Source organism: Hypanus sabinus, chromosome 16 (genome assembly GCF_030144855.1).
Source record: "Hypanus sabinus isolate sHypSab1 chromosome 16, sHypSab1.hap1, whole genome shotgun sequence".
NCBI classification, from domain to species: domain Eukaryota; kingdom Metazoa; phylum Chordata; class Chondrichthyes; order Myliobatiformes; family Dasyatidae; genus Hypanus; species Hypanus sabinus.
In genome coordinates, this window is record NC_082721.1 from 3,611,099 (window position 1) to 3,683,187 (window position 72,089).

Below are 72,089 nucleotides of genomic sequence, written 5' to 3' on the forward strand. Positions count from 1 at the left end.
GGAGAAAGGGAAGGAGGAGGTGAAGCAGCAGAGGGAGGTGATGGGAAGAAAAGGGGTGAAGGTAAGCAGATGGGGAATGGGAAAAGAAAGATGAGAGAGGGAGGAGAAATTGCTGGAAGTTGGGAAAAATTGATGTTCATACCATTAGGTTGAAGGCTAACTAGACAGAATATGAGGTATTGCTCCTCCAACCTGTGTTTAGCCTCATCATGGCGGTAGAGGAGGCCACGGACAGACATTTCAAAAGGGAATGAAAAGTTTCACTAAAATCAGTGGACCCTGGGAGATCTGCCCTTTGTGACAGGCTGAGCAAAAGCGCTTGACACAGTGGTCTGCCAATCTGTGTTGGGTCTCACTGATGTAGAGGAAGCTATGCTGGGAGCAGTTGATACAGGAAATGACCCCGAAAGACTCACAGATGAAGTGTTGCTTCACCTGGAAGTGCTGTTTGAGGTCCTGAATGGTGGTGAGGTAGGATGTGTAGAGTAGCTGTAGCCTATCACATGAATGTAATGTCAGGGACACCCCCCCCCCCCACTTCCCCAGAAAGGTGATGAAGTCAGTGTCAGTCTGCCTTTGGACTCCTTTCGGGTATTTTTTGGTCGGGCTTGCACCCACCTTTAGAATACATTTGTCCATGGCAGGAAGTCTGGTTCACAAGTCCCATGGAGCACCCAGTGTTTTTGTTCTCACCTGCTGAGGGGCCTGGGGGTGGGGGTGGGTATTGCCTCCTCAAAGCCCACCTGAAGTGTTAGCCTGAAGCTCTGAGTTGACATGCAGAAGAGTTGCTGATGGGGCGGCCACACACTAATACTAGACAATACCAGAGTTGAAGTGTTTAATACCAGAGGGTATGCATGTAAGGTGAGGGGGGTAATTACAAAGGAGCTGAAGGGCAAGTATTTCTTTATACAGAGAGTGGTGGGTGCCTGGAACATGCTGCCTGGGGAAACGGTACATGCTGATACATTCGGGACTTTTAAAAGATGCTTAGACAGGCACATGAATGTGAGGGAGAAGGACATTGCGTAGGTAGAAGGGAATGATTTAGTTGGCCATTTGTTTACTAATTCATTTGGTTTGGCAGACCATTGTGGACTGAAGGGCCTGTTCCTGTGCCGTACTGTTCTACGTTCTAATACTTCCTCAGATGGTCGTTCTAGTGCTGATGTCATCTAGCGATGTAGGCTGCAAGGTGCTGCACACCAACATGCAAGACTAGCGGCGCATGGCACATTAACCTTTACAACTCCAGACATCAGCCTGTTGTTCTCATTCTTTGCAAAGTTTGTCCTTTTGTTGCACCTAAATAATCCAGTATGCATGCACGGAGAAAGTACATCTGTATTCTTAATACGTAAAATGAAACCGTAACAAATGGGCTTCAGATTACAAGATGGCATTACTTGAGAATTCAAACCCACAATTTCAGAAACAACATAGTTCTTAGAATCAGAATCAGAATCAGATTTAATTTCACTGGCACATGTCATGAAATTTCTTGCTTTACAGCAGCAGTACAATGCAAAACATAATAATAAAAACTATAAGTTACAATACGGAGAAAATATATAAAAACATTAATTAAATAAGTAGTGCACAAAGAGAGCACAAAACAGTAGTGAGTTCGTGATTGTGGCTCGTTGTCAATTCAGAAATCTGATGGTGGAGGGAAGAAGCTGTTCCCAAAAAGCTGAGTGTGGGTCTTCAAGCTCTTGTATCTCCTCCCTGATAATAGGGTGCCATTTGAGAATCCTGTACCCATTTGAAAGTACAAAAAGGGCTAGTTTTAATAGAAATTCTGACTTTTTAATCCTACTGCCAAAACGTTCCAGTAAATTATTAAAATTTTACTCATGCAGCCTAATATACAGTATATAATAACAATTTAACAATTTTGCAGAATATTATTTCCTTCCCCTTTAAATTCGCACTGAAAGTTCCTGTTTCTCACCTGACATTAAACTCCTGCAGAAAATGTCTCTTCCCTTTTCTTTAAGTTGACTTGAATCTGCTGTCTGTTGCCAGTGAGTTGCTGTGTGCAAGAGTGTAAGTCATCGGAGACAGAGTGGCTGCATGCCACAGTGACCACAGCCCAACCACGCGAGGTACTGGCGTGAAGCTAAAACTTCCAAAAAATATTCTGGTGGTGAGAACTACAGTAAATAGTGCAGTTTCATTCCATTAAGTTGAAAACCACATATATTGGGTACCTTTCAGAGATTTCCTGATCATTAATAACATCATTAGTTTTCCACTTGTTACTTTCATGACCTACTCATGCAAAATCAGATTCTTTTTTGCCTTATCAGAATCAGGTTTAATATCACCAGCATATGTTGTGAAATTTTCTGTCTTTGTGGCAACAATACAATGCAATTCATAATAATAGAAAATGTGAATTGCAGTAAATATATACAATATATATTAAATAATTAAATAAGTTGTGCAAAAATAAAAATACAAAGTAGTGAGGTAGTGTTCATGGGTTCATAGTCCATTCAAAAATCTGAAAGCAGAGGGGAAGAAGTTGTTCCTGAATCATTGAGTATATGCTTTCAGGCTCCTGTTCCTCCTTCCTAATAGAAGCAATGAGAAGTGGGCATGACCTGCACACTCTCACCAGTGTAAAAGCTGCAAAATATAAGCATTAAAATATCACTAATGATTCAGACTTGCAATTGGAATAATTCAAAAACAAGTCACCAAAAACTCAGTTCACCAATTTCTATAGATGTACTGTGGAGAGCATTCTAACTGGTTGCATCACCATCAGGTATGGAGGGGTCATGGCACAGGATCGGAAAAAGCTGTAGAAAATTGCAAACTCAGTCAGCTCCACCACGGGCAGTATCCTCCCCAGAATTGCAGACATCTTCAAAAGGCAATGCCTCAAAAAGGCAGCATCTGTTATTAAACACCCCCATCACCCAGGACATGCCCTCTTCTCATTGCTACCATCAAGAAGTGCAGGACCCTGAAGACACACACTCAATGCTTTAAGAATGGTTTGTTCTCCTCCACCTATCTCACTCCTGTACACCCTCTCATCTCCATCTGAGATTCAACCAGCAATGGTTGTATCATCAGCAAATTTATAGATGGTATTTGGGCTATACCTAGCCACATAGTCACGGGTATAGAAGGAGTAGAGCAATGGGCTAAGCACACACCCCTGAGGTGTGCCACTGTTGATCATCAGAGAAAAGGAGGTGTTATCACCAATCCACACAGTGTGGTCTTCCAATTGGGAAGTCAAGGGTCCAGTTGCAGAGGTTTGGTAGCTTATTGATCAGGACTGTGGGAATGAAGGTGTTAAACAAGGAGCAAGAGTCAACAAACAGCATCCTGACATAGGTGCTTGAATTATTTTGGTAATCTAAGACTGTATGAAGAGCCATTGAGATTACATCTGCCATAGACCTATTGTGTGATTGGCAAATTGCAGTGGGTCCAGGTCCTTGCTGAAGCAGGAGTTCATTCTAGCCATGGCCAGTTTCTCAAGTGAGTGTTACTGGGAGATAGTCATTAAAACAGCTCACACTTCTCTTCTTAGGTACTATAGAATGTTTGCTTTTTTGAAGCAGGTGGGAACTTCCAACAGAGCCACTGAGATTGCATCTGCCGTAGACATTTTGTGGTAACAGAAAAATTGTAGAGGGTCCACATCTGGCATTTCATCATGGCTGATCGATTTTCCTCTCAACCCTAATCTCCTCCTTTCTCCCTGTGCTGCTTCATGCCCTGAGTAATCAAGAATCTATGAACATCTGCCATAAACGTATGTAAAGACTTGGCCTCCACAGCTGCCTGTAGCGACAAATTCCACAGATTCACAACTCTCTGGCTAAAGAAATTGTCCCTCATTTCTGTTCTAAGGAGTTTCCTAATTGAAACCTATTGAAGGTTGAAAGGCCTTGATAGAGAAGAAATGAAATGCATGTTTCATATGGTGGGAGAGTAAAGAGTGTCCTTTTAGAACAGAGATGAAGAGGAATTTCTTGATTAGCGCTTGAAATTCCAACAGATTTGTCAGGCAAGATTTTCTTCTTTGTGACCTGCTGTTTATCAGGTGAATTTGAGACACATGCCTAAATCCCACTTGAAGTACATAATTATATAAGACCAGAAGACATAGGAGCAGAATTGGGCTATTCAGCCCATCGAGTTTGCTCCGTCATTCCATCATGGCTGATTTATTATCCCTCTCAGCCCCATTCTCTTGATGTAACATTTGACACCTTGACTAATCAAGAACCTATCAATCTCTGCTTTAAATATACTCAATGACTTCACCTCCACAGCTGTCTGTGGCAATCATTTCCATGGATTCACCAGTCTCTGGCTAAAGGAATTACTCCTCATCTCTGTTCTAAATGGATGTTCCTCTATTCTAAGGGTGTGCTCTCTTGTACTCCAAATATGTGCCCCCTAGATCAAAGTTCAGAGGATTAAAGCAAGCCAGATATGTACTCTATCATGCAACATTAACCACTCATCAAAAGAAATCAACTATCAATTTCTCTGCAAAACTGGAAGGTAATTTGAGCAAAAAATCATGCTCCTTCGTCTTTCCCTGTGGTTTAATTGATCTTTGAAGTTGCAGTGACTATTGGTGTACTGCTCTCTGTGGGAAATAGATGTCAGGAGGGGTGCTGTCCAAAGCTGGGTCACACATTTTGAATGTGTGAACAACACACCGTAAAATAACCACAAAAGGGAAAGTATTTGGGTTTATTATAAATCTTAGTTATCCATTTAATTTTGGCTGTGTAGACCACAATCAACCTACTTTAGTCGTCCTATTTACAAGATGGCAGAAATTACTTGTAATATTTAAGCAGCTTTGGTGCAGTAACTCGCATTCTTGGGTTTTCCCCTTTTCACCCTGTGGTCACATTCAGCCTGAAGCTGCTCTGTCCTTGGTCAAACGGAATATGCATGTGTGAGGGGCAGTGGGCTGGCTCCAGGAAAATAACTCTTCCACTGTTAGCCTCATGTTATTCATCAAGCTGAATGATAAACCATGCATTTCAACTTTGATTTGGACTTCACTGTTGAGCTGTCGAGCTGGTATAAGCTAAAAAGATTTACAGGGATGTTGCTGGGACCTTAGGGCCTGAAGTATAGGGAAAGGTTGAGTAGGTTAGGACTTTATTCCCTGGAGCACAGGAGAATGATGAGAGAGTTGATAGAGGTATTCAAATTATGAGGGGTAGAGATAGGGTAAATGCAAGCAGGATTTTTTCACTGAAGCTGGGTGAGATTAGAACTAGAAGTCATAGAGTCATAGAGAAGCATAGGACAGAAAGAGGCCCTTCAGCCCATTTGAGTAAGTGAGGCCTCTGTAGGTCAGGGTCTACCAAGGATGTTGCATCCTGGCTGTCTAGAGACACAAGCCTAGGCAGTACAATATGGAGAGCAAACTGTTGCCCACGTAGCAAACTGCCCCTCTCCACGCATCCGATGAACCCAAGGAATGGCAGAGTCCAATAAAATTCATTACCAGCTACGTCACAGGAGTTGCCAGCCAGTGTCGAAGTCAACACAGGACTGCCTCCGGGACTCCAGCTTTGGATTTTTCCCTCAGGGTTTACTCTCAAAGCCTTCCCCATGAATGTGTATAGCCGCAAAGCAGTGGAAGTTTGAGATCAGAGATTTCCTTCTCCTAGATGAGCTGCCACCATGGTTGATGAACCCCATCAGCCCATTTAGTCCTGTCAAAATCACTTAAACGGCCTGTTCCCAATGACCTCAACCAGGACCATAGACCTCCATATCCCAACTATCCATGTATCTATCCAAACTTAAATATTGAAATCAAGCTTGCATGAGCCACATGTGCTGGCAGCTCATTCCATACTTTCACAAACCTCTGACTGAAGAAATTTCCTCTCATGTTCCCCTTTTCACCTTTCATTCTTAACCGTGACCTCTGGTTGTAGTCCCACCCAATCTCTGTGGAAAAAGCCTGCTTGCATTTACACTATCTATACCTCTTATAATTTTGTATACCTCCATCAAATCTCCTCTCAATCTTCTACGTTCTAAAGAACACAATCCTAACATTTTTAATCTTTCCTTATAACTCAGGTCCTCCAGACCTTGCAGCTTTCTAGTAAATTTTCTCTGCATTCTTTCAACCTTGTTTATATCTCTCCTGTAGGTAGGTGACGAAAATGGCACACAATACTCCAAATTAGGCTTCACCAACATTTTATACAACTTCAACATAACATCCCATCTTCCATACTCAATACATTGATTTATGAAGGTCAGTTTGCCAAAAGCTTTCTTTACAACCCTATCTACCTGTGATACCATTTTCAATGAATTATGTACCTATAGCTCCAGATCCCTTTGTTCTACCAAACTCCTCAGTGCCCTCCATTCACCGTGTAAGACCTACCCTGGTTGGTCCTACTGAAGCGCAAAACCTCAGACTTGTCTGCATTAAGTTCCACCTACCATTTTTCAGCCCATTTTTCTAGCTGATGCAGATTCCTCTGCAACCCATGATAGCCATCGTCATTGTCCACTACACCCCTAATCTTGGTGTTATCTGCAAATTTGCTGATCCAGTTAACTACATTATCATCCAGATCAGTGATATAGATGGCAAACAACAATGGGCCCAACACTGATCCCTGTAGCACCCTACAGGCCTCCAGTCAGAGAGGCAAACCTCTACTCCCACTCTCTGGCTTCTCCCACAAAGCCAATGTCTAATCCTGTATGCTGAATGACTGAACCTTCCTGACCAGTCTCCCATGTGGGACCTTGTTAAAGACCTTGCTGTAGTCCATGTAGACAACATCCACTGCCTTCCCTTCATCCACTTTCCTGGTAACTTCCTCAACAAACTCTTTAAGATTGATTAGAGATGAGTTACCATGCACAAAGCCATGCCGACTAACCTTAATCAGTCCAGTGCTATCAAAATACTTATATACCTTCCAATAACTTTCCTTTAACTGATGTCAGACCCACTGGCCTATAAGTCCTGGTTTCTGTTTAGAGCCTTTTTTAAACAGTGGAAAAACTCTGGCAATTCTCTGGTACCTCTCCTGTCAGTAAGGATGTTTAAATATCTCTGCTAGGGCCCCAGCACTTTCTGCACTTGTCTTCTATGAGGTCTATGCACTTGTCAGACCCTGGTGATTTATCCACCCTGATTGCCTCAGGGTAGCAAACACCACTTCCTCTGTAATCTGTACAGTGTCCATGAAGTTGATGCCACTTTGCCTCACTTTGATAGAATCAGTATCTGTTTCCTGAGTAAATACAGATGAAAAGGATGTATTTAAGATCTTCCACATAAGTTTTGGTTCCACATATGGATTACCATTCTGGTCTTCTGGAGGACCAGTTTTGTCCCTTGCAATACTTTTGCTCTTAACATAACTAGAATCTTTTAGGATTTTCCTTCACCTTGTCTGCTAGAGCAACTTCATACCTTTTTTTAGCCCTCCTGACTCCCAAGTGCAGAGGGACTTGGGAGTATTTGTTCATGAATTGCAAAAAGTTGGCTTGCAGGCACAACAGGTTATTAAGAAGGCAAATGGAATGTTGGCCTTCATTACTAGAGGGATTGAATTCAAGAGCAGGGAGGTCATACTGCAACTATACAGGGTACTGGTGAGGCCACACCTGGAGTACTGTGTGCAGTCCTGGTCTCCATACTTGAGGAAGGATATACTGGCTTTGGAGGCAGTGCAGAGGAGGTTCACTAGGTTGATTCCAGAGATGAAAGGTTTAACCTATGAGGAGAGATTGAGTCACCTGGGACTGTACTCTCTGGAATTCAGAAGAATGAGCTTATAGAAACATACAAAATTTTGAAAGGGATAGGTAAGATAGAAGTAAGAAAGTTGTTTCCATTGGTAGGTGGGACTAGAAGTAGGGGACATTGCCTCAAGATTCAGGGGAGAAGATTTAGGATGGAGATGAGAAGAAACCGTTTTTCCCAGAGAGTGGTGAATCTGTGGAATTCTCTGCCCAGGGGAGCAGTTGAGGCGTCTTCACTAAATATACTAAAGATACAGTTAGATAGATTTTTACATAGTAGGAGAATTAAGGTTTATGGGGAATAGGCAGGTAGATGGAGCTGAGTTTATGGACAGATCAGCCATGATCTTATTGAATGGTGGGGCAGACTTGATGGGCCAGATGGCCTACTCCTGCTCCTATTTATTATGTTCTTATGTTCTTATTTCATAACTGTTCTCTTGCATTTGTTCCTGCCTGCTTATGCCTGTTATGCACCTCCTTTTTTCTTTTAACCAGTGCCTCAATATCTCTTGAAAACCAAGGTTCCTTACACTTGTTATCTTTTCCTTTTATTCTAACAGGCACATAAAAGCATTGTACTCTCAAAATTTCTTTTTTGAAAGCCTCCTTCTTTCCATGTACACCTTTGCCAGAAAACAACCTGTTCAATGCACACTTTTCAGATCATTTCTGATATCATCAAAATTGGCCTCTCCGATTTAGAATCTCAACCCACAAACCAGCCCTATCTTTTTGCATATTGATTTTGAAATGAATGGTGTTGTGGTCACTGGATCCAAAGTGCCCCCTACACAAGATATCTGCCATGTCTCATTCACTAATAGCAGATCCAATATTGCATGCTCTTGCATTGGGACTTCTACATACTGATGAAAGAAACTTTCCTGAGCACGTTTGACAAACTGTAACCCATGTAGTCTTTTGATAATATTGGATTCCCAGTCAATATGGGGAAAGTTAAAATCACCACCTATAACAATGTTATGTTTCTTCCAACAGTCTGCGATCTCTTTACAAATTTGTTCCTCTAAGTCACTAGGACAGTTGGGTGGTCTGTAATATAGCCTGATTAACATGGTCATATGTTTCTTATGTCTCATCTCCACGTGTAATGCCTCATTAGTTGTGCTCTCCAGTTTGTCTTGACAGAGCACTGCCGTAACATTTTCTCTGACTAGTAATTCCACCTCTCATCCTTTAATCCCTCCCATTCTGTCACGTCTAAAACAATGGAACCCCATTCTGCCCCTCCTGCAACCAAGTCTCACTAATGACTACAATGTCATAATTCCAGATGTTGATCCATGCCTTGAGCTCATCTGCCTTTTCTACGATACTTCTTGCATTGAAATATAGGGAGCTCAGGACACTGGTTGCACCATGCTCAATCTTTTGATTCCTAACTTTGTCTGAGGTCTTACCAATTTCTGCCTCCACAACCTCTCCACTAACTGTTCGAGCACTTCGGTTCCTATCCGTCTGCAACTCTAGTTTAAACCCCAGCGTGCAGCATCAGCAAGCTTTCCCACTTGGATATTAGTCCCCCTCCAGTTCAGGTGCAAACCGTCCTTTCTTCCCTGAATGAGAGCCCAGTGATCCAAAAATCTTAATCCTTTCCTTCTATACCAACTACTTAGCCACATGTTAAGCTGTATAATCTTCCTAGATCTGGCCTCACTAGCATGTGGCATGGGTAGCAATCCTGAGATCACAATTCTGGTGTCCTGCTCTTTAACTTAGCATTTAACTCCCTGAACTCACTTTGTAGAACCACATCACTCTTCCTACCTATATTATTTGTACCTACATGGTCTATGACCCCTGGCTGTCTACCCTCCCAGTTGAGAATGCTGAGGACTTGATCTGAGATGTCCTGGGTCTTGGCACCCGGGAGACAACATACCATCTGGGAATCTCACTCTTGCCTACAGAACTTCCTGTCCTTTCCCCTAACAAACGAATACTTTATCACCACAGTGTGTATTTTCTCCTCCCTTCCCTTCTGAATCACAGAGCCAAACTCAGTGCCTGAGACCCGACCACTGTGATTTTGCTCTGTTCGGCCATCCCCCCACTCCCCCGACAGTATCCAAAGTGATATTCCTGTTGTTGAGAGGGATAGCCACAGTGGTACTCTGCCCTAGCTCCTTAGCCCCTTTCCCCTTTCTGACTGTCATACCAGTTTCCTGTGCCCAGCACCTACTTCTCTATATGTCCTATCTAACACTCCCTCAGCCTCCAGAATGATCTGGATTTCATCCAGCTTCAGCTCCAGCTCCTTAATGTGGATTGTTAGAAACTACAGCTAGATGTACTTCTCGCAGTTGTAGTTGTCAAGGATTCTGGAGGTCTCCCTGTCTTCCCACATCCCACAAGAGGAACATTCAACTATTCTGCCTGGCATCTCTGCTATCCTAACTGAGCAGATATAAAGAAGGGAAAGAAAATAAACTTAACCTTGAGCTTTTGTTTTCTTTGCTTTCTCTGACTGAAGCCTTGAAGAGCGAAAGCCTCAAGATCACCACTCTGACTCTGCCCACTGAGATGACAGACACTGCGCTTGCCCCTGCCTTCCTTTACTTTACTGTTGCTAATCAATGCCAAATGTGGATTGGTTGCTAGTCAAAGCTCAATTATGCTGCCACGATCTGCTGCTACCTTTTTCTACCTGGGCAGTGGACCAGAGTGAAATCCCTTCCTCTCAAACTTCCGTTGTCCGGATCGGTCGCTGGTCAAAGCTCAATTGGTCATGGGTTGAGGGTGAAAGGTGATATGTTTAAGGGGAACATAAGGGAGAGCTTCTTCACTCAGAGGGTGTTGAGAGTGGGAACAAGCAGCCAGCATGTGGTGGATGCAGGTTTGAGTTCACCCTTTATAAAAAATTTGGGTAGGTACATGGATGGGAGGGATATGGAGAGCTATTGGTCAGGTGCAGGTTAATGGGACTATGCAGGTTAATAGTTCAGCATAGACTAGATAGGCCCAAGAACTTGTTTCTGTGCTGTAGTGTTCTATGAATCTACAGCTGAAAATTAATTTGGAAAGATTTAAAAGGGACCTGAGGGTCAGGTTTTTCACAGAGAAGGTGTGGTGAGTATATGGAGCAGATTGCTAGAGGCAGTGCTAGAGGTGGCTACAATTATGACACTTGTAAGGCACTTGGACGGGTACATGGATAGGAAATGTATAAGAGGCAGGAGCCAAACACAGGTAAGTGAAGTTAACTCACTCAGGCAATTTTTTTCAGCATGGATGAATGTGGGCTGAATGGCCTGATGTTGTGCAGTATGAATCTATAACCTGGAGCATGTTATAACTGGGACCATTTTTAATGCTTGGATGGTCAGATTATGGGGGGCGGTGGCATAAATACCACTGGACTGGACTTACCTAGACATATTCCTAAAGAGGATGGCAGAGTTTGTCTTTGATTCATCGGTTATAGTTAACACTTGTACCTGGCTTGAAGCCTGAGAAGAGTTTATTTGTTGTGATCATTTCAGTTCAAACCATTAGTCGTTTAATATGATAATTCAGGGATTGTTAAATGGTAAAGGAGACTTCATAAGATGGTTCTAACGTTCACATGAAACTGCTTTTAAACTTCTCAATAAAACACACACAAAATGCTGGAGGAACTCAGGTCAGGCAGCAACTATGGAGAGATATAAACAGTCAATATTTTGGGCTGAGGCTCTTCATCAGGACTAACACACACAAAATGCTGGAGGAATTCAGTAGATCAATCAGTAAATATGGAAATCAATAGAGTCAGGTCTCGACCCTAAACGTTGACTGATTATTCCCCTCCAGAGTTGCTGCCTGACCTGTTGAGTTCCTCCAGTATTTAGTGTGTGTTGCTCAAAATTTCCAGCACCTACAGAATCTCTTGTCTTTAAACAAATAACAGCTGATTTTTCTCTAAATATTTCTTGAACAAATAATATAAGGAGTGACTCTGAGACATCCTGCTAGTGGTACTGTTTGAGTGAGGAATGAGGTGTCTGAGGTGACTATGGGAAGGTCAAGCTCAGGAGAGAGGTTCAAGAGACTAGATCTCCTTGTGGAGCAATGTGTCTGCAAGCCCAAGTTTCAAAGGGAACAATCCCCGAGAAAGGGGAGATTTCAAACCAGAAAAATGTGGCCAACCTGCAGCCACATCTTCCCCTCCCCCCCACTCTCGGCTTTCTGCAGGGATTGCTCCCTATGCAACTCCCTTGTCCATTCATCCCCTCCATCTCTCCCCACCGACCTCCCTCCGGACACTCATCCCTGCAAATGGAAGAAGTGCTACACCTGCCCCAAACACTTCTTCCCTCACCACCATCCCAGGCCCCAGACAGTCCTTTCAGGTGAGGCACCACTTCACCTGCAAGTCAACTGGGGTGATATACTGTATCCGGTGCTCCCGATGTGGCCATTTATACATTGGGGAGACCCGCCGCAGACTGGCAGACTGTTTCGCCGAACACCGGCGCTCAGTCCTCCAGCAGTGGTGGGATCTCCCTGTGACCACACACTTCAATTCCACAGACCACTCCCACTCCGACATGTCTGTCCATGGCCTCCTCTACCGTCAAGATGAGGTCCATGGAGCAATACCTTATCTCCCACCTAGGTAGCCTCCTACCTGCCGGCATGAACATCCAACTCACAGACCTCCGTCGATACACCTGCCCCCCTTTAACTCCATCCCTATCTATTATTTTAGTCTGGTTCTCTTTCTCTCTCTTTTTTCGCTCCTCACTACTATCTCCCCCCAGCCCTACCTTTCTTTCTCTTTTATTTCCCATAATTCTCCACCTTCCCCCTAGCCCATTTCCCTCCAACCTATCACTTCCCAGCTCTCTACTTTATCCCTCCCCCTACTTCTTATCCCCCCCTCGACCATCCCATGTTACTTCACTCCTGATGAAGGGTTTTGGCCCGAAACGTCGTCACTACCTCCTCTCAAAGATGCTGTCTGGTTTGCTGAGTTCTGCCAGCATTTTGTGTTTTTATTTATCTCCAGCATCTGCAGATTCACTCGTGTAACCATGGATGTTATCATTTCACTTTTCTGACCTCAGGTCAGACACCTGGGTGGTCGAAAATGAGGCAGAGTACAGCATTAAGGGCAGGATTTTAAGAATGGGGAAGAACAGAGAAATTTTATGGTCCAGGTCCATAGATCATTCAAAGTAACCACACAAGTTGATAGGGTGATTAAGAAGGTGTGTGGGGCAGAGTGCTGGCGGGAATTAGTCTATCATTATATAACACCAGGGTACAGTGCCAGAGGATGGGATCTGTCACTGTACAGTATCGCTCTGGATGGGTGTAAGGGTAGACTGGTTGGATATGTAGTATGGATAGAACGGTTGGGGTCGGGTGTATGGGTAGACTGGTTGGAGACGTGTCTATGGGTAGCCTGGTTGGAGATGTGTCTATGGGTAGACCAGTTGGAGATGTGTCTATGGGTAGACTGGTTGGAGACAGGTGTATGGATGGACCAGTTGGAGATGTGTCTATGGGTTGACCAGTTGGAATGGGTGTGTGGGTAGACTGGTTGGAGACAGGTGTATGGGTATGCCGGTTGGAGATGTGTCCATCGATAGACCAGTTGGTGACGTGTCTGTGAGTTGACTGGTTGGAGGTGGGTGTATGGGTAGACCATTTAGAGATGGGTGTATGGATAGACAGGTTGCAGGTGGGTGTATGTGTAGAACAGTTGAAGATGGGTGTATAGGCAGACCAGTTGGAAACGTGTCTATGGGTAGACTATTTGGAGATGTGTCTATGCATAGACCAGTTGGAGATGTGTCTCTGGATAGACTGGTTGGATATGTGTCTCTGGATAGACTGGTTGGAGATGTGTCTATGGATAGACAGTTTGGAGATGGGTGTATGGATAGATGGTTTCGAGATTTGTCTATGGGTAGACCGATTGGAGGCAGGTGTATAGGTAGACCGATTGAGATGTGTCTATGGATAGACGATTGGAGATGTGTCAATGGTTAAACTGGTTGGAGATAGGTGTATGGTTAGCCCATTTGGAGACTGGTGTATGGATAGACCGGTTGGAGATGTGTCTATGGGTTGACTGTTTTGAGATGGGTGTTTAGTAGACTGGTTGGAAATGTGTCTATGGGTAGACTGGTTGGAGATGTGTCTATGGCTAGACCAGTTGAGATGGGTGTATGGATAGACCTGTTCGAGATGTGTCTATGGATAGACTGGTTGGAGATGGGTGAATGGGTAGACTGGTTGGACACGGGTGTATGGATAGACCGGTTGGAGATGTGTCTCTGGACAGACGGTTGGAGATGTGTCTCTGGACAGACGGTTGGAGATGTGTCTATGGGTAGACCAGATGGAGATGTGTCTATGGATAGACCGTTTGGAGATGTGTCTATGGATAGACCATTTGGAGATGTGTCTATGGATAGACCATTCGGAGATGTGTCTATGGATAGACCATTTGGAGATGTGTCTATAGATAGACCAGCTGGAGATGTGTATATGGGTAGACCGGTTGGACATGTGTCATCAGTAGACCGGTTGGAGATGTGTCTATGGGTTGACCAGTTGGAGTTGGATCTATGATAGACCGGTTGGTGATGTGTCTATGGGTATTCAGTTAGAGATGTGCCTATGGATAGACTGGCTGGAGATGTGCCTATGGATAGACTGGCTGGAGATGTGCCTATGGATAGACTGGCTGGAGATGTGTCTATGTGTAGATGGTGGACAGTTGGTGATGTGTCTATGGGTAGACTGTTGGAGATGTGTCTGTGGATAGACAGGTTGGAGATGTGTCTATGGATAAACGTTTGTAGATGTGCCTATGGATAGACCTGTTGGAGCTGGGTCTAGGGATAGACCGGTGGAGATGTGTCTATGGGTAGATGGTTGGAGATAAGTCTATGATTAGATTGGTTGGAAACAGGTGTATGGGTAGTCGGTTGGAGATGTGTCTATGGGTGGATCATTTGAGATGGGTGTATGGGTAGACTGGCTGAAGACGGGTGTATGGGTAGCCTGGTTGGAGACAGGCATATGGGTATGCCGGTTGGAGATGTGTCTATGCGTATACTGGTTGGAGATGTGTCTGTGGGTAGACTGGTTGGAGTTGTGTCTATGATAGACCGGTTGGAGATGTGCCAATGGGTATTCGGTGGGAGATGTGCCAATGGGTAGATTGGTTGGATATGTGTCTATGGATAGACGTGTTGGCGATGTGTCTATGGGTATTTGGCTGGTGGTGTGTCTATGGTTAGACAGTTGGAGATGTGTCTATGTATAGAACTGTTGGAGGTAGAAGCATAGAAGTATACAAATCATACAGCACAATACAGGCCCTTCAGCCCACAAAACTTTGCCAAACATGTCCCTACGTTAGAATTACCTAGGCTTTACCTATTGCCCTCTATCTTTCTAATCTTCATGTTGCCATCAAGGAATCTCATAAAGGACCCTATCATTTCTGCCTCCACCACCACCAGCAGCAGCCCATTCCATGCACTCTGTGTAAAAAACTTACCCCTGACATCTCCTCTGTACCTACTTCCAAGCACCTTAAATCCATGCCCTTTTGTGCTAGCTATTTCAGTACTGGGATAAAACCTCTGATAATCTGCACGATCAATGCCTCTCATTATCTTGTATGCCTCTATCAGGTCACCTCTCATCCTCCATTGCTCCAAGGAGAAAAGGCAAAGTTCACAAATTATTCTCATAAGGCATGCTCCCCAATCAAGGCAACATCCTTGTAAATCTCCTCTGCACCCTTTCTGTGGTTTCCACGTCCTTCCTGTAGTGAGCAACCTGAATTTTGCACATGACTCCAAGTGGGGTCTGAACAGGGTCCTATATATCTGCAATATTACCTCTCAGCTCTTAAACTTAATCCCACGATTGATGAAGGCCAATGCACCATATGCCTTCTTAACCACAGAGTCAACCTGTGCAGCAGCTTTGAGTGTCCTATGAACTTGGACCCCAAGATCCCTCTGATCCTCCACACTGCCAAGAGTCTTACCATTAATACTATATTCTGCCATCATATCTGACCTACCAAAAGGAACCACCTCACATTTATTTAGGTTGAACTCCATCTGCCACTTTTCAGCCCAGTTTTGCATCCTATCAATGTCCCGTTGTAACCTCTGACAGCCCTCCACACTATCCACAACACCTCCAACCTTTGTGTCATCAGCAAACTTACTAACCCATCCCTCCACTTCCTTATCCAGGTCATTTATAAAAATCAGAAAGAGTAGGAGTCCCAGAACATATCCCTAGACACACCACTGGTCACCGGACTCCATGCAGAATATGACCCACCTACAACCACTCCTTGCATTCTGTGGGCAAGCCAGTTCTGGATCCACAAGACAATGTCCCCTTGGACCCCATGCCTTCTTACTTCCTCAATAAGCCTTGCATGGGGTACCTTATCAAATGCCTTGCTGAAATCCATATACACTACATCTACTGCTCTTCCTTCATCAATGTACTTAGTCACATCCTCAAAAATTTCAATCAGGCTCGTAAGGCATGACGTGTCTTTGACAAAGCCATGCTGTCTATTCCTAATCATATTATGCCTCTCCAAATGTTTGGGATCTCAGGATCTTCTTCATCAACTTACCAAACATTGAAGTAAGACTCACTGGCCTATAATTTCTTGGGCTATCCCTACTCCCTTTCTTGAATAAGGGAACAAGATCCGCAACCCTCCAATCCTCCGGAACCTCTGCCGTCCTCATTAATGATGCAAAGATCATTGCCAGAGGCTCAGCAATCTCCTTCCTAGCTACCCACAGTAGCCTGGGGTACATCCCGTATGGTCCCAGTGACTTATCCAACTTGATGCTTTCCAAAAGCTCCAGCACATCCTCTTCCTTAATATCTACATTCTCAAGCTTTTCAGTCTGCTGCATGTCATCCCTACAATCGCCAAGATCTTTTTCCATAGTGAATACTGAAGCAAAGTATTCATCAAGTACCTCCGCTATTTCCTCTAGTTCCATATACACTTCTCCACTGTCACACTTGACTGGTCTTATTCTCTTACGTCTTATCCTTTTGCCCTTCACATACTTGTAGAATACCTTGGGGTTTTCCTTAATCCTGTCCACCAATGCCTTCTCATGGCTCCTACTGGCTCTCCTCATTTCATTCTTAAGTTCCTTCCTGCTAGCTTTATGATTTTCTAGATTCCTGTTATTAACTAGTTTTTTGAACCTTTTGTAAGCTCTTATTTTCTTCTTGACTAGATTTTCAACAGCCTTTGTACACACACCATGGATCTTGTACCCTACCATTCTTTCCATGTCTCATTAGAATGTACCTACTCAGAACCCAATGCAAATATCCCCTGAACAGTTGCCACATTTCTTCTGTATGTTTCCCAGAAAACATCTGTTTCCAATGCTATGGTAAAAAAGATAGAATAGTGATCAAAATGCTCTTCCACTGAGAGACCTGACACCTGATCAGGTTTATTTCCTAATACCAGATCAAGTAGAGCCTCTCCTCTTGTTGGCTTATTTACATTTTGTGTCAAGAAGCCTTCCTGAACACACCTAACAAACTCTACCCCATCTAAACCCCTCACTCTAGGGAGATGCCAATCAATATTTGGGAAATTAAAATCTCCCACCACAACAACCCTGTTATTATCACTCCTTTCCAGAATCTGTCTCCCTATCTGCTCCTCGAAGTCCCTGTTACTATTGGGTGGTCTATAAATAACACCCAGTAAAGTTATGGACCCCTTCCTATTCCTATCTTCCACCCCTAGAGACTCCGTAAACAACCCCTCCATGACTTTCTCCTTTTCTGCAGCAGTGACACTATCTCTGATCAATAGTGCCACACCCCCACCTCTTTTGCCTCCCTCCCTATCCTTTCTGAAACATCTAAAGCTTGGCACATGAAGTAGCCATTCCTGTCTCTGCACTATCCAAGTCTCTGTGATGGCCACAACATCATAGCTCTAAGTGCTGATCCATGCTTTAAGCTTATCCGCTTTGTGCATAATACTCCTCGCGTTAATATATACACATCTCAAGCCATCGGACTGACCACATCCCTGCTCTATCACCTGCCTATCCTCCCTTTCGCACTGTCTCCAAGCTTTCTCTATTTGTGAGCCAACCTCCCTTTCCTCGTTACTTCAGTTTAGTTCCCACCCGCCAGCAATTCTAGTTTAAACTCTGCCCAAAAGCCTTAGCAAACCTTCCCGCCAGGATATTGGTCCCCTTCGGATTCAAGTGCAACCCATCCTTTTTGTACAGGTCACACTTGCTGCAGAAGAGGTCCCAATAATCCAGATATCTGAATCCCTGCCCCTGCTCCAATCCCTCAGCCACTCATTTATCCTCTACCTCATTCTTTCCCTATACTCACTGTCACGTGCCACAAGCAGTAATCCTGAGATCACTACCTTTGAGATCCTGCTTCTCAACTTCTTTCCTAACTCCCAGTCGTCTGTTTTCAGGACTTCCTCCCTTTCCCTGCCTATGTTGTTGGTACCAATATGTACCACGACCTCTGTCTGTTCTCCTTCAGGATATCGTGGACACAGTCAGAAGCATCCCAAACCCTGGCACCGGGAGGCAAACTACCATCTGCATTTCTTCCCTGCATCCACAGAATTGCCTATCTGACCCCTTAACTATAGAGTCCCCTGTTACTGTTGCCTTCTTCCTTTCCCTGCCTTTCTGAGCCACAGGGCCAGACTCTGTGCCAGAGGCATGGCCACTGTTGCTTCCCCCAGGTAGGCTGTCTCCCTCAACTGTACTCAAGCAGGGATACTTATTGTTAAGGGGGATAGCCACTGGGGTACTCTCTAGTACCTGCTTCTTGCCCTTCCCTCTCCTGACTGTTGCCCACTTCTCTGTCTCCTGTGGTCCCGGAGTGACTACCTGCCTAAAGCTGCTCTTTATCACCTCCTCACTCTCCCTGACCAGGTGAAGGCCATCGAGCTGCAGCTCCAGTTCCCTAACGCGGTCTCTAAGGAGCTGCAGCTCAACGTACCTGGTGCAAATGTGGTTGTCCATGAGGCCAGGAAGTCTCCAGGACCTCCTACATCTGACACTGAGCACAGAAAACCGGCCTCACACACATACCTTCTGTCTTTATTTTAAAGGCCTCGACCCTTTATCGCTGAAGCCCCGATGAATAGCCTTCCTACTCTGTCTCCCACAACTCCGTCGCCCACTCCTCTGACGCCTGCTCTGTAAATCTGTCTTCTTTTTAAATTCTTCCCACTGTTCTCACTGGCCAACCTCTATACGCTTGTGCAGTCATGCCCCGTTCAAACCACTGAAGAAATAATCGTCACCTTTTCAACTCTGCTCACTTTTAAACTCTTCCCACTGTTCTCACTGGCTGACCTCCACACGTTTGCATAGTCATACCCTGTTTAAACTGCTGATGATGTGTCCATGGGTAGACGGTTGGAGATGTGTCCATGGGTAGACTGTTGGAGATGTGTCTATGGGTAGACAGTTGGAGATGTGTCTATGGGTAGACTGTTGGAGATGAGTCCATGGGTAGACAGTTGGAGATGAGTCCATGGGTAGACTGTTGGAGATGTGTCCATGGGTAGACTGTTGGAAATGTGTCTATGGGTAGACAGTTGGAGATGAGTCCATGGGTAGACTGTTGGAGATGAGTCCATGGGTAGACTGTTGGAGATGTGTCTATGGGTAGACTGTTGGAGATGTGTCCATGGGTAGACAGTTGGAGATGAGTCCATGGGTAGACAGTTGGAGATGAGTCCATGGGTAGACTGTTGGAGATGAGTCCATGGGTAGACTGTTGGAGATGTGTCTATGGGTAGACTGTTGGAGATGTGTCCATGGGTAGACAGTTGGAGATGAGTCTATGGGTAGACGGTTGGAGATGAGTCCATGGGTAGAGTGTTGGAGATGAGTCCATGGGTAGACTGTTGGAGATGTGTCTATGGGTAGACTGTTGGAGATGTGTCCATGGGTAGACGGTTGGAGATGTGTCCATGGGTAGACGGTTGGAGATGTGCCTATGGATAGACCAGTTGGAGATGTGTCTATGGATATGGTTGGAGATGTGTCCATGGGTAGACGATTGGAGATGTGTCTATGGGTAGACGGTTGGAGATGAGTCCATGGGTAGACTGTTGGAGATGTGTCTATGGGTAGACAGTTGGAGATGTGTCTATGGATAGACCAGTTGGAGATGTGTCTATGGGTAGACGGTTGGAGATGTGTCCATGGGTAGACAGTTGGAGATGTGTCTATGGATAGACCAGTTAAAGATGTGTCTATGGGTAGACTGTTGGAGATGTGTCCATGGGTAGACGGTTGGAGATGTGTCCATGGGTAGACGGTTGGAGATGTGCCTATGGATAGACCAGTTGGAGATGTGTCTATGGATATGGTTGGAGATGTGTCCATGGGTAGACGGTTGGAGATGTGTCTATGGATAGACCAGTTGGAGATGTGTCTATGGGTAGACTGGTTGGAGACAGGTGTATGGGTAGACCTATTGGAGATGTGGAGATACGTCTATGGGTAGACGGTTGGAGATGTGTCTATGGATAGACCAGTTGGAGATTTGCCTATTGGTAGACGGTTGGAGATGTGTCTATGGGTAGACGGTTGGAGATGTGTCTATAGGTAGACTGGTTGGAGACAGGTGTATGGGTAGACCTAATGGAGGTGTGGAGATATGTCTGTGGGTAGATGGTTGGAGATATCTCTATGGATAGACTGGTTGGAGATATGTCTATGGATAGATTGTTTGTAGGTGGGGTATGGGTAGACAGGTTGGAGAAGGTCAGGGATTGGAAAATGTGTCCTTCATTCTAATTTTGGAGAGTGGGAAGTCTTTATCCTTTGCAGAAGTTGTGACTAGCTCACTTTCAAAAATATACACTTTTTTTGTACAAGCTGACCTGAACTGCAGGATGACCTTCAAAAAATTGTGGTTGATTTGTGGAAAAGACAGATTAGATTGGGGAAATGTAACATTATCAATAGCAGTAATTTGCAGAAGTCAGTGGAAGCATAAGGCTGGATGTGGTGGGAGGGATGAGCTGAAGTTGGGTCTACCCCTGTAGTTTATGGAAGTGTTTATTGCCTCAAGTTGGGAGTATATAAAGTTATAGAATAACAGGCTATTTGGCCCAACTCTTCCATGCTGACCAAGGTGCCCATCTGAGCTGTCTTATTTGCTGGCATTCAGCCTATATCCCACTAACTCTTTGCTGTCCATGTATCTGTCTAAATGTCTTTTAATTGCTGTCAGCCATTATTCTTCAGCAATGTCCAAGGAAGGAGAGACCATAAGATATAGGAGCAGCATTAGGCCATTCAGCCCATTGAGTCTACTCGCCATTCCATCATGGCTGATTTATTTTCCCTCTCAAACCCACTCTCCAGCCTTCTCCCTCTAACCTTTGACACCCTGACTAATCAAGAACTTACTGACCACTCCTCAGCAGGGGCTGACTATACCCCTAAAACTTTCCCTGTCTGGTAGCTGTAAGTCCTGACCACCCATGTCAATCTCTTCATTTGAGCTTTTCTTTCTCTCTCTCTTGCAAGCTTGATATGAAACATTCTGAAAACCAGGGATGAACCCTATATATGGAGCAATTGTTATTAAAACGAAGTTGAAACCAGTACTTCACCACTTTCATAGATTAGAAGACACTGTAATTTTTGGACTTTCACTTAGAGTGGAAAGAAACCTAAAATTTCCTTGTGTTATTTACCTTACATTTTAATAATGTTGTTAATATGGTGTGGGAGATAGCAGAGGCCTATGAGGCACACTGTGGGTGTGCTGGGTTGGGAGTTAGCCCCTCTTATTGGTCCTGCCTTCCAGTGTTCACTCAATGGAAAGGCAAGCTTGACCGGGACAACATCCATGCACCAACATACTGCAGGGCATGCCATTCTCGGACTTGGGCTATATTACTTATTTATTTTGTGACTGTGTGTTTTTGGTTATCATAACCATATGTGCTGTGTGCTGTGACTTTTGCACTGTTGGTAATGTATTTTGCACCCTGGCACCGGAGGAAAACCGTTTCGTTTGGCTGTATTCATATATGGTGGAATGACAATTAAACCTGAACTTGAACTTTATTTGGAAAAAATGCATCTTTGGAGTGGTGTGGAAAATAGACTGAAATTAGATTTCTTTAACCTGCCTTATCGTGATTAAGAAACCAGTTATGAAACCAATGTTTCAAACTTGGCCTACGTATATTCCTGTAGTATGTTTTAGAAGGTTTGTTGTAGGAACCTGGAAATTCCTATGCACATTTCCATGTGCAATATAAAATAATTTAATCATAACTCTGATCACTAAATATGGTCACAGATTAACTGCTCAGCAGGCCAGAGAGGACCTGATGAAGGGTCTTGGCCTGAAGCATCGACTGTTCTGTATCCTCCCCAGCAATACCACATCCTTTCTATACCTTGGTAACCAGGAACCAATACAGTTAATCAGACTGTGCTTATACATGAAAGTATGTGGGTATTTGCAGTAATGTCAGCTGGAGTCCGATGTATATTTTAACATAACTTGCAAAAGGAATCATCATCAGGAATAGACATGAGTGATCCCCACCATCTGGTATATGCCTTGGGCAGGAGGTACCAAAGCCTGGAGTTCCACAGAGCCTGTCTGATCCAACCACGTAGTCTCTATGCCCAAGTAAGCTCACCAGCCCCTCAATTTACTCAGGAAGCTAAAGAAATTAAGCATGTCGCTCTTATTGCAATAAAAGACAGATTGTTGACTGCACCATCAATGGCAGCTGCCAAAGGCTATGTGAAACAGAGATAATGGAGATGTGTTGGCTCATTTTGTTCCCCAGAATGCAGAGTTAGCTACTAGCTACCCAAATGGAAGCTGAGGTGACAGACCTGTTTCATTTGACATAAAGCTTTTCACACATTGGCTTTCATAAATCAATGTATTGAGTACAGAAGATGGGATGTTATGTTGAAGTTGTATGGGATGTTGGTGAAGGCTCATTTGGCGTATTGTGTGCAGTATTGTTCCCCTACCTACAGGAAAGTGTTTTAAAAGGTTGAAAGGGTACAAAGAAAATTTACAAGGATGTTGCTGGGTCTGGAGAACCTGAGTTATAAGGAATGATTGAATAGGTTAGGACTTTATTCCTTGGGAAATAGATTAAGAAGAGATTTGATAAGGGTATGCAAAACAATGAGGGGTATAGACAGGGTAAATGCAACCAGGCTTTTTCCACTGAGGTTGGGTGGGACTACAACTAGAGGTCATGGGTTAAGGGTGAAAGGTGAGAAGTTTAAGAGAATATGAGGGGAAACTTCTTCACTCCGAGAGTCAAATGAGCTGCCAACACAAGTGGTGCATGCCTGACCTGCAGAATTCCTCCAGCAATTTGTGTGTGTGTGTTTCACTGGATTTCTAGTAACTGTATAATGTCTTATTTTTTAAATTCACTTTTGCCTTCTTTTGCACATTGGTCCTGTAACACCCTGGGAAGGGTTTCACTGCTAATGTAATGGTTTTTCTGTAGCAGCAGTGTTTGGGTTATGACTCGAGATACCAGGGGCTTTGGAATGTGCACCGTCCAATGAAGGGAGTGTTTTTTTCTTGTTGTGTGCCTGAGAATGAGGTGATCTGGATCTTTTGTTCAGCGAGAGATGGAGAGAGAAGATGCCAGAAAGGAGAGGTCGGAGTGGGCTTGGAGTGGGTATGGGGGAAATGGATGGAGGACCAGTGGAAGGGGAACCGTGAGCTCCAACTTGTGCATGTTAGACAGTTTCATTAAAACGGGCCCTTTTCTTTTTGTTTTACTTTACCAACCCTTAGTCAAATTAAGAATTAAAGAGCTAAATTGTTTAATTGCATGTAATTTCTGTAATTTCGTGGTATTGATTTGTAACGGGGAGACAGATCACACAGCAACCAGAGAAACAAGAGGTTTTGCACCTCAGATTTCATATGTCGGGCTGGCAGAGACTGTCTTCCCTAGACTAACGCCGCTGGCTGAACCTGAGGGTTACAGTGGTTTATAGGTAATTATATATAGATTTTCATAAATTATATTGTACATCTTTATTTTTCTGTAAATGCCTGCAAGAAAGTGAATCTCAGGGTAGTAAATGGTGGCATATATGTGTACTTTGAACTTTGAAGTTTGAATCCTCCTGGGATTGTTGAGATTTTGGCAGTGTTGATACTGCGTGTTCTAACTTGCAGGTACCATCTGGCCAACTGCATAATTAAATGCATTATGTGTAGGAAAATGTCGATTGCCATTAGATTCAGCCAGATCTCTGTGTGAAGAGAAATTTCTGATTCATCCCTGCAGCCATCCTTTAGAGACTTGTAAACCTCTGGACATATTTGGGGAAACGTGATTATTCACATTCAGCAGTTTTCTTAGAAGTAAAAGTTGTTATTTGAATCTCTTCCTGCCTAATTAAGATCTTTTCAAATGAGAGAGACACTGACCACATAGTTTCAGTGAACTTTTAAATATCACTCAACCAATCTACAGGCTTTGAAAGCTGGGTCCCAGAAGTAATCAGATATTTAATTTTTGTTGGTATCTGCATATTTTTCTGAAGTAAACTGTATTTTATGAGTGGAAGTATGCACAAAACATCGGGCCAGACTCTGAGGTAATTGATTCTGTTCCAATCTACATGCAATTAAGATTGAAGAATGTAACCAGAATTGGTTTTGCTCTTTGTTCAGCAGCAGAGAAGCTATTTACTAGTTTAGTATGGTTAGTAATGATGGTTGTCCATCAAATCCAACAATCACAGCTGACCTATATGGGAGAGATTTTAAAGTGAACAGCTGTTGTACTGGGGCAGTTCCAATCTCTTGACCTTTGAAGTCTGGGTCCATGGTACAAGTAGTTGTCACAAATTGGGGTCTTCCTGGGTTGTTGTGAATGACCAGGACTTCTTCTGTGCCTTGTAATGCTCTTTGTCCTCCATAAAGTATTGAAAAACCACCTTCCTGGCCTTTGGATCTCACTGTAGATGTCAGCCGCCCAGCTCGCTGGAGCTGACTCTACATGTCACAACAGCTACTGTATGTCCCTATCTCACCACATATAAGGCCCACCACCTACCGTCATCTGGTTTAGCCTGCCTGTTGAAGCAGCGCTCCGGCATGCACACAGCTACTCAGAGCCACAGGTGAGAGCTGAGTGTCCAGTGGGGACCAAAGGTGAGTGAGCTGTCCCAGAATGGAGACGAATGGAGAGCCACCTCTCTCTGGACACCCCATGCACCCCTTGGATTAACAATTCAGTAACATAAACTACGCAGAGACATATTCAAATCTTCCATGGCAGATCCAAAGCATCCACATAACCAAGTGCTTGGAGTGGAGGAGGATGAAAGGTGACTTGAAAGATGTGTAAGATGATGAGAGACATTGACAGAGTGGATCGAGCCAGCACCTTTCTCGTGGGGCAGCAATGGCTGATACGAGACAGCAGAATTTTAAGGTGATTGGAGAAAAGTACAGAGGTATGTCAGAGGTAAATTTTTTTTTACAAGGAAAGTGGTGGTGCGTGGAATGCATTGCCTGGGTGATGGTAGCCAGACACCTTTTCCCAGGATGGAAATGACTAATATTAGGTGGATGTCAGAGTCAGGTTGTTTTATGCAGGAAGTGGTGTTTATTTTTAATATTCTACCCTTACTTTAATACCTTACCTTCAGCATTTCAAACCCAAATTTGACTGTTGGATTCATGGCTAACTTACATGCAATGCTCTAAATATTCATCAGGGTCCCAATAAAGGGGCTCGGCCCAAAACGTCAGTTCTTTATTCATTTCCATGGATGATGCCTGACCTGCTGAGTTCCTCCAGCATTTTGTGTGTGTTACGCTAGATCTCCAACATCCCACTACCAAGCGCATCTTTCCCTCATTCCTTCTTCTGCTTCCCACAGAAAAATGCGACTCCCTTGTCCACTCGTCCCCCCATCTCTTCCCACCAATCTTCCTCCTGGCACTTATCCTTGTAAACGGAACAGTGCTACACCTCCCCTTACACTTCCTCCCTCACCACCATTCAGGGCCCCAGACAGTGCTTCCAGCTGAGGCGAGACTTCACCTGTGAGTCGGCTGGTGTGGTATACTGCATCCAGAGCTCCCGGTGTGGCCTTTTATATATTGGTGAGACCCGATGCAAACTGGGAGACCGTTTTGCTGAACATCTACACTCTGTCCACCAGAGAAAGCAGGATCTCCCAGTGGCCACACATTTTAATTCCACATCCCATTCCCATTCTGATATGTCTATCCATGGCCTCCTCTACTGTCAAGATAAAGCCACACTCAGGTTGGAGGATCAACACCTTATATATCGGCTGGGTAGCCTCCAAACTGATGGCATGAACATTGACTTCTCTAACTTCCATTAATGCCCCTCCTCCCCTTCTTACCCCATCCCTGACATATTTAGTTGTTTGTTTTTTTTCTCTCTCTCTGCCCATCACTCTGCCTGTTCTCCATCTCCCTCTAGTGCTCCCCTCTCCCTTTCTTTCTCCTGAGGCCTCCCGTCCCATGATCCTTTCCCTCCTCCAGCTCTGTATCACTTTTGCCAATCACCTTTCCAGCTCTTAGCTTCACCCCACCCCCTCCAGTCTTCTCCTTTCATTTCGCATTTCCCTCTCCCCCTCCTACTTTCAAATCTCTTAGTATCTTTCCTTTCAGTTAGTCCTGACGAAGGGTCTCGGCCCGAAACATCGACAGTGCTTCTCCCTGTAGATGCTGCCTGGCCTGCTGTGTTCCACCAGCATTTTGTGTGCTTTATCTGCAGGATCTCTTGTGTTAAACATTTATCAGTTTATGAAATTGAAAGTGTATTATCACTACACTTGAATGAGTACTCACTGGGCATTTTCAGCTGAATACCATTTTGTGGGGTATCCTGGTCCACTTGCCCAACAACATTGTGGGAGCACCTTCCCCAGAAGGACAACAGAGGTTCAAGTAGGCATCTTGTCATCCCGACCTTCAGAAGATCAGTTAAGAATGAGTAACAAATTACTGGTACCACCAGCAACACGCATATTGCAATAAACAGACTTGTATCTCTGCCAACAGAGATGGCAGAGTGGTTAGCACAATCTATCATAGCTCAGGATGGCGGAGTTCAAAGTTCATTTCCAACATCATCTGTGAGGAGTCTGTACGTCCATCCCATGGAATGTGTGGGTTTCCTCCGGGTGCTCCAGTTTCCTCCCACAGTCCAAAGATGTATCAGTTAGTAGGTTAATTGGTCACTGTAAATTGTGCCATGTTTAGGCTAGTGTTAAACTGGGTGTTGCTGAGCAGCTCGGTAAAAAGGGCCAGAATGGGCTATTCTGCGCTGTATCTCAATAGATACTAAGTAAACAGATTGTTCCATTCATACATCAATAGATACCCAGCCAGTGTTATTAAAACAGTTATTAAAAGCTGTGCTTTGTGTACTGCAACTATATTACAGAGGGCACACAGCAGAAACTATTTAAATGTGACTTCCCATTCTGAGAACTAGTCTTCTTGCTGCCCTACTCTTTTTCTTCTTCAAAAAAGAAAATTTTCATTCCCTATCTGAGATGCTATGAAGTCAAGTTTTTGTGGTTGTGAAATATAAGCAGCCCCTACATTCTCGGCAATGTAGACAGTTACACAGAACAAAATCTCTGCAAGAAAGTGGGTCAGTCATTGAAGTGAGTTCAAGTAGACTGTGTCAGCAAGGTAATTTATGTAAGGAATAAAACACAATCAATAGGAGAAGGAGAGACCATTCAGCCCTTCAGGCCTGGCTGCACCATCATGGTCAATCATCCAGCCATTGAACCTTCTCCCCACATGTTCAAAATTCAAACGTTAAAATAAATTTATTATCAAAGTACATATACATCACCATATGCAACCCTGAGATTCATTTTTTTGTGGGCATCCACAGTAGATATGAAGAGATACTGGAGAGTCAGTGAAAAACCCACATGCAAGATGGGCAAGCAACCAATGTGCAAAAGGCAACAAACTGCACAAAGGCATCACAAGATAAATAAATAATTAGTACATTTTTGAGCATGGAATGAAGAGTCCTTGAAAATGAGCCCATATGTTGTGGGAGCAATTCAGTGTTGGGGTGAGTGAAGTTATCCCCTCTGTCAGGGTTAGTAACTTCCTGAACCTGGTCTTTACAATGTATTACTCTAAAAATTGGATAAGCATAACCACAAAGCCTGTGAGGAAAAGAATTCTAAAGATCAGAACCCTTTGCAAAACGGACCTTCATGTAATCTCGGTAGTAAATGTCATGGCCTCCTTTCCAGACTCTGACCCTGTTTCTGAGGTTCCTAACAAGAGAAAACAACCATTCAACATCTCACCTGGAAATCTCTCTCAGATTCTAAGTCCAAAACATCCCCAACCATTCATTTAAACTCCAGTTGGTAGGAGTCAGATTCTCCTCAGTGAAGACACTGATCCCAGGAATCAGAATCAGATTATTATCACATGTACATGGAAACATGCAGTGAAATGTGTTAACAACCAACCCAACTAAGGATGTGTTGGTAGAAGCCCCTGTCACGGCACAGTCCTGCACCAACAGAGTGAGCCCACAGTGCTGGGCAGAACAACGCAGAACACAACAAGCCCTTTTCCTCTGTCCCACCCTCCCTCCTGCCAACACACACAGACAGTCCATGAGACCATAAGACATAGGAGCAGATTTATGCCATTTGAGTCTGTTCCACCGTTCTATCATAGCTGATTTATTATCCCCCTCAACCCCATTCTCCTGCTTTCTTCCCTTAACTTTTGACACACTGCCTAATCAAGTAACTATCAAACTCCTTGTTAAATACATCCAATGATTTGGCTTCCACAGCCATCTGTGGCAATGAATTCCACAGATTCATCACCCTCTGTTTAAAGAAGTTCTCCTCATCCCTGCTCTAAAGGGCCATCCCTCTATTCTGAGACCATTCCCTCTGGTCTTAGATTCATCCACCATGTCAAATATCTCTCTAAACCCTTCAATATTCAATAACTTGCCTTGCCGTGGGATCTGCTTTCTGCTCTCAAAATCCATTCCCAAATCCATACCAAGATTGATCAAGATTTCTCATTCTTTGACTTTAAGCTGGAAATGAGATCATTATTGAAGCACCTGATTATTGCCAGGGTTTGGAACACTGCAATAAGGACCTCCTGCTATAATAATCTGGGGCTGGGATGATTGGCCTTCAATAATCCCAACCAAGTTGAGCTGTCTGAGGTGTGACATCAGCTATTGGGCTGTTCTCACATTGATCTCATGACCAGTTTTATCAGGACTTTTGTTGACCCTTCTCTGCTCTAAAGTACATGAATACAAGAGAAGGAGCAAGCCACCAGATCCTTCAAAGCTGGCTGATCTATGCTGGCCTCAGTTCCTCTTCTGCGTCATTTCCCCATGACGGCTTATTCTCGTCCAGAGATGTGTTCCTCCAGCATTTTGTGTCTGTTGCTCTGGATTTCTGCAGAATTTCTTGAGTTTAGATATTTATCCAGGTCCACTTTAAATAATTCCAGTGGTCCATGTTCCACCACCCACCAGGTAGAGATATTCACCCCCTCTGTGAGAAGTTTATACATGTCTCAATTTTAAATGAGTGGGCCCATATCTTGTAGCTCTGTCCTTTGTTCAAGCCTCCTCAGTTATGGAAACATCCCAACATCCAGCCTGTTAAGACCCCTTGCGATGTTATATGGTCAACCCTATGATGACAGGCAAGTGTGAGAAGTAACATGGGACAATATAGATATTGCTTCCTGAATACTCTTGGGAGTATCTTATGGATTTGGGGCTGCTGATCATGAAAATCACTATGAAGCTTTCCCATCACCCAGCACTTTTTTGAAATTGCCCATATTTGTTATTCCAATTCATAATTCAAGTCAATTAAAATGTTGCCCACAAAGTAAGCTGAAAAGTTTTCTATTTTGTCCAGACTTGCGTGGGCTTGCTTTGGCAGGGCAGATGCTACATGTCAGGACAGGTATTAGAAAGGCAGTAAAGACATCTCCCACACACCGTTCTATGCATTGTGTTTATTTGTATATCAGTTTGCGATCACGTTGATGCACCTGCTCTATGCGCATAGCTATTATAATAAAGTAATTGCCTGTTCAGGAGTATTTATGATAGCAAAATCTCTCTAATGTTGCAACAGCCGTGATACTTTCTGTTATATTACTGTGTATGCTTAAATCTCAAAGGTGAAGCATGACTCCTCTTATTAAGAAAGCTTATGAGCTCTACTTCGGGTGTAAGCCAAGACAAAACCTGATCTCCTCACATTTGTTGCACAACATGCACTGTCGACTTTAGAGCTTGGTTCAGTGGTATTCATAAGTCAATGCCGTTTGCTGACCCTACGATATGGTGAGAGCTGAAGGATCATGTGACAGGCTGCTACTTCTGTCTGACCAGTGTGTTTGGTTTCTCTGCTAAAAACAAGAAATCCATTGGATATCCCAATCTCCCTTCAGCCATGAGCCCTGTGCTGCATGACAATAGTCTTCCAATACTGAAGTAGCCAGACACATGGAGTCTGGAGGAGGCAGATGAAGATGCCATAATGCATGAGCCAGGAATGGAAAGCACTGATATTGATACAGGTTTTGAACACTTTATGTTGAGTGAGCCTCATCTGATAACTCAACCTGAATTAAATGGCCTTGTGAGAGACTTGGATTTGTCCAAGTCAAAAGCAAAATTATTGGGTTCAAGACTGCAAGAATGGAATCGGCTGTCACCATACACAACAATTTCCGTGAATGATTTTGATATTTGAGATAGATGGTTCCCAGAATAACTAATACCAAGATTAAGGAAGACATTTTTGTTGGTCCACAAATCAAATAGGTCATCAATAACAAGCAATTCGAAGAAATTTCTAGTGGGACTGGAGAAAATCGCATGGAAGGTATTCAAGGATGTTGTTGAAAATTTTCTTGGCAACTACAGAGCACCAAACTACATGCAGCTGGTTAACAACATGCTTCAAGCTTACAAAACCATGAAGTGCAACATGTCACTGAAGATTCATTTTCTGCATTCCCACTTAGATTTCTTTCCTGCAGATCTTTGCACTATCACTGACGAGCGTGGTGAAAGCTTTCATCAGGACATTGCAGTCCAAGGGGACATTGTTTTGTGGATCCAGAACTGGCTTGCCCACAGAAGGCAAAGAGTCGTTGTAGACGGGTCATATTCTGCATGGAGGTCAGTCACCAGTGGAGTGCCTCAGGGATCTGTTCTGGGACCCTCACTCTTCATAATTTTTATAAATGACCTGGATGAGGAAGTGGAGGCAAACTTAGTAAATTTGCTGATGACACAAAGTTTGAAGGTGTTGTGGATAGTGTGGAGGGCTGTCAGGGGTTACAGTGGGACATTAATAGGATGCAAAATTGGGCTGAGAAGTAGCAGATGGAGTTCAACCCAGATAAGTGTGAAGTGGTTCATTTTGGTAGTCAAATATGATGGCAGAATATAATATTAATGGTAAGACTCTTGGCAGTGTGAAGGATCAGAGGGATCTTGGGGTCCGAGTCTATAGGATGCTCAAAGCAGCTGTGCAGGTTGACTCTGTGATTAAGAAGGCGTACGGTGCATTGGCTTTCATCAATCGTGGAATTGAATTTAGGAGCCAAAAGGTAATATTGCAGCTATATAGGACCCTGGTAAGACCCCACTTGGAGTACTGTGCTCAGTTCTGGTCACCTCACTACAGGAAGGATGTGGAAACCATAGAAAGGGTGCAGAGGGGATTTACAAGGATGTTGGCTGGATTGGGGAGCATGCCTTATGAAACAGGTTGAGTGAACTCAGCCTTTTCTCCTTGGAGTGACAGAGGATGAGAGGTGACCTAATAGAGGTGTACAAGATGATGAGAGGCATTGATCGTGTGGATAGTCAGAGGTGTTTTCCCAGGGTTGAAATGGTTGCCACAAGAGGACACAGGTTTAAGGTGCTGGGAGGTAGGTACAGAGATGTCAGGGGTAAGTTTTTTACCCAGAGAGTGGTGAGTTCATGGAATGGGCTGCTGGCAACGGTGGTGGAGGTGGATATGATAGGGTCTTTTTAAGAGACTTTTGGATAGGTACATGGAGCTTAGAAAAATAGAAGGCTATGGGTAAGCCTAGTAATTTCTAAGGTAGGGACATGTTCAGCACAACATTGTGGGCCGAAGGGCCTGTATTGGGCTGTAGGTTTTCTACGTTTTTCTAAATGGTATCAGTGCAAATGGAACCCATCAATGCTGGCTGATTATTGTTGGATACTAAAGCGAGAAGCAATACAAGCAAAAGCAGCAACAAAACATTTTTAGCTTAGTTGAACTGTTGCAAAGCATTCACACTGTTATACAATTAAATGTATTATATTCAATAAAAGTTTATTTTGTGTTTCTCCAAATTCTTATGTGGAACAACTATTCAGCTTCAGGTGGTTTATCATAACCACAAAATACTTGTGAGGAAGCAACACTTCTGAAAAAAATTGAAGTCCAATATAATTAGGAAGATTCATAGTGGAGTAGCAGTTAGCACGACACTATTACAACTCAGGGCATCAGAGTTCAGAGTTTAATCCAGCATCCTCTACAAGAAGATTTGTATGTTCTTTCCATGTGGCGTGGATTTCCTCCAGGTGCTCTGTTTTCCTCCCACAGTCCAAAGACATACTAGTTAGTAGGTTAATTAGTCATTGTAAATTGTCTTGTCTTTAGGCAATTAGGATAGGCTTAAATCAGTGGGATGCTGATTGGTACAGCTTCGTGGTCTGGAAGGGCCTGTTTCGCGTTGTATTTCTAAATACATTTTTTTAAAATGTTGACCTTCGTTACAAGGATAATGTGAGGAAACGTTGGTGTAAATTGACAAGATGTTGGTGAGGTCACACCTGCAGTACTGTGTTTAGTTTTGGTCTCCATGTTTAAGAAATGATTTACTTGCATTGGAAGCAGTGCATCAAAGATGTATCAGGTTAGTGCTGGGACATAGGGAGTATTGAGCAGTATGGTCTATCTTCATTGTTTAGAAGAATGAGGGGTCATCTTATTGAAACCTGCAAGATTTGGAGGGCATACTGAATGGATGATTCCCCCCCCCCCCCATAGGAGTACCTTTCAAGGATTGTGTCCCACAGTAAAAGGCCACCATAGGTCATGGTTAACCATGGATGCTGTGTCCTAGCTGTCTAGATATGCAAGCCAGGGCAGTAGAATATGGAGAGCAAGCTGTTGCCCATGCAGTAAGCTCCACCTCTCCATATATCTGATGAACCCAAAGGGTCAGCAGACACTGATACAGTTTGTTACCAGCAGCTTTGCAGGAGATGCAAGTCAGTATTGACAACCTGCCTTAGGGACTCCAGCTCCGGATATTTTCCGCAAGGTTTACTCCCGGAGCCTTCTCCATGAGTAGGTATAACCACAAGGCAGTGGAGATTTGAGATCCGAATTTTCCTTCTCCTAATTGAGCTGCAAACCATGGCTGATGAGCCCCATCTGCTTGAAGTGACGCTTTTAAGGTACCAGTAACCCGCCTTCGCCCTTTCTCCTGTCAGTAGAAATTGTTCCACTGGGCTTAGTAGCTAAGCCACATGTGAAGGCCAGGAGCTGAACTTGGTTGTCAGGAGCCATGGTTTCAAAATAAGAAACGGTCCATTTGAGTTGGAAATGGGATGGAATTTTCATCTCCCAGAAGATAGTGACTCTTTAGAGTTCTCCATCACAGAGAGTTTTGGATAATGAGTCATTGAATATATTCAAGCTTGACAGATATTCAAATTGAAAGGATGTCAAGGAGGATGGGAACACAGCAGGACAGACAACCTGAAGTTAGGTCAGTCTGAAAGGTGGAACAAACTTCAGTGGCTGAAAGATGTCAACAAAATAGAGAAAATACAGAGGAGATTTACTAGAATATTACCTGGGTTTCAGCACTTAAGTTACAGAGAAAGGCTAACCAAGTTACATCATTATTCTTTAGAGCATAGAAGGTTGAGGGGGGACTTGATAGAAGTACTTAAAATTATGAGGGGATAGATAGAGTTGCCGTGGATAGGTTTTTTCCATTGAGAATAGGGAAGATCCAAACAAGAGGACATGAGTTGAGAGTTAAGGGGCAAAAGTTTAGGGGTAACATGAGGTGGAATTTCTTTACTCACAGAGTGGTAGCGGTATGGAATGAGCTTCCAGTAGAAGTAGTAGAGGTAGGTTTGATATTGTCATTAAAAAAAATTGGATAGGTATATGGACAGGAAAGGAATGGAGGATTATGGGCTGAGTGCAGGTCGGTGGGACTAGGTGAGAGTAAGCGTTCAGCACAGACTAGAAGGGCTGAGATGGCCTGTTTCTGTGCTGTAATTTTTATATAGTTATATGGTTATTCCCATTTTCTATGGTCTTATTCTATGTGATTGTGACAAAGATATTTCATCTATCCTTTTTGTTTGTCAATTTCCCTGAAGTATTTAGTGTAAACAAGCACATCAACCTCCTCCAATACCATCCTGCCATCTGGTCAGATGAATCCCTCCTGGTTCCACTTCTGTACTTGCTGTAGAGGGACAGATAAAGCTCACTGATACCTGAATGGCAGGCTGATCAAACCAGAGGGATTCAAGGGGACAAGCCTTTAATTTTTTGGCACTTAAAAAAATTAGAAAGGATCTCACTGGAAATTACACAGTTCTGTAGATGGTTATGCCAGGAAGATACAGGGAGGTTGCTTCCCATGGCAGAGAGATCTAGCGTTGAGGGTCAGAGTCTTCTTATAAGTAACTGGCCATTTAGGGCTGGAAAGTGGAGACATTTCTTCTCTCAAAAGGTGGTGAATCTTTAGAATTTGCTACCCTGGAGGACTGTGGAAGCCCAGCCATCGATTACATTCAGAACTAAAGTACTCACCCCCTTGGAAGGTTTAATGTTATATTGTTTTACAATATTGAATCACAGTGGATTTAATTTGCTTTTTTATAATAATCAGCAGAAAAACTCTTTCATGTCAATGTGAAAACAGATCTCTAAAAAAAATTATCTGAATGAATTACAAATATAAAACAAAATAATTGATTGCATACTTAAAGTACTCTGCAGATGCTGTGGTCAAATCAACACGTACAAAAGTTGGATGGACTCAGCAGGTCGGGCAGCATCCCTTGAAATGAGCAGTCAATTGATTGCGTAAGTATTCACCCCCCTTTAATATGACACACCAAACAATCACTGATGCAGCCAATTGGTTTTAGAAGTTGCGTAATTGGTGAAATAGAGATCACCATGTGCAGTCAAAGTGTTTCAATTGATTATAGTATAAGTACACCTGTACCTGAAAGGTCCAACTGCTGGTGCATCAGTACCTGGCAAAAACTACACCACGAAGATAGGTGAACACTCCAAGCAACTCCACAAAAATATTATTGAAAAACACATGTCAGCAGATGGATACAAGAAAATTTCCAAGTCACTGAATATCCATTTGAGTGCAGTTAAGTCAATCAACAAGAAATGGTAAGTGTATAGCACAGCTGAGCAGAGCTAGAGCAGGCTGTCCTCAGAAACAGAGTGACCATATAGAAGGGGACTAGTGAGGATGGCCGCCAAAAGATCTATGACAACTCAGGAAGAGCTACAAACTTCAGTGGCTGAGATGAGAGACAGCACATACAACAACTGTTGCCTGGGTGCTTCACCTGTCGTAGCTTTATGGGACAGTAGCAAAGAGAAAGCCACTGTTGGAAAAAAAATCTCACATGAAATCTTCACTAGAGTTTGGCAGAAGGCATGTGGGATTCTCTGAAGTCAGTTGGGAGGAAGTTCTATGGTCTGATGAAACCAAAACTGAGCTTTAAGGCCATCAGACGAAAAGCTATGCTTGGAGTAAGTCAAACATCGCACATCATCAAAAACACATCTTCCCTACCATGAAGCATGGTGGTGGCTGCCTCATGCTGTATGTAGGGATGCTTCACTGCAGCAGGTCCTGGAAGGCTTGTGAAGGTAAGGGGTAAAATGAATGGAGCAAAATACGGGGAAATCCTGGAGGAAAACCTAATGCAGCCTGCAAGCGAACTGATGTGGGAGAAGATTTGTTTTCCAGCAAGACAATGACCCCACGCATAAAGCCAAAGCTACATAGGGATAACTTAAAGACAACAAAGTTAATGTTCTAGAGTGGCCAAGTCAGAGTACAGACCTCAATCCAAGCTGGACTTGAAAAGGTTGTTCACTCTTGATCACCATGCAATCTGACAGAGCTTGAGCAGTTTGGTAAAGGAGAAGGGAGAAAAATTGCAGTGTCCAGATATGCAAAGCTGATAGAGACCTATTAGATGCAAGGCTGTAATTGCTGCCAAAGGTGCATCTACTAAATACTGACTTGAAGGGGTGATTAATTATGCAATCATTTGGTTTATGTTTAATAATTGTAATAAATTTAGACTAATTTGTAGAAGTTTGGTTTCACTTTGACATAAAAGTCTTTTTCTGCTGATCAGTGTCAAAAATACCAAAATAAATCCTCTGATTCAATGTTGTAAAACAATAAATCATGAAAACTTCCAAGGTGGAGGAGTGAATACTTTTTATATACACTGTATTGGAGGGATCAAGCGGTTTGGGGCAGCAGTTAACATAATGCTATTCCAGCGTCAGTGACCACTGTCTGTAATGACGCTACATGTTTTCCTCTGACCATGTGGATTTCCTCTGTGCGCTCCAGTTTTCTCCCATATTCCAAAGACATGTGGGTTAATTTATAGTAGGTTAATTTGGTCACATGCATATAATTGTGTGGCAAGGTGTCTTTGGGTTTTGAGTACCTGTGATATGCTGTATCTCTAAATTAAAATTCAAGTATGTGGTTGAGGCATGAATTCCAATTATTTAAGTTGTCAATGGAGGAGCTGAATGGCTGGCCTTTGCAGCTCTTCTTATCTCTGTGATTATATCCAGATAACCTCAGACAACAGTTTCTCTTTGTTTTCCTGCAGTGTTAATTCTGTGTACTGATTTGCATGTTACTTGGGTACTAATTGCACCTTTGTGGTAGATTATCTTTGCACCACGATAAGTCCCATCACTAAGATGCTGTGTAACATTGCTTGATTTGACTTGCTTACTGATGGTTTGACAGGATAACCTCATAGAAGTTCTACAGGGAATGAAAACAAAACGTACATTACTTAAAAAAAATCAGAAAACAGCAATCAAAATTCTTTGGACACATCATGCGAAGAGAGATATTAGAACATTTAGTTACAGCTGGAAGGAAAAAGAAGCAGAGGCAGACAGAGAGTGAGAGTGATAGATCAACATCACAGTTAGAAACAAGGGAGGCAACAACTACAATTCGGAGGATCAGGGACTGTGATGGATGGAGAGACATGATCGCCCACGTCGAACAGCGAGGCACCTGAAGTACTAATGGTTCTCTACTGTCTGCCATGGTTGCTCCCAGACCTGATGAATACAATGGCTTTCACCTTCCACCCTACATAAATCAGTCATCCATTTCCCTGTCCTGAGTCCTGTGCATGCCAACCTATTTTTGTATCCAGTTAACTGACACCAAGTGTAAAATTCTTATCCTGTTCTTCAGATTTCCCCAACATCCCTGCCCACCTTCATAGTCTCCAATGGCACCAAAGTTTGCTGAGATAGTTCGTTCAACCTCTTGTTACAGCACATAACCTCTCACACCCTGGTAAACCTCTTCTGCACCCTCTTCAAAGCCTCAAGATCCTTCCTATAATGGAGAGACTGTATGCAATATTCCAGATGCAGTCTATCTAGAGTTCTATAAAGCCAAAACATAACATCCTGACTTTTAAACCCAATTCATCGACTAATAAAGACTTTAACTTTATTATGAAGAAGACATGAGTGGAATATTAGATATCCCACATATCTTGTTTCAGAAAATTTGTTCTCCTTCTCAAGATTCAAGAGTTTAATGTCATTTCCTGTACACAAGTGTAAAGGAGAACAAAATTATTGTTACTCTGGATCCAACGCAGCATAAAAAACACAAAAGATTAAGAACACATTTTAATTATTATTATTATTAACACAATAAATATAACTATATAAGATAGCTTGTATACATTGATTATATGTCCATAAAATGACGCTAGGCACAGGAGTGTCTGTACATAAGGTGACAGACAGGAAATGATAAAGTATTGGTGGTTGGGGGTGTGGAGGGGTGGGTTAGTGGGTGGAGGTGTTGATCAGCCTTCCTGCTTTGGAAAAGTAACAGTTTATGAATCTGGTGGTCCTGCCATGGGAACTACATAGCCTCCACCCTGATGAGGGTGGGACAAGCAGTCCTTGAGCAGAGTGGGTGGGATGCTTCCTGATATTGCTGACATTTTGCAGCACCTTCCTGTATATATGTTCTTGTTGGGGGCAGGCTGGTGCTCTCCTGAATTTGATCATGTAAGTCCCCATCTCTGCAGAGCTTGAGTTCAATCTCATTCTACATGAGACCTACCCTCACCCTGGCTAGTTGTTACTGAATCATATGTCCACAGCTGTGTTGCAACTCTGCCCCCTACTGTTCCAGATCAGAAAGTGCCCTTCCATCTCTAAATATTTCCAATTTCATTCCATGAGTGGTATGTGTGAGACGCAGGTAAATACTTTCTCTGCTTTGCTCAGTAACTATCAGGTTCCTAACTTAAGTTTTCAAATGTGTTAGCTCTGCCAATTTAACTCTAAAGTTTGGAACCCTTGGTTCCAACCCTTAGGCTGTGAGACTATGGAATACCCAGCCACCACTGAGGTCTGATCACCAGGACAGTGAGCTGTTTACTGTTTACCTGTGCTTCATACTGCATGTGTTTTGAATTGTATTTTGTTAACTTACGTATGGTAATATTTTGTTTTATTTACTGTGTCTGGCTGGGTGGAGATACGTCTCTGCCAAAGGAGGTGTAAGGCGCTCCTTCTCTTCGTTAGCCTGCAGGTCATCCCTGGGCAAAGGTAACATCTACTTAATCCCCTGATCAGGATCACATGAAGCCATGGGAGCAGGTAGTGGATGGTTGTATTAGCAGTTGATGCATATTACAAGTCCTAGTTATGCAACCACTGACACCGGGCAGACAATCTCTGCAGTTTTGATAACAGCTGGGGTCACCCATCTTGCAAAGACACTGGCCAGAAGAAGGCAATGGCAAACCACTTCTGTAGAAGAATTTGCCAAGAACAATCATGCTTATGAGGCCATGAATGCCCATGTCATACAAACAGCACATGACGATGATAAGTGTGTCTGATAAATGTTTTGTGGGTGCACCGTGGTCTGGAGGAACATCGTTTTGTTTGGTTGTATGCATTACACAGTCAGATGACAATAAACTTGAACTTGAGCCAGTAGAACTCAGATTTATTAGAAGTGTAATGGGAGGCTCCCATTCACGTACACCACTGGAATCTGCCCCATATGCTTCAGTCAAAGTGCAATTGTAAATGTGAAATAATTTTTTAAATTTGTATTTTTTTTCTAATCGAAATATGAATAAGTTAACTTATTACCAAATGCTGCCATAAGTGAACTATGTTTTCCTTTTGAATCATGCTAACCATTTGCCTTTTGCGCAGCCCATCATTGGCATATTTATCCTTTTGCAGAAATTGCTTTGAACCATATACACAATGCCAAGTGCTCTGTAGCAGAATTCCCTTCTTTGTAATAATGAGTTCAGAAATTTCAGCAGCAGAATCATTCTCAAACAGAAAGCACACCAACTATTAAAATGTGATTCTGTGAGCTGAGATCAGGAATATTTATATGAAATAATATTATCAGTCCATAAGACATGGGAGTGGGATTTGGCCATTCAGCTCATTGAGTATGTTCTATCGTTCCATCATGGCTAAATTATTATCCCTCTTGACCCATTCTTCTTACTCTCTCCTCATAACATTTGATGCCCCGACAAGGCAGGAATGTATCAATCTCTGTTTTAAATATATACAATGACTTGGATTCAACAGCCATGTGTGGCAACGAATTCCAGAGATTCGCTACTCTCTGGCTAAAGAAATTTCTCCTCTTCTCTGTTCTAAAGCAAAATCCTTGTATTCTGAGGCCGTGTACTCAGGTTATAGACTCCCCCAATATAGGTAACATCCTCTCCACATCTGCTCTACCTACGTCTTTCAATATTCAATAGGTTTTAATGAGATTCCCTCACATTCTTCTGAATTCTAGTGGATACAGGTCTGTCAAACATTTCTCATTCTTTAACCCTTTCATTCCTGGAATCATTCTTGTGAACCTCCTCTGGACCCTTTCCAAATGGTGCAGGAGGCCACAATGTTGTGCTGAACTTTTAACATACTCCATGATCAATAAAACTCTTCCCTCCTCCATTTTTCTTGATGGACACTTTGATCCATTGAGCCTGCACCAACAACCATGACACAAATTCCCCATTAATCCTTTTTAATTGTCACACATTCCAGATTCTATCTCTACCTACATATTAGATGAGGTTCAGGACCGACTTCAATGATCATCTTTGTTCCATCCACCACAAAAGACAGGATTTCCTGTTGGCCACCCAATTCAATTCGACTTGACAATCCCACTCTCATATGTTGGACAATGGCTTCCTCTACTGCCACAAAGAGGCCACACTCAGATTCAAGGAGCAGCACTTCATAGTTCTCCAACTTGATGCAATGAACATCACATTCTCTAACTTCTTTGAGTGTCCATAACACTCAAAGGCCATTGGCAAATTGGGGTGTAGCATTATTCAGCTGCACAGCAACCCTCAGGGAGAAGCTGTTTTTCAGTCTTACTGTCTTGGCTAAGGTGTTTCTGTATCTCCTACCAGATGGCAGGAGATTGAACAGACTGTGTCTTGGATGTGATGGGTCTTTAATGATGCCTAGAGTGTGTCATAGGCTTCAAGAGTTGTAGATTGTCTTCAGGTCCGGTAGCTGAGTTTCAATGGTGTGCTGAGCCATCCTAATCACCCACTGGAGTGCTTTCTGATCTGTCTTGCTGCAGCTAGAGCACCACACTGTCATACTGTACGTCAGTATGCTCTCTATCACACATTGATAAAAGTTGGCCAACAATTTTTGGGGCAGATTAGCTCTTGTAAGCACCTCATGTACTGTTGTCACTGTTGTGCCTTCCCTCCTACTAAGAGAGCTCTTCAGTGATGTTCATCCACAAAAAACCTGACACTGGAGATCCTATATGACATTGGGTGAAATTCTGTAGCAGTCAACATTGACACACTTCCACAGTTTTCTGTTTGTAGTTTGCAAAGTAAAACCTTCCTTCATTAATGGTAATGTTGCAGCTCTAAAAGACTCTGGGAAGATCACACTTACAATATTGTGTACAGTTGTGGCAACCTCAACGAAGGAAGCATATGGAAGCTTTAGAGAGAGATTTATCAGGAGATTCATCAGAAGTCCTGAAGAAGAGTCTCGGCCTGAAAAGTCTACTCTTTATTCCAATTCATAGATGGCGTATCACCTACTGAGTTCCAGAGGGAGAGTGGGGGGGGGGGGAGATGAGGGAGATGAGGGAGGGAGAGGGAGAGAGAGAGAGAGAGAGAGGGAGAGAGAGAGAGACTGACTTTCTAGTATCTCGTGTTTACAAGGACGTTATCTTGATTGGACAGCATGTTTTATGAGGGTACATTGAGTGAGTGAGAGCTTTTCTCCTTGGAATGGAGACTGAGAGGTGACTGGATTGAAGTGTACAAGAGGCATAGACAGAGTGATAAACAGAGACTTTTTCCCAGGGCTGCAATAGCTAATATGAAGCTGCATAATTTTAAGGTTATTTGCAGGAAAGTATTGGGGGATGTCAGAGGTAGTTCTTTTACACAGAGTGTGGTAGATATGTGAAATGTGCTGCCAGAGTTGATGTTAGAAACAGATAGATTAGAGGTGTTTAATAGACTCTTAGATAGGAACATAAATGGAGGCCTTTGTAGAAGAGGATTAGATTCAGTGGTGGGAAAGGTGTTAAAGATCTTGAGAGGTGGGATTTATGAGCATTTGGAGAGACATAATCTGATTAGGGATAGTCAGGATGGCTTTGTGAAAGAGAGGTCATGCCTTACAAGCCTGATTGAATTCTTTTGAGGATGTAACAAAACACACTGATGAAGTTACAGCAGTGGATGTAGTGTATATGGCATTTCAGTAAGGCATTTGATACTGTTCCCCATGCAAGGCTTATTCAGAAAGTAAAGAAGCATGGGATCTAAGGAGACTTGGACTTGTGGATTTGTATTCTGCATGGAGGTTGATGACACGTACTGTTCTGCAGGGATCTGTTCTGGGACTCTTCCTCTTAGTAGTTTTTATAAATGACCTGGATGAAGAAGCAGAAGGATGGCTTAGTAAGTTTGCTGATGAACCAAAGGTTGGAAGCACTGTGGATAGTCTGGAGGGCTGTCAGAGGTTATAGTAAGACATCAATAGGATGCAGAACTGGGCTGAGAAGTGGCAGATGGAATTCAATCCAGATAAATGTGAAGTGGTTCATTTTGGTAGACTAAATCTGAAGAAAAAATATAGTATTAGTAGTAAGATTCTTGGCAATGTGGAGGATCAGAGAGATCTTGGGGCCCGTGTCCATAGGATACTCAAGGCTGCTGTGCAGGTTGACAGTGTTGTTAAGAAGGTGTATGGTGTGTTGGCATTCATCAACTGTGGGATTGAGTCCAAGAGCCATAAGATAATGTTACACCTATATAAGACCTTGGTCAGACCCCACTTGGAGTACTGTGCTCAGTTCTGGTTGCCTCACTACGGGAAGGATGTGAATACTATAGAAAAAGTGCATTTACAAGGATGTTGCCTGGATTGGGGAGCATGCCTTATGAGAACAGGTTGAGTGAACTTGGCCTTTTTTCCTTGGAGCAACTGAGGATGAGAGGTGACCTAATAGGGGTATCTAAGATGATGAGAGACATTGATCATGTGGATAGCCAGAGGCTTTTTCCAAGGGCTGAAAAGGGTAACATGAGGGGGCATAGTTTTAAGGTACTTGGAAGTAGGCTCAGGGGGGATGTCAGGGGTATGCTTTTCACACAGTGAGTGGAATGCCCTGCTGGCAATGGTGGTGGTGGTGGATTCGATAGAGTCTTTTAAGGGACTCATAGATAGGTACATGGAACTTAGAAAAATAGAGAGATATGCAGTAGGGTAATTCTAGGCAGTTTCTAGAGTAGGTTACATGGTCAGCACAACATTGTGGGCCGAAGGGCCTGTAATGTGCTGTAGATTTCTATCTTCTAGGATCTTGGTGCAGATTAAAAAGTTGGCTTAATAGTGTGGGCTGAAAGGCCTGTACTGTTCTGTACAATTCTAAGTGTGTTCTGCTTATATGTTCTAAGATCTCCTCTCATTGTTCTGAATTGCAGCGTGTGTTTATCATTAAGTCAGTGGACTGGGGAGGAGAGAGAAGCTGCAGATTAGGCTGAGTGTATGCCCTCAATCTGGGTGAAGATGGAAGGAGCAAAGACAAAGAGGTTCAGAGGCCTGTTTGTAGCCAACACCAGTCATAAACTTCCATTCCTGACTGGCCTTGGAATAGTGTCCAGTTCGAGCAAAGCAAAGCTTGCTTGTGCTGTCTTAGAATCATAGAACTGTACAACACTGAGAAGGCCATTCAGCCCATTGTGTGTGATCCTGTAAAAACAGCATAATCCCACCATCCAGACCATGCTGTCTTCTCACTGTTAGAAGGAGGTACAGGAGCCTCAGGACCCACACCTACAGGTGCGGGAACAGTTATTACCCTTCAGTCATTAGGCTCTAGAACCAGAGGGAATAAGTTCACTCAACTTCACATGCCCCAGCATTGAACTGTTCCCACAAACAATGAGCTCACTTTCAAGAACTCTTCATTTCATGTTCTCAACAGTTATTATTTGTTTATTATTACCATTATTGTGCTACTTTTTGTATTTGCACAGTTTGTTGTCTTTTGCAAACTGGTTGTCCATCTTGTGTACAGTTTTTCATTGATTCTATTGTGTTTCTTTGCATTTACTGTGAATGCGCGCAAGAAAATGAATCTCCGAGCTGTTTGCATATGATGACAAGTGACAATTAATTTACTTTGAACTTTGAATTTCCAGTACTTGCCCAGCAACCATGTATTTTATGACTTTTCAATCACTGTCAATGTGATAAGATAAAGATTAGCTTTATTTGTCACATCAAAACATACTGTGAACTGTGTCATGTTGTGTCACTGTTTCACAAGTCCAAAGATGTTCTCCAGGCAGCTTACAAGGGCAGCCATGCTCCTAGCACCAACATAGCATGCCCACAACATACTAACCTTATATTCCATTTAATAACTTCCAACTGTGATTTCTCTAACTTCTGGTATTTCCCACCTCCACCTTCCTCATTTCCCCACTTTGCCCCCTCCACCTTTTCTCCTCACCTGCTTATCACTTCTTTTTGGTGCCCCTCCTCCATCCCTTTCTCCCATGGTCCACTCTCCTCTCCTATCAGATTTCCTTCACCAGCCTATTACCTTTGCAACCTATCACCTCATTGCTTTTTATTTCACCCTTTCCTTTCCCCCCCACCCCAATCTTTTGGACTACACCTATCACCTACTAGCTTGACCTCCTTTCTCTCTCCCCACCTTCTTACTCTGATGTCCTCTCCTTCTTTTCAAGTCCCGACGAAGGGTTTCTGCCAGAAACGTCGACTGTTCATTTCCCTAAATGCTGCCTGACCTAATGAATTCCCCCAGCATTTTGTACGTGTTAACCGTAATCTGTACGCTTTTGGAATGCGGGTGGGAACTGAAGCAGCTGGAGGAGACCCACATGATAATGAGGAGAATGTGCAAATTCCTTTCGGACAGTAATGGGGATTGAACGCAATTGTGTGATCCAAAGAAAAGCACTGAGGAACAGTTGTAATGCTATTTATTGCCTTTCCTGACATTTTTAAAAATCTTAACTCTGCCTTGTTGTGATTTTATTTATTTAATGACCCAATACCTCCTTGTTAAGTCTCACTGCCGGAGAGCAGATCAAATCCAGCCTCAGTAGCACCTCTGATACACAATGTGTGGACCTTGTTCTTGATAGTCTTCCCGGCGAATCCACAACGACTGGAAGGCGTGGAGAGAAGCCAGGATGGAGCCACCAACCCAGACGGCGAATTTTCTCTCTGGGATAGCGTGGATGTTGGCTTTGGCGTCTTTGGGTGCCAGAGCGAGCATTTCCCGGCAGAACCTGGAATAAAACCCCTCAAACAAGGTCGACCCCCCACTCAATAGCACATTGTCGAACATGAGCTGCTGGACCCGGGGCTCGAGCCTATTCAGACTGTTGATGGTCAGGAGGTGGATTCCCACTTCGTCAGATCCCATAAGCGAAGGTTTGAAGAGCGCCTCTGTGCACTTCCTTCGTTCTTTTCCAATGGTAATGACATGGCCGTCAGGAAGCTCATAATCCACCAGGTACTCTTGGTCAGGCAATTGGGCCTCCTTCTCCTGATCTACGACTACGTAGCAACACTTCTGTTTGATGTCTTCCACGATGTACCTGCTGTTCTCCCGAAATGTGTTGCCCGCCTCCGCTAGCAGTTCCATCAGGTAAGTGGTGAGGTCGTGTCCACCCAGATCCATGCGAGAGATTGCAGCCGGCAAGTTGTACCCGTCGTCCACGGGAACCGCGTGGGTCACTCCGTGTCCAGAGTCCACCACCAGCCCGGTTGTCTTCCCGTATGAGTACACGGTCAGCACCGACTGGTAGGTGATGTTCATGGCGGGGACGTTGAATCTCTCGAAGAGAAATTCTGCGATCTTTTCCCTGTTTGTGGTGGGGCTGAGAGGGGGGTCCGAGATGAGAACAGCGTGTTCCTCGGGGGAAACCTTTAGGTCCTTGTAGAATGCGTACCCGAGGAGATCTTCGGCCGCTTCCCAGTCTACGATGATGCCATGCCGTGTTGGCTCGACCACTTTGTAGTTGGGCGCAGCGAAGACCGGTTTTCCAATGGCAATTTCATCCAATTTATTTTTTCCTGTCGGGTAGCCGACCATCGACCCCAGCAGGGACTGGGGCATCAGGTCGCCAGCGAACCCTACCTTGCACGTGCTGGAGCCCACATCAATCACCAATGCCCCCGTCTTCCTAATTTCCACTTTGGGCGGCGTGCCGGCCTCCTGCTTGGTGTCCTTCACTGAACCGGGACATGAGGACGGTCTGGATCCCTTCGTTTTCTCTGTGGAGTCGGACGACGGCCGCTGAATCTTGTGTAACATTTCCGCAGTCTCTCCAAAAGACTAGGCAGGGGTGCCTTGTTTTCAAAGCCTTGCGTGTCAATTTGTTAAAACCCAGGAGATGAAATGTGTTAAATCCCCCCCCCCCCCCCCGCTACACCAGTGCGCATCACAGTCGCGCGATTGTGACGCTTCTGAGATGCAACTTGCAGTTCAGACATTTATGGTCATTTTTCATATAGTAACGCGATATGGAAACAGACCCTTCGGCCCAACTGGCTCATGCCAACCAAGGTTCTTGGCTAAGCTAGTCCCATTTGCCCATGTCCCTCTGCCTCTGTCCAAATAACTTTTTAAATGTTGATGATGTACCTGTCTCAATCACTTCCACTGGCAGCTCATTCCACATACTGACCATCATCTGCTGGTGAGGTGTTGACCCTCAGGTTCCTATTAAAAAATCTCCCATCTCACTTTAAACAAGTAACCCTAAGTATGCCCCTCAGAGTTTTATACACCTCATTTTGTGGCTGATATTCACGTAAGTGAATTCTCTCAGTGATTCTCTCAGCTTGGAACAATCGATGGGCACACTGTTGCATCAGGACCTACGTGACTAACAAGTTGAAGAACAGTTACTATCCCTCAGCTACCAAGCTCTTGAACCAGGGGACTGCTGTGATTAGAGATTAAAACTAGGAGCAATGAATGGGCAGACTTAGGTTGTTTTTGTTAGAGTGCCTGAGGCTGCGATGAAATCTAATAAAGGCTTTCAAGATTATGAGATGCATGGATAGGTTAGAGTGTCAGAATCTTTTCTCCAGTGTAGAAATACTCAACAACATGCATTTAGGGTTAGAGAGGGGGAATTTAAAAGTGACAAAAGAATGAGGGGGGCAGGGATGTAATTGAAACCCATGAGATCATGAAAGGGCTAGACAGAATGGATGTGGTGAGAATGTTGCCTGTGAGGGGGGAGTCTAGGACCAGAGGACACAGCCTTAGAATAGAGGAGCATCCATTTAGAATGGAGATGAGGAGGAATTCTTTAGCCAAAGGGTAGTAAATCTATGGAATTCATTGGCACAGGCAGCTGGGGAGGTAAGGTTATTGTTTATATTTAAAGTGGAGCTTGATAGGTTCTTGATTAGTATGTGTGTCAAAGGTTATATGGAGAATGCAAGAGAATGGGGTTGAGAGGGAAAATAAATCAGCCATGATGGAGAAGACTTGATGGGTCGAATTGCTGAATTCTACTCCTCTCTTATGGTCTTTTGAGGGACAAGTTTTCTTTTACACAGAGAGCTTAGAATGAGTTACCAAGTGAAATAGTGGAAGAAGGCAGTTGGGTGGAGTTTGAGGCTTTTAAATAGAAGCATATGAAAGGAAACGAAGGATGTGGATGACACACAGCAGGAGGACATTTCGCATAAATTCACAGAAAAATTGGTACAGCTTCTTGGGCTGAATAGCATATTCCATGTTCCCTGTTCTGGCAACTAGGCGGGGTATAGGTAGAAGAATGACATCTGTTCCCTCTCCATCAGTATTCTGATCTCCAAGGACTTCTCTCCACAAAACACAAGCAATTTCTGAAGGGAAAGATTAACTGTAACTTACAGCTTTGGTTGTTTGGGGAAACTTTCCGCAATTTCTGCAATTAGTCGAGATTGTTTAATATCATTCCCAGTAGATAAGTGTAAAGGAAAACAAAATAATTATTACTCTGGATCGGTTGCAGCACAAAAGCACAATAAGATAAAGAACACAATAATAAAAATCACAATAAATATAAATACATAAGTACCTTACATACATAGGTTGATTGAATGTCCATAAAGTGACACTAGGCACAGGAGTGTCTGTACATAATGTGACTGACAGGAAATGATATAGTGATGGCTGGGGGTGTGGGAAAGTATGGAGGGGTGGGTTAGTGGGTGGAGTTGATCAGCCTTACTACTTAGGGAAAGTAACTTTTTCTAAGTCTGGTGGTCCTGGTGTGGATGCTACGTAGTCTCCTTCCTGATGGGAGTGGGACAAACAGTCCATGAGCAGAGTGGGTGGGATCCTTCATGATGTTACTGACCCTTTTCCGGCACTTTTCTGTATATATGCCCTTGATGACAGGTAGGCTGCTGTTGGTGATGTTTGGACTACTCACTGTAGAGCCTTCCTCTTTGCAACAGTGCAGTTTCCTCAAGAACAGTAAAGCACCAATAAAAAGAAATATTTAGAATTGGCAACGAACAGCTATGTATCAGGGATGTCATAATTGGTGCCCCCTCTGGCTTTGTGATGGTCAACTAAGAACATTCCAAAGGAATTTATATCTTTCTTCCTGAATTACTGCGTGTGTATGTACACAGTCGGAGGAAGCAACGTGTTCAGGACTTCTGCATCCAGAGAGAAGATGCAAAGGCTTCCAACTTGCGAGAAGAAGAAGCGTAAATTGTTTGCACCCAAAGCACTGACAGCGATTGGCCAGGACGGGAACATTAATGCAGCCATTAATGTGGCAGTGAAGATGAGTCCGAACTGCCCAGACAAGAAGACGGGCACCTTGGTAATTGACTTGGGCTCGGGCAGTCGCAAGGTGGGATATGCTGGCCAGCTCAGACCAGACTCTGTTCTGAGCTCCACAGTGGGCTATTGGAGATGGAAGGGCAAACGGAACAACATCACTGCGAGCATAGCGTACTCCACCACGCCCAACCTCAAACTGCACGAGCCAACACACATTGTAGATTGGACAGTGGCCGAAGATCTCCTCAGGCACGTGGTTTACAGAGACCTGAAATTTCTCCCAAGGAACACGCTGTCCTCATTTCGGACTCCCCTCTCAGTCCCACCACAAACAGGGAAAAGAACGCCGAGTTTCCCTTTGAGAGGTTCAACGTCCCTGCCGTGCATATTGGTGTTGGCCGTGTATTCGTATGGGAGGACCATTTGTATGGCGGACTCTGAACACGAAGTGACCCACGCGGTTCCCGTTGATGACGGGTACAACTTGCCGGCTGCAATCTCTCGCATGGATCTGGGTGGACACGACCTCACCACTTACCTGATGGACCTGCTAGCGGAGACGGGCAACACATTTCAGGAGAACAGCAGGTACATCATGGAAGACATCAAACAGAAGTGTTGCTACATAGCTTCTGACGACCAAAATCAGATCAGTCATCTCAATCAACAGCTTTTTGTGGACTATATCTTACCAGATGGTCACATCATCGCTTTTGGAAAAGGAAGATTTCAACGTCCTGAAGCGCTGTTTAATCTCTTGCTGATGGAGATAAAACAGGAGGGTATCCACACCATGGCCGTCACCAGCCTACAACAGGTCCAGCCCCTGGTGAGGCTGCTCATGTACAACATCTTTCTCAGTGGCAGCTCCACTTTATTCAATAGCTTTAAGTTACGCTTCTGCAGAGAGCTGTTTGCTCTGGCACCAAAGGGTATAAAGCCCAACATCCACACTGTTCCAGAGAGGCAGTTCGATACTGACCTTTCTCCAAGCCTTCCAATCCAAATGGATTCACCAGGAAGAATACAGAGACCAAAGTCCAGTCATCGTGCACCGCAGATGTTACTGAGAACTGAGATTTACTTTGTCCGGGTTTAACTGCAGAGACAAGCAAATCATTAATTGAAAATGTAACTTATATATAAAGATAATAATAAAAGTCAGCTCTTATTTCCAACATTTGTTAATATCATTTTCAGTTATAATCCTTCGCAAATTTTTGTCAAGGATATTCCTTGATCAATTATTTATTATTATTGTTTGCTTGTTTTTTTATATAATAAAGTGAATACGCAGGAGAAAATGAATCTCAGGGATGTATATGGTAACACATATGTACTTTGATAATAAATTTACTTTGACTTTTGAACCTCAGGTTGCTATTCTAATATTTAATTACATGTCTTGGATCAGGACCTCATCAAAGAAATGCATCCATATAAAATATATTCTTATTCCCATTCTGGCTCCCTCCTGACCCTTTCAATTCACCTACCCATTACCTCCCCACCCCTCCCCCATGGTCAAGTCTCTTCTTCTATTAGATTGCTCCTTCTTCAACCCTTTACCTCTTCCAACTATCATCACCCAGCTTGTCACGTCATCACTCCTTCCCACCCCTCTACCTTCCCCCTCAGTTGGTCTCACCTATCACCTACCAGATGGTACCTCCCCCCACCCCACCCTCACACACACACACTCACACTCACCCTAACACCCACACCCACACTCTTTCTTATTCTGGCATCTTCCTCCTTCCCTTCCTGTACAGTACTGATGAATGTTCTTGGCCCGAAACTTCGACTGTTTATTCTTTCCATAGATGCCGCCTGACCTATTCAGTTCCTCCAACAATTTTCTGTGTGGTTTCTGCACTAATCTGACTCTCTGCTTCCTGTTGATTCCCAATGCAGATAACTAACCACTTCCAATGTGGAATTTTAGGATCTGTAGAGGCAGAATGAAAATAGAAAATGCTGGGGTTATTCATTTGGTTGGGTGGCATCTGTAAAGAAAGAAGCAAAAATGATGTTCTAGGTTGATGGCTCCTACTGCAGATTTAATGGAAAGTGACAGATCAAAAATATTGGCTCTCTACACACAGTGTTAAGGCCAAGATCTTTAACAGTGTTGATGAGCAGAAGAATCTTTGGGTCCAAGTTCATAGATCCCTGAAAGTGTCTATGTTGGCTGGTTAAAAAGGTGCATGTCATTCTTGCCCTTATTAGTTGAGGAATTGAGTCTATAGGTATGAGTGCTACCGGGTGATAGTCATTAAGGCAGCTCACATTATTCTTCTTAGACACTGGTATAATTGTTGCCTTTTTGAAGCAAGTGAGAACTTTTGCCTGTAGCAGTGAGAGGTTGAAAATGTCCTTGAATACTCCCACTAGTTGGTCAGCACAGGTTTTCAGAGCCTTACCAGGTACTCCATCGGGACCTTCCGCCTTGTGAGGGTTCACTCTCTTTAAAGACAGTCTAACATCGGTCTCAGAGACAGAGATCACAGGGTCACCAGGTGCAGCAGGGATCTTCACAGCTGTAGTTGTGTTCTCCCTTTCAAAGTGTACATAGAAGGTGTTGAGTTCATCTGGTAGTGAAGCATTGTTGCCATTCATGCTATTGGGTTTCACTTTGTAGAAAGTAATGTCTTGCAAACTCTGCCAGAGTCATCGTACATCCAATGTCACTGCCAACCTCATTTGGAATTGTCTCTTCACCCTTGAAATAGCCCTCCACAAATCATACCTGGTTTTCTAGTACAGACCTGGGTTGCCAGACTTGAATGTCACAGATCTATCCTTCAGCAGGCGATGTACATCCTGGTTCATCCACAGCTTTTGGTTTGGGAATGTCCAGTAAATCTTTCTAGGCACATACTCAACCACATAAGTTTTCATGATGTTGGTAATAACCACAGCATACTTATTCAGGTTCAAAGAAGAATCCTTGAATATAGTCCAGTCCACTGATTCAAAGCAGTCCTGTAGATGCTTCTGTGCCTCCCTTGTCCATACCCTCTTGGTCCTAACTACTGGTGCTGCAGTCTTCAGTCTCTGCCTATACTCAGGGAGTAGAAATATAGCCAGGTTATCAGACTTCCCGAAGTGAGGGCATGGAATAGTACGGTAGGCACTCTTCATGGTGGTGTACAGTGGTCCAGTGTGGTATTTCCTCCAGTATTGCAAGTGATCTATTGATGGTAATTGCTTAGTGATTTTTGTTTAGACAGGCCTGGTTTAAATCTCCCAAAATGATGGTGAAGGTGTTAGGATGCGCTGTTTTGTGCATGTTGATCCCATTGCTTGGATCATCTAAAGTTTGGTTGACATTGGCCTGAGGTGGAATCTATACTGCTACCAAAATGATCCCAGAAATCTCCAGTGGTAGGTAAAAAGGACAGCATTTAACTGCTAGATATTCAGGTCTGGTGAGCAGAATTGGGTCAGCACTGATATATTTATGCACCAAGTTGATCATGAGACATCCTCCTCCCTCTCTGCTTTTGAGAGCCTCGATAGACCTATCCTGACTGTGTATAGTAAACCCATAGATCTGAATCGATGCATCTGGTACGCAAGAGGTTAACCAGGACTCTGGACCAAAGGACGCATGTGGTCCTAATGTCCCTCTGATTCAGCACCCTTGCTCTGAGAGCATTGATTTTTATTCACCAGAGATTGCACGTTTGCCAGCAAGATAATGGGTATAGGGAGTTTAAAAACCTGCTTCCTTAAAAGCACTTGGATCCCTGAACTGCAACCACGTTTCCTATGAGGAATCCGACGAGGAGTCCGTACACAATCCGCATTGTTTCCGTCCGTTTTAAGCAGTGATAGTTCGTTTAAGCGCATTAAGCCATCTTTGTTGACTGGACTGATCTTGGAAGCAATTGTGCTTTTTAGCTGTGTCTGGCTGAAACGAGAATATTTAATCGTATTCACTGAGAGTTCTGCTGCTACATGAGTTGCCTCGAGGTGCCCCAGGAGTGAAGTACCTTCTTGCCTTCTCCCCGTATCTCTTCATGCCCTGACTAATCAAGAATTTATCAACCTCTGCCTTAAATGTACTCAATGACTTGGCCTCCACAGTTGTCTGTGGTGATGAATTGCACAGATTCCTCCCCCCCCCCCACCCCCAGCTAAAGAAATTTCTCCTCATCTCCGTTCTAAATGGACATCCCTCTTTTCTGAGGCTGTATCCTCTGGTCTGGGGCTGGGTGGTGCCTGCATATCCGGGCTGGGTGATGTCAGCGGAGGCAGGCCTGACAATTTCCTGAGTGAAAGTCTCCCTGTTTCATCTCATCTCAAGGAAATTATTAGGCAGATAGAGAAAAAGATTCTAGGATGCTGTCAAGCAGACAATTTTTCAAAATTAATTAACACCCTCATTGATTTTGGTAACTTATGGTATGTTGGGGGTAATAAACCTCATTCTGAATCTGCTCAGTTTGGGGAGGGGAACAGATTCAGGTTCGGGTTCAGTTATTTATCCCCTGTACATCAGAGCATGTCACTTGCATCAATGATCAACACTCCTTACCGCTAAAGATGTGCTGGGAGCAGCCCACAAGGGTCGCCACACAAGCTGGCACCAACCTAGCATGACCACAATGTTTGGCAGAGCAATACACAACAATAACAAATCAAACCCTTCCCACCCACAGACAGACCATCCTCCAACTTCAGGACAGGCCTCTGGGCCTCCTGTTTCCAGGCTTTGCCCATCGACCTTCAATCTCTGGACTTCTGATCAGTCTTTGATTTTCATTATTGATCTCCAGACTAGCTAGTGATGGGACGCCAAACTCCAGGTTCATATTCTGGGTTCGGCAACTGACAAGCCCTGGTGCCTCCTCCTCACACAAGTATCCAGTCCGCTAACAACCTGGGACAGCCCGACATCCACGGTATCTTACATCACATGCTCACATTGCAGGCCTTCCAGTGCAGAGTGGAGTACTCACTTCTAACTCCTCCTGTTCCTCAACTTGAAACTGACCCCTAACTCCCCCTCTGTCCCCAAAACTATCTTCATGAACTTACAAAGCAGTTTTGGATGAGCATCTATTCACTGCTCTGGCTTCTTAGCTCTTCCCCTCGCCTGCCTATCTTCTCTGCCTGGTGTCTCTCCTTCTTTCCTTTCTCCCATGGTCCACTCTCCTCTCCTATCAGATTCCTTCCTCTCCAGCCTCTGACCTTTGCTACGTATCATCTCCCAGCTTCTTACTTCCCAATCCACCTGGCTTCTCACTTATCCTCTTCCCCTCCTTGCATATTCTTAATCTAGCATCTACCGTCTTCCTTTCCAGTCCTGATGAAGGGTCTCAGCCTGAAGCATTGACCGTTTATTCCTCTTCATTTTTGCTGCCTGACCCGCTGAGCTCCTCCAGCATTTTGTGTGTGATGCACTGGATTTCCAGCATCTGCAGAATCTCTTGTGTAGAGATGGACAATCATTGTTCTTGTATTCCCCTAGAGGTACAGTAGAGGGCAGCACAAGCATACGAAGTCCTTTTTTTGAAGTTTGTATAAATAGACCATAATCGTGCTGAAAACCTGCTTCACATTCGCCTCAGTTATGTAACATCTGTTGCACTAAAGACATTCTGATAAACGAAGGATGATTTCCATGTGTAATTTGCTGAATCCTATGAAGAACTATGAGACTGATCCTCTACACAAGAGTCCATAAAATATCGGAGCAGAAATAGGCCATCTGGCCCATTAAGTCTGCTCTACATTCTGCAGAGATTCTGCAGTTGCTGGAAATCTTAGGTACAGGCAAAGAACTCAGCAGGTCAAACAGCATCTATGGAAGTGAATAAACAGTCGACATTTTGAACCCAGATGCTTCAGGTGGACTGGAAAACCCTTTTTGTCTAGCTCTTTACCCTTCCTTTCTAGTCCTGCTGAAGGGTCTTGGCCTGAAACATCGAGTATTTATTCCCCTCCCTAGAGGCTGCCTGACCTGCTGAATTCCTACAGTATTTTGTGTGCATCACTCCAGAAGTTTGTGTGTTACTCCAGTAGTGTGTGTGTGTGACTTCAGTAGCTTTTGTGTGTCTCTCCAGAAGTTTGTGTATGTGACACTCCGGTGGTGATGGGGGGGGGGGGGGTGTGGAGAGAGAGAGAGAGAGACACACACACCCCTTGTGCGTGTGACACCGCCTAGAGTTTCACTACGGCATAGCCCTCTATATTTCTAAGCTCCATGTACCTATCTAAGAGGCTCTTAAAATCTCCTGTTGTATTCACTTCCAACATTGCCACCGGCAGCGCATTCCATGCACCCACTACTTTACCAATCCTTTTTTTGGATAAGTTGGCAAAATTGGGAGAGGGTGTTTCTGCTGCCAAACCAGTGAGACAGATTTCTAGTTATTGGTAAGAGTGATTGTTTTTTTATATAAACTGGAATCATCTGCCTGAAAATCTGGTGGAAATTGAATGAGTACCAGTTTTGATGGGTAACTGAATACATATTTGGGAGACTGACGTTAACTTCACATTCAGCAGAGAGCCTGGGGGTTAAATGACTCCCTACCGTACAGTAGACACCACTCCTCAGACATTTCTTGTCAGGTTTTCCAAAGCTGGTTGGGCCAGAATTATGCCCAAGGTTTGGTACTTCAGTTAGTGCTGGACTGCTTGCGTGTCTTTATGCATTGTCTGTTCAGTTTTTGTCTGGAGGGCTAACTCTGACATTTCCCAGGGCAGAGTTGCAGATGACAACCAAACCGGTGTATCAGCAAAAACATTAATAGATCTTCAGGATGTAATGTTTCAACCTCAGGAGATTCGAGTCGGTGAGGCAGTGAATGATGTTTCAGTTTTATTCTTCCCAAATTCTTACCCCAAAGCATGATCATTATCGGTACCTAATTCAGTTAAACAGGGAAATTAGTGGGATATTAGGCCTAAAGCCTATTGTGGGAAGGACATTAGAGTCTATTATTGGAAAATTATTTACTGAATGTACTTGTCACAGGTAATTCACTTCTGATGAACTTAAATTAATCTTTTCAGGAGGCAACTGACGTTAAGTATTCAAGATTGTTTAATGTCAAGTCCTATACATAAGTGTAATGGAAAACAAAATGACTGGATATGATGCAGAACACAAAAAATACAAAGGATAAAGGACACAATAAATATAAATAAGTAAAATAGCTTATTTATGTAGTTTAGTTTGTATGTTCATAAACTAAGGCGCGAGATGTACATAAGGTGACTGATGGGAAATAATAAAGCAGTGGTGGGTTAGTGGGTGGAGGTGTTGATCGGCCTCACTGCTTGGGGAAAGCAACTGTTTTTGAGTCTGGTGGTCCTGGTGTGGATGCTACGTAGTCTCCAAACTAATGGGAGTGGGACAAACAGTCCATGAGCAGGGAGGGTGGAATGCTTCATGATATTACTGCCTCTTTTCCAGCACCTTTCTGTATATATATCTTTGATGCCATAGGATGCAGTGGGAGATAATGGTTTGGATTGATAATTGGCTCAGTGGTAGGAATCAGAAGGTAATAGTCAAGGTTTGTTTCTCTGACTGGAGGCCTGTGTCCTGTGTTGTACCTAAGAGGCTGAGACATTTTTTCTTTGTGATTTTTATAAACAATTTGGTTGTGAATTTGCAAGCAATCTTTTCCTCAAAGTAGAAATGTCCAACACCAAATGACTTACTTTTAAGGTTGGAGAAGGAAGTTTAAAGGTGATGTGAGGGGTAAAGTGTTTACACAGAGATCAGAGGAATGGTTTACCAGGTGTAGAGGTGGGAGCAGGCAATCTGATGGAGTTTATCAGGCTTTTGGACAGATACATGAATATGCAGAGGATGGATGGATATGGTTATACACAAGAGGAGGATCAGCCAATATCATGGGCTGAATAGCCTGTGCTATGCACAAGGAATAGTTTATAACATTGTGGATGATATGAAACAATAACTCTACTGAAAAGCAGATGTCCATGATGCATTAAAGAGAGTCCAGGGGAGGTTCACAATAGTGATTCCGGGAGGGAAAGGGCTAATGTATGAAGAGTGTTTGATGCCTCTTGCCCTGTACTTGCTGGAGTTTAGAAGAATGTTGGGGGGGGGGGGAATCATTGAAACCTATTGAATGTTAAATGAGTGGATGTGGAGAGGATATTTCCTATAGTCAGGGAGTCTAGGACCAGAGAGCACGGCTTCTGAATAGAGGGACATCCATTTAGAGGTTAGGAGGAATTCCTTTAGCCAGAGGGTGGTGAATCTGTGGAATTCATTGCCATTGATGATTGTGGAGGCCAAGTCATTGAGGTTATTTAAAGCAGAATTTGATAGGTTCTTGATCAGTCAAGGTGATGGGGAGAAGGCAGGAGAATAAATCAATCATGATGGAATGGTTGGGCTGAATTACCTAACGCTACTCCTATGCTTTGTGGGCTTATGGTTTGGTGTCAGGCAGGGACTTTGCAGACAGAAATTGATCTTTCTGATAAAAACTATTTACCTGATACATTAACTCACTGTCTCTCCACAGATGCTGACTGGATTTTCCAGGATTGTCTGTTTTATTTGGGCTAAGGTCAGCACGTACTTTCCCTCATGGCAATAAAATTTGGAAGAAGTTCCAGCTGCAATGAGAAGGTTAAGAAACTAATGAAGAATTTGGAAGTAACCAATATTCCCAGAACAAGTACCAAACCCAGGTATTTCAAAACAAGTTTGAGATAAGGAGGTAATACTTCATAGCAGTGAAGTATCTGTGAATGAAAACATGAAGTTGTTTTCATCAGCCAGCAGTGCACACCCATATGCTGTGCTGTACATAGATGGGCAAGGCCCATACAAAGTTATTAATAAAAATATTTTTGGTGTCATTGGGCAATGTGTAGGAGTGCTTAGTTAAATTAAATGTCAACAATTGTTTCAGTTCAATTTCTCCTTTTACAAAGGTTTGATGATTTGCACACAAATGTGGTGAGAGGGTAAGTTGCTGTTATTGGAATCTGAATATATCAGGGCTGAGCCCATTGTTAATCATTATGAAAGTGGGACTTTTAGCAATGTTCAAGATTGTTTAATATAATTTTCAGTCATAAAGGGCCAGTGACATCATGAAGGATCCCACCCACCCTGCTCATGGACTGTTCGTCCCACTCCCATCAGGGAGGGTGCTATGAAGCATCCACGCCAGGACCACCAGGCTCAAAAACAGTTACTTTCCCCAAGCAGTGAGGCTTATCAACACTGCCACCCACCAACCCTCCCCTCCACACCCCCAATCACAACTCCTTATTATTTCCTGTCAGTCAATTAATGTACAGACACTCCTGTGCCTAGTGTCACTTTGTGGACATACAATTAATCTATGTATATGAGCTATCTTGTACATCTATATTTGTTGCATTTTTTATTATTATTTTCTTTATCATATTCTGTTTTTTTTTGTGCTGCATCAGACCTGGTGTTACAATTATTTTGTTCTCCTTAAAATTTGTGTACAGGAAATGACATTGAACAATCTTGAATGTTAAGTGAACTCAGAAAGACATTCATAATGACTGTGGGAAGGAATTTCCAATCCACCCTGAAAAATTATTCTGCTCATTGTATCGTATCTTGGAAATATCTGTATATCAGCATCCTTCAACATCCCTCTTCTCCCTCCTGAACCGCACTGTGGGTCACCTTTACCTGTGAACACGCTCTGTTTCTCAGCACTGGCTCACTCTCACTTCTCTGGGGGAGAACAGGGTGGAGCAGTAAATACTGGTTGAGCTATTGATAGTAGCGGTCTGAAATTGAGCAAGACTGTTTAATGTAATTTCCAATACACAAGGCTAAAGTAGAACAAAATACCTGTAACTCTAGAAACGATGCAGGACAATAGAGGACACAATAATAATAAAAAACTAAAACAGAATTAAACTCCGCTGTGGGCAGTCCCAAGACTGGCTGTGAAAGGAGGAGGGTTGGGCATGGGGATAGCAACCTCATCACGTAAAAACCCAGAGCTATGGGAACAGTTACAGAAGCTCTGAACACCTCATCCCTGGGAGAGGAAGGATACAGCAAGCAGGTGGTGAAAGACTGGCCCAGGGGGAGAGGTCTCTGGAGAGTTGCTTTTGCCAGTCTATGCCCAGTAGGCGTGATGGGTTCAGAAAAAGAACAATAACTTCAAGTTTAATTTTTATTTGACCATGCATGAATCCCCATGAATACAGCCAAGCGAAAGAGCATTAATTTGGGGCCAAGGTGCAAAACACAGTCCCAACAGTCACACGCAGAGCAAGGCACATATAGCACATATATGAGACAGCAGTAAAATACAGTCACACAAAAAATATATGGCCCAAGTCTCTGAGTCCATGAACGTCGCAGCAGTCTGCAGTCGGACACAACCCAGCTGAGAGGACAGCTCCGACTCCACCACATCCTGGGCCACACCGCCTCTAGCACTGCAGTGCTCCGAAGCTGCAAACAGGCCAAACTCTGGCTTCAAGCCTAGTGCTCACTATGACCGAGGCCAGGCAGCATCCCACTGTTCACCGGACTTGCAGCATTCCACATTACCGATTTTTAACAGGGACTTGTGCTTACAAAACATTGTTAATGTGGAATGCTACAAGTCCGATATATATAAAAATGTGATAAAACATACACATGAGTGTCCATAAAATGACATTAGGCACCGTACATAGGGTGGCCGACAGGAAATAATAAAGTAGTGGTGTACGGTGGGGAGCACAGCAGAACATTTTGGTGGGGAGACATCAGCAGTGGAAAGGGTGAGAAATTTCAAGTTCCTGGGTGTCAACATTTCTGAGAATCTATCCTGGCTCCAACATATCAATGCAGCTACAAAGAAGGCATAATAGTTTGAGGAGATTTGATATGTCACCAAAGACTCTCACAGATTTCCACAGATGTACCGTGGAGAGCACTCTAACCGGCTGCATGACTGTCTAGTACGAGCAGAGGGGTGGGGGAGTGGTGCTAAACAGGATTGAAATAAGCTACAGAAAGTTGTAAATTTAGTCAGCCCCATCTTGAGCACCAGCCTCCCCTGCATCCAGGATATCCTCAAGGAGTGATGCTTCAAAAAGATGCATCCATCATTAAGGACCCCCATCAACCAGGACATGCCCTCTTCTCATTGCTACCATCAGGAAGGAGGTACAAGAGCCTGTAGACATACACTCAACAATTCAAGAACAGCTTCTTCCACTCCACCATCAGATTTCAAAGTGGACACTGAATCCATGAACACTACCTCACTACTTTTTAAAAAAATCTTTTTGCACTACATATTTAAATTAACTTTAAATAGATATATGTATATACTTCTCACTGTTATTTACAATTTTTATCATTATGTAATGCATAACAACAAATTTCACAACATATGTGTATCTGGTGAAATTTGTTGTATAAGATGATGAGAGGCATTGATCATGTGGAGAGGCTTTTTCCCAGGGCTGAAATGGTTAATGTGAGAGGGTACAGTTTTAAGGTGCTTGGGAGAAGGTACAGAGGAGAGTAGTTTTTCACACAGAGAGTAGTGAGTGTGTGGAATGGACTGTCGGCGAGGGTGGTGGAGGCGGATACAACAGGGTTTTTTAAAAGACTCCTGGACAGGTACATGGAGCTCAGAAGAATAGAGGGCTATGGGTAACCTTAGGTAATTTCTAAGGTAAGGGCATGTTCGGCACAGCTTTGTGGGCCGAAGGGCCTGTATTGTGCTGTAGGTTTTCTATGTTTCTAAATGTCAGTGATATTAAACCCAATTCTGATTCTGGTTAGTGTCTCTGAGCTGTTGAATGATCAACAATTCTGATGAGAACCAGCTGCCTGGTAAGGAGTATATTGAGCTATGAAATCAGACTCTTTGTTTCTTGCCTCAATAGCTGGAGGTTTTAAATGCAAAATAAAGTATTTGAACACTGCAAATGAAGCAGTAATACTTGTCTGTGGGCACTAGAACTAACATCTCGACACCAGTGAAGAGTAGCAAGTAATATACAACCCACATAATTGCCAGGCATTCACCTTCTCCTGCAACAAGGTGGAGAATCTGAGAGAAGATGTTAAAGGATTTCAAGAGATTCTTTATGTTTCATACAGACTGGGACAGCTGAAATTACACTGGAGGATAAGGGGAATCAAATAAATATAATGCACCTATCTTTACATATGAAAAACAGAGTGCCCCTAAACACAGTTAGAGAAAAACTTGAGCACAAAGATTCTGCAGATGCTAGAAATCCAGAGCACCATATACTAAATGCTGGAGGAACTCAACAGGTCAGGCAGCATCTATGGAGAGGAATTAAGGAAGGGTGAACACCCACCATTGACATTTAATAGCACTGGCATCACCGAGACCCCCTCCTCCCAGTATTAATATCCTGTGGTCACTAATGAATAGAAATTCAACCTGACCAGCTACATTAAACATATAGTGCAGTACAAGTATTTCGGCCCATTATATCACACTGACCCTTTAACCTACTATAAGATCAATCTAGCACTTCCCTCTTACATGCCCCCCACTTTTCTTTCATCCATGTGCCTATCTAAGAGTCTCTTAAATAAACCTAATGTATCTGCTTCTACCACCGCCCCAGGCAGTGTGTTCCAGAAGTCCACCACTCTCTGCAAACAAACCGACCTCTTGATTGCTTCCTCATCTCCTCCTGACTTACTGCATCACAGTGATAGTAAAGTCTGATCACTCCGGAAGACGAGGGTAGGTCAAGCAAAGGATGTTAGGGTTAGTACAGGATCGGGTAGCAGCCAGTTAGTGAGAACTCTTCTTTTTATTGGTTCAAATAGTGTTCTTGCTTGAAAATAGTGTGTCTATTCATGTTCTTCTTGTGAGCCTGTGATGCATCTACAAGTTCTTCAGTGCACCTGTGTCGATATGCACTTGTCTACACAGTACTGTGCAAACATCTTAGGCACCCTAGATTTTTTTTATTTGGTTTCAGATAGTACGTATGGCCTCCACAGGGCCCTGATCAAGGCTGTTTGGGATTACCAGGAGACACTGGAGCAAGCGAGACAGCCAAAACCTGTGGAAGAACTGAGGCAAATTCTCCAAGATGCTTGGAACAGCCTACCAGCCAATTTTCTTATAAAACTGCATGGTGGTGTGCCTAAGAGAATCGATGCATTTTAAAGGCAAAGGGTGGTCACACCTAATATTGATTTGCTTTAGTTTTTTAATGTTCACTGTTCTACACAGTATTTTTTTGATATTTAGAAACTTTATTTTTGAAAGCAGCTTCGCTTTACAGATTTTTTTTTTGCTTTGTCAAAGAACTGTATGACAGTAAATTCTACTTTGCCTTTGACATTAATTGATAGTTTAAGGATATTAAAATCAGCTTTTGAATACAGGACGTTCAGATTCTGTGTCATTGTAGCAGGGGAAGACAATAAGAGAGTGCAGTGGATTCCAGTTAATTGGGCCATTGGTTAATTGGACCAGCCACTTTATTTGGGACAATTTTTAAAGAATAAAAGTTACTCAGTGAGATAGGTGGGACTCCCTTCATTTATTTTGTACACTACACAATTTAGTAGGGCCAGGAGACTATTGACGAAGTTTCTAACCAGTGTCAGTTGCATGCACTTGTGTGGCTGTTAGACTCTACACTGTGTGTAAACCAAAGGGAGTTTTTAAATAGTGTTGGTTAAGTGTGTTGTGTTTAAAAAGCAGTAATTCACGTCACAGATAGTTGGTGTGAAATAAGCAGTAAGACAATTCAGAACTGTTTTGCTCACTGCGGTTTCAAACATTTAGGCTTAGAGATGCCAGAAACGGTTGGCAGTGAAAATGAAACGATGCCACAAGTTACTTCAACTTACAAGTAACTTCAACAAGTTACCACTATGAAGAAATTGAAGGTGTCAACAATCATCTTAAATATTACCATGAAAGTGAAGATTTGGAGGATGCACATTGTATGAAGGCACTATCTGCTCGAGGTGTCTACACTGATATGTTGAAAATCAATGAAAAGAACACAGTTACGTACATTGTGGATGAATTCCTCCATCGATAAATATTAGGAGTTACAGTTTCATAGTACTGTATTAGTATTCTACTTTGTAATTAGTTCTGTGTTTCATTTACTTACATAATTTGTTGCTCAGTTAAACAAATAGTTTGTCTTTTTTAATACCTTTTTAACTATTTTCATGAAACTTTGGCTGCTTAATTTGGCCAAAAAAGTACTGGTCCGATGTGTCTTAATTAACCGGAATCCACTGCATTTTTGTTCATTGGGCCTCACTGAAACCCCCAGGAAGAGATCAAGAAAGGTGTTAAGCAGCCACTTCTGTCTTTCAGTTGTGCATAATTTCTGTTGTATTTGTTTGTTTCCTTGCAGGTACTATTATCCCCTGAAAAATAATCAGTAAGCTCCAAGACCATGGTAACAATACCTTCTTGTGCACTTGGATCTTTGGCTTCCTATCTTGCAAATCAGTTCAGATTGGCAGCAACATCTCCTCCATGACCTCCGTCAGCACAGGTGCACCACAAGGCTGTGTGATTAGACCACTGCTCTACCCACTAATAATTTATTACTATTATTATTATTATTATTATTATTATTATTATTATTTCTTTTTTTCCTCTTTTGTGTGCTTGCACAGTTTGTTGTCTTTTGCACACTAACTGTCTGCCCCGCTGGTGCAGTCTTTCATTGATTCTATTAGGATTATTGGATTGAGTATGCCCACAAGAAAATGAATCTCAGGGTTGTATATGGTGACATATATGTACTTTGATAATAAAATTACTTTGACCTGTCTATGATGCTATGTATCTCTGATGTTACTGCAGGTCAGTTTTTCATGGTTGCAGGTAGGCAGCAAAGTTCAAGGTCAAAGTAAATTTATTATGGAAGTACTTTTATGTCACCATGTTCAGCCCTGAGATTCACTGTCTTCCAGGCATTGACAGTGAAAAATATAATAGAATTTGTGAAAAACTATACATAAACAGACAATGACTGATGAACACTAATGTGCAAAAGAATACAAAAATCGCAGATAAAAATAATACTGAGAATGAGTGGTAAAGAGTCCCTGAAAATGAGTCTGTAGGTCGTAAAATCATTTCAGAGTGGTGGCGAATGGAGTTATCCATGCTGGTTCAGAGCCTGATGGTTGAAGAGTAATAACAGGAAGATGGTGTATGTTTACAACGTTAGTGGTTTGTCAGTCAGGCTTAATGGGAGGATGTAGGAGAAAGAGTTGAGGAGACCATAGGACATAGGAGCAGAATTCCAGGTGCATTGGAGGGACTCACTAGTGGGTATGATGGCAGAACAGAGGTGGCTGAAGCTTCTGGGAATAGTTCACAAGGCACAGGATAGATATGTCCCACAGAAGAAGTCCTCAAGTGGCAGGGGTAGTCAAACCATGGCTGACATGAGAAGTTAAGGAATACATAAAAGCCAAGGAAAGTGCATATAAGGTAGCAGAGGTGAGCGGGAAGTTGGATGATTGGGAATCTTAAAAAATCCAACAAAGAGCAACTTAAAAAACTTTAAGAAGGGAAAAGATGAAATATGAGGGCAAACTCACCAATAATATAAAACAGGATACTAAAAGTATTTTTACTTATATAAAGAATAAAAAGCAGGTGAGAGTTGATATTGGACCACTGGAAAATTATGCTGATGAGGTGGTCATGGGGGACAAAGAAAGGGCAGATGAACTTAATGGGTACTTGGCATCTGTCTTCACTGTGGAAGACACTAGCAGTGTGCTAGAGGTCTGTGAGTGTCAGGGAGCAGGAGTGAGGGCCATTACTATTACAAAGGAAAAAGTGCTAGGCAAACTCAAAAGTATAAAGGTGGATAAGTTACTTGGACCAGATGGACTACATCCGAAAGTCCTGAAGGAGGTTACTGGAAAAATAATGGATGCTTTGGTCATGATCTTTCAAGAACCACTTGATCTGGCGTGGTCTGGGAAGACTGAAAAACTGCAAATATCACTCCACTTTCTAAGAAGGGAGGAAGACAAAAAAGAAGAAATCATAGGCTTCAATTCACAACCTCAAAATTGAGGAACAACCTTTTAGAACAGAAGTAAGGAGGAATTTTTTTAGCCGAAGAGTGGTGAATCTGTGGAATGTTCTGCCCCAGACTGCAGTGGAGGCCAAGTCTGTGGGTATATTCAAAGTGGAAGTTGATAGAATTCTGATTGGTCAGGGTATCAAGGCATATGGTGAGAGGGCAGGTGTATGAGGTTGAATGGGATCTGGGATCAGCCATGATGAAATGGCAGAGTGGACTCGATGTGATGAATGGCCTAATTCTGCTCCTAAGTCTGTGATCTTATGGTCTTAATTAGGCTGTTCAGCCCATTGAGTCTGCTCTGCCATTCCATCCTGGCTGATATATTACCCCTCTCAACCCCATTCTCCTCTCTGTATGCAGCCTTTGAAGCCCTTACTAATTAAGAGTCTATCAACCCATGCTTTAAATATACCTAATGACTTAGCTTCCATGGCTATCTGTGGAAAGGAGCATTGCCTTTTTGTCAATCCCAGCATTGCCCCCTAAGCCCAAGTATTCAATGATGTTTCTTCCTACTTTGGCAGTCCTGCTTCCTGCCTGAGGGATAGAATCTACAACATGCTGAGCCTCCTCTGTTTTCTTGCTACTTGTTACCATGACTGCCTTCTCCCAAAATAGAGTGGAATGTGTTGGTTACTGTTGTGTAACATTTATGGATAATGTGGCTGCCAGACCTGAAGAGCTGACGTGATGTGTGAGCCTGGAGCAAAGCTGAGTCTAGGGAGAGCTAAAATGCATCAGTTTGAATCTGTATTTGTTCACAGAAATTGATGGCTGTTGCTGATGATTGCAGTAATTGATCAGGCTGTTGTGTTGTTCATGGAGATGCACCTGTTTCCCCCGACAACTCACCTGACATCGCTCAGCAGTTCGTGACGATCAGAATCAGGTTCATTATCACTGACATGTCATGAAAATCATTGTCTTGTGGCAGCAGTACAGTGCAATACTATAAATTGCAATATGAAAATTTTGATATATTTCTTAATAATATAAAATATATATATCTGAGACATTACAGTAAGAACATATATACATTTTTCTTATTGTAATTTATACTCTCTCTCTGTATATATATAATGCAGTGGACACTTTAGTAGTTATAGGAGCTGGTCACTGAGTGTATGTTTGTGGTCTTCTTTATTCTGCTGCTGTGGCCCACCCACTTCAATGTTTGATGTGTTGTACATTCAGAGATGCTCTGCTGCACACCATGTGTGTTATTTGAGTTTCTGTCGCCTTCTCGTCAGCTTGAACCAGTCTAGCCATTCTCCTCTGATCTCTCTCATTAACAAGATGTTTTCATCCACAGAACTGCTGCTCACTGGGTGTTTTTTGTTGTCTTGCATCGTTTTCTGTAAACTCTAGTAACTGTTGTGCATGAAAATCCTGAGCTACTCAGACCACCCCATCTGGCACCAGCAATCATTGCATGGTCAAAGTCACTTAGATCACATCTCTTCCCCATTCTGATGTTTGGTCTGAACAACAACTGAACATCTTGACCATGTCTTCATGCTTTTATGCATTGAGTTGCTGCTGCATGATTGGCTGATGATTTGCATTAACGAGCAAGTGTGCATGTGTACCTAATAAAGTGGCCACTGAGTGTATTTTTGCATGTCTCCATCCAGAAATTACTTTATAGAATCCACAGAGAACTATCGTCCTGTCAGCCTAACATCAGTAGTGGGGAAGATGCTAGAGTCCATTATTAAAGATGAAATAGTGGCATATCTAGATAGCAGTGATAGGATTGGGCCGAGCCAGCATGGATTTACCAAGGGCAAATCATGCTTGACTAATCTATTGGAGTTTTTCGAGGATGTAATCAGGAAGTTAGACAAAGGAGATCCAGTGGATGTAGTGTACCTCGATTTTCAGAAGGCATTTGATAAGGTCCCACATAGGAGATTGGTGGGTAAAATCAGAGCTCTTGGCATTGGGGGAAGATATTGACATGGATAGAAAACTGGTTCGCAGATAGAAACAAAGGGTAGCGGTGAATGGGTGTTTCTCGGAATGGCAGGTGGTGACTAGCGGGGTGCCACAGGGCTCAGTATTGGGACCACAGCTGTTTACGATTTACATCAATGATTTAGATGAAGGCATTGAGAATAACATCAGCAAGTTTGCTGATGATACTAAGCTGGGTGGCAGTGTGACATATGATGAGGATGTTAGGAGAATTCAGGGTGACTTGGATAGGCTGAGTGAGTGGGCAGATACTTGGCAGATGACGTTTAATGTGAATAAGTGTGAGGTTATCCAATTTGGGAGTAAGAACAGGAAGGCAGATTATTATCTAAACGGTGTAGAGTTAGGTAAGGGAGAAATACCAAGAGATCTAGGAGACCTTGTTCATCAGTCACTGAAGGTGAATGAGCAAGTGCAGCAGGCAGTGAAGAAGGCTAATGGAGTGTTGGCCTTTATTTCAAAGGGAATTGAGTACAAGATCAAGGAAAAGCTTCATTTGTACAGGGCCCTGGTGAGACCACACCTGGAGTATTGTGTACAGTTTTGGTCTCCAGGGTTAAGGAAGGACATCCTGGCTGTAGAGGAAGTGCAGCGTAGATTCACGAGGTTAATTCCTGGGATGTCCGGACTGTCTTACGCAGAGAGGTTAGAGAGACTGGGCTTGTACATGCTGGAATTAAGGAGATTGAGAGGGGACCTGATTGCAACATATACAATTATTAAGGGATTGGACAAGATAGAGGCAGGAAATATGTTCCAGATGCTGGGACAGTCCAGTACCAGAGGGCATGGTTTGAGAATAAGGGGTAGGTCATTTAGGACAGAGTTAAGGAAAAACTTCTCCAAGAGGGTTGTGGGCGTCTGGAATGCACTGCCTCAGAAGGCAGTGGAGGCCAATTCTCTGGATGGTTTCAAGAAGGAGCTAGATAGGTATCTTATGGATAGGGGAATCAAGGGATATGGGGACAAGGCAGGAACTGGGTATTGATAGTAGATGATCAGCCATGATCTCAGAATGGCGGTGCAGGCTCGAAGGGCCGAGTGGTCTACTTCTGCACCTATTATCTATTGTCTATTGTCACAGCAATATATGAACAGTACAGCTGTGCTTAAATTGTGCAGTAATATCTTGTAAAGACAGGTAGCACCCACAGGTAGATTAACAGTGAAAACAACTAACCTGCTGGTACATGTGAAGTTTCTGTTGTGTTCCAGGAATAGGGTTGTGAATTCATCTGGCAACAGAATATAAAGGCTGTATTGGAAATGAAGGCTGAATGAGTAAGATGTCACTTACTTAAATGAAAATGTTGGTTTGGCAGCAGTCCCACATAAATGTTGATTCAGTTTACATTCAGAGATCACTTGCTACATTCAATGCCCTTCAGACAGAGCTACAGCACAAGTAGCACATGCAGACTCGATTTCAACATTTAAGTGAAGTTTGGATAGGTATTTGAACAGTTGGGTATGGAGGCCAATGGCTGTAGGCAGTTTAAATTGTTTTAGCATGGACTAGATGGGCTGAAGGGCCTGTTTCTGTGCTTTTTTTAAAATGTGACTCCCTGACTGTCTCTGGTAATCATCAAGTACCTACAGTACCTATGCTAATCCCTTTTACCACAATTTACTATTCCTTAGCAATATGTGCATTTGTCCAGATGTTGCTTAAATGTTTAAGACCATAAGGTATAGGAGCAGAATTGGGCCATTTCGTCCATCAAGTCTGCTCTACCATTTCAACCTGGCAGATCCATATCCCTCTCAGCCCCAATCTCCCTCCTTCCCCCAGGTTGCCCTTCATGCCATGACTAATCAAGAAACTATCAAGCTTTGCTTTAAATATACATAAAACCTTGGCCTTCACAACTGCCTGTAGCAACAAATTCCACTGATTTACCACTCTCTGGCTAAAGAAACTCTTCCTCATCCCCATTCTAAATGGACAAGCCTCTATTCTGAGGCAGTGTCCTCTGGTCTTAGACTCCTCCACCGTAGGAAACATCCCCCTTACATTCACTCTATCTGGAGTTTTCAATATTCAATACGTTTGAACAGGATCCTTCTTATGAATTCCAGTGAATACAGGCCCAAAAGGACAGAGGTTTAAGGAGAGAACTGAGAAGGTTCAAAGGCAAGTGTAAAAGAATGTTTCACCTGGACGATGTTGTGATATGAAACTCAAGGCCAGAGAAAGTATTTTCATGACATTTAAGAAACACAGAACAGTCCAGCACAGTTCAGACCCTTTGGCCCATGATGTTGTGCTGACCCCTCCAAGATCAATCTAACACTTCCATCCCATATGGCCTTCCATGTTTTTAATCATCCATGTGCTTATCTAAGAGTTTCTTAAATATCCTTAATGTATCCACACACCCACCACTGGCTGTATAAAAAAACACTTACCACTGATATCCCCTCCCCCATCCCATGTTTTCCTCCATGCATGCCTTGGAAATGTATGGCAGAAATGTGACCAATATTCAGGGGATATTTATGTGTCATTCTGCATAGGTACATTCCAATGAGACAGGGAAATGATGGTAGGATACAGGAACCATGGTGTACAAAGTTGAAAATCTAGTCCAGAAGAAAAGATACGCTTGCAAAAGGTTCAAAAAACTAGGTAATGATAGAGATCTGGAAGATTATAAGGCTAGCATGAAGGAGCTTAAGAATGAGATTAGGAGAGCCAGAAGGGGCCATGAGAAGGCCTTGGTGAGCAGGGTTAAGGAAAGCCCCAAGGTATTCTACAAATATGTGAAAAGCAAGAGGATAAGACGTGACAGAATAGGACCAATCAAGTGTGACAGTGGAAAAGTGAGTGTGGAACCGGAGGAGATAGCAGAGGTACTTAATGAATACTTTGCTTCAGTATTTACTATGGAAAAGGATCTTGGCAATTGTAGGGATGACTTTCAGGGGATTGAAAAGCTTCAGCATGTAGATATTAAGGAAGAGGATGTGCTGGAGCTTCTGGAAAGCATCAAGTTGGATAAGTCACCGGGACCAGATGAGATGTACCCCAGGCTACTGTGGGAGGTGAGGGAGGAGATTGCTGAGCCTCTGGCAATGATCTTTGCATCATCAATGGGGGTGAGAGAGGTTCTGGAGGATTGGAGGGTTGTGGATGTTGTTTCCTTATTCAGGAAAAGGAGCGGAGATAGCTCAGGAAAATATAGACCAGTGAGTCTTACTTCAGTGGTTGGTAAGTTGAAGGAAAAGATCCTGAGAGGCAGAATTTATGAACATTTGGAGACGTATAATATGATTAGGAATATTCAGCATGGCTTTATCAAAGGCAGGTCGTGCCTTATGAGCCTGATTGAATTTTTTGAGGATGCGACTAAACACATTGATGAAGGTAAAGCAGTAGATGTAGTGTATATGGATTTCATCAAGGCATTTGATAAGGTACCCCATGCAATGCTTATTGAGAAAGTAAGGAGACATGGGATCCAAGGGGACCTTGCTTTGCGGATCCAGAACTGGCTTGGCCACAGAAGGCAAAGAGTGGTTGTAGATGGGTCATATTCTGCATGGAATTCAGTGACCAGTGGTGTGACTCAGGGATCTGTTCTGGGACCCCTTCTCTTTGTGTTTTTTATAAATGACCTGGGTGAGGAAGTGGAGGGATGGGTTAGTAAGTTTCCTGATGACACAAAGGTTGGAGGTGTTGTGGATAGTGTGGATGGCTGTCAGAGGTTACAGCGGGACATTGATAGTTTGAAAAACTGGGCTAAGAAGTGGCAGGAGGAGTTCAACCCAGATAAGTGTGAAGTGGTTCATTTTGGTAGTCAAATATGATGGCAGTATATAGTATTAATGGTAAGACTCTTGGCAGTGTGGAGGATCAGTGGGATCTTGAGGTCCAAGTCCATAGGATACTCAAAGCTGCTGTGGAGTTTGACTTTGTGGTCAAGAAGGTATACGATGTATTGGCCTTCATCAATCGTGGGATTGAGTTTAAGAGCTGAGAGGTAACGTTACAGCTATATAGGACCCTGGTCAGACCCCACTTGGAGTACTGTGCTCAGTTCTGGTCACCTCACTACAGGAAGAATGTGGAAAATATAGAAAGGGTGCAGAGGAGATTTACAAGGATGTTGCCTGGATTGGGGAGCATGCCTTAAGAGAATAGGTCGAGTGAATTTGGTCTTTTGTCCTTGCAGCGACGGAGGATGAGAAGTGACCTGATAAAGGTGTATAAGATGATGAGAGGCATTGATCATCAGATCAGGATAGTCAGCGCCCTTTTCCTGGGGCTGAAATGTTTAACACAAGAGGGTACAGTTTTAAGGTGCTTGGAAGAAGGCACAGAAGGGATGTTTTACACAGAGAGTGGTGAGTGCGTGGAATGGGCTGCCGGCTTTGGTGGTGGAGGTAGATACGATAGGATCTTTTAAGATTCCTAGATAGGTACATGGAGCTTAGAAAAATAGAGGGCTATGGGTAACTTGAGGCAATTTCTGAAGTAAGTACATGTTCGGCACAGCATTATGGGCCGAAGGGCCTGTATTGGGCTGTAGGTGCCCTATGTTTCTATGTCTTCTTGTGTTAGCTATTGCGCCCTGGGCAAAGGTCAATGGAAAAAGCCTTCTTGCATTAACTCTATCTATACCCTCATAATTTTATATCCTTCTTATCAAATCTCCCCTCATTCTTCTACAGTCCAGGGAATAAAGTCTGAACATATTCAACATTTCCCTATAACTCAGATCCTCAAGACCCAGCAACTTCTTTGTAAATTTTCTCTGTTCTCTTTCACTCTTATTGACATCTTTCCTGTAGGTAGGTGACAAAAACTGCACACAATATCGCAAATTGGGCCTCACCAACCTCTTTTACAAGGTAAAGTAAACATCCCAACTCTTGGTCTCAATATTCTGTTCAATGAAAGCCAATGTGCTGAAATTGTTCTGTGAATAGACTATGGCTAAACAGGTGGGTTGCTGGGCAATATGGCTTGTTGGGCCAGAACAGCCTTTTCTGTGTTGTATCTCTAAATAAAATATAATATATTGGAGAATGAACAGAAAAGTGTGGAAACAGTCAGCAAATTAGTTGGCTCCAATTTGGCCTGTGCCCCTCCTGCCCCACCTTCTCTGTTACTGAGTTTAACTTGTTCCCCTTGTTCCCAATTCTGATGAAGGGTCTTCCAGCTAAGATGTTAATAGCTGCTCTTTTCACAGATGTTGCTTGATCTTTTCCAGCATTTTCATTTTTATAATGAATCTTCTCTTGTCTGTCCATTGTCTATTGGTGTCTACATATTGTATTTTTGATATTCGCATCACTAAGTTAGTCTCCCTAATACTACTTTAGTTGTGGCTCTCATTTTTTCTCTTCTTTATCCATGTTTCTTTGAATAGTAAGTTGCTATTAGAATGTAACCAACAGCT

General features: G+C 43.2%; 1 protein-coding gene and 1 pseudogene across 1 annotated transcript; one reads left to right on the plus strand and one right to left on the minus strand.

Moving 5' to 3' along the window:
- Positions 1–44,913: 44,913 nt before the first annotated feature.
- Positions 44,914–46,137, minus strand: LOC132406566 (actin-3-like). The gene has a single exon (XM_059992389.1). The coding sequence runs from the start codon at positions 46,135–46,137 to the stop codon at positions 44,914–44,916; it is 1,224 nt and encodes a 407-aa protein (XP_059848372.1).
- A 2,371-nt stretch (positions 46,138–48,508) lies between these two features.
- On the plus strand, positions 48,509–49,691 carry LOC132406567 (actin-3-like; annotated as a pseudogene).
- Positions 49,692–72,089: the final 22,398 nt, after the last annotated feature.

What these genes read in the sequence shown, in the direction of transcription:
- LOC132406566 (XM_059992389.1), bottom strand. Translation starts at nt 46,137, where the DNA reads ATGTTACACAAGATTCAGCGGCCGTCGTCCGACTCCACAGAGAAAACG.